We start from the raw sequence: 51,013 nt of genomic DNA on the forward strand, positions 1-51,013 counted from the left end.
TAATAACTATGTTTTACATCTTTAGGAAGTAAGATCATCGATACTAAAACTAGTTCTACGGTTTTAGCTAATAGATAATAGTAGTTAGCATAGACATGATCATACAGCCCTATTAATGGGTTATAGTAGTTAGCATAAGACCCTAGCTAGCGGGTTATAACAGTTAACAATGATTATGATGATAAAATTATCGATACAGTCAATGTTATAGTTATAGCAGTGATTATAGTTAACGATAAATGAATGATAATGATGATTTATGATGATTTTAAAAATTGATCTATGATTTATATGAAATATGTATTTGATCATGATTTATAATTTATAATTAATGAATTAACATGTTTTGATATTAATTTATAATCTATGAAATGTTTGACATACTGATGATTTTTGAAATATTTTGACGTTATAATTTGATGAATATTTTGAATGATTTATATGATATGTATGAAAACGATGCTTGATCCAGTAAGGTGTATAAGCTTATACTTGCTGAGCTATAGTTTACTCATTTCTCTTTTACTTTTTCTTTACAAATGACTAAAATGATTGCTTAATCTTGAAAAAAGCTATAGGATCAATTTGAAAAGATTACTTGAGCATTTGAGACATTATTAACTAATGAGATCTTACGAATTGGTTTTATGTTTTTATTAGTTTATATTTGGATATATAAAAATTTATTATTAGTTGAAACAAAGATATTGATTTTACTTAACAAATTATTTTATTAAAAAAATTTTAGAACGTTTAAAAAAAAATGTTTCGTATTGTATTAAAGTTTTACTTCAAAATAATATGATTTTATTATATCTCAATTTCAGATTGTGACATATATGAAATAAAAAAATATAAATACACAAATTATTATATCTATTTTTTAAAACTATTACTAGAAAAATGTTCCTAGAATCGATTCAATTGCTGCCAGGAATACCATAGGCAGGCTCTTGATGTTGCCAAGCATGAATACAAGTCCGACAAGTTGATAGCGATTTCCCATACCACGAATCCTTTGGGCACAAAACAAAAATAAATTGTTCTCACCTCTCAGAGCACAAGAAGATAAATATATTACAGGTTATTCATCCGATGCCCTTGATCTTGGAAGACTCGCCTTGTTATACGTAGATGTAGTTACAGGCTTTTGTTTTAAATTGCTCAATTACTTTGGTTACTTTCAAATATTCCAGGTTACCAATAACTGAGGCATGATATGCAATCTCCAAACGTTGACAGTAAATACATCATTACATCACATGTTTCCCAAAGTTTAAAGAATCAATTAAAGTAGGTTTTTCAGTCTATATGGCCGGTAAAGTAACATTGCAGCTAATCCAGAATAGCAGAGCTAGAATTTAATCATTCTATATCAGATTTGCAAGCCATTTCTCTTCTTTTATTGAATAACCAAACAAGCCTCCTTCTTTTACTACATATGCCCCACTTCCCATGTAATACACTAGCTTTCCTTCGCAGTTCTAGTGGACAACGTGCCTTCCACTGTTAGAATTATTGAAGGAAAAAGCTAAAGATCTTTCTAGTTAGCCCGCCAGAATGAAAAAGAAAGCATGAATGCTCTTTAGGTGGAGTTCTTCTTTAATGTGGTAACTGGTGTTGCATATGCCTTAAGGAAGTTCAAATGATAAATAAGAAACTATCCCAAGGTGCTTTTTTTTACGATGACGTGGCGGATAAGAAAAAAAATTATAGGTGTTGTGTTACGATCTTAAGATTTATTGTATTTTACCTTGACTATATATAACAAATTGAGTTAAGTTTCGAATTCATTGCGACGTGCCAGTGACTGATACATAGTAGAACCAATCTAGTGAACGACAGATTGCCTTCCATTCTAAGAATTTGTTAAAAGTGTGGATTGTGGAAGATTCAAAATCATCAACTGGTAGGGTAAAAGTAGAGCTACCCTAGCAACTAAAGTTAGCCAATAAACACTAATAAATCTCCCATGGCTTTTTAAAAAGTTGTCTTCCCATTATAAAAAATAAAAAGAAAGCAAGATGTGGAAATCTTACCGAAATTTACCTCCTTTTCCCCACCTATATAATCCAGTGATTGGAATGCTTTGGGGTCAGTCAGATGGAAATCCACCTCATTTTCTTTTGAATTTTCCTTTGGACTCTTCCCCTATTACTCCCTGGTTCATTGACCAGATGATGGAGTGAGCTCTTTCATTGTAATACTCCCTTTAAATTCCCATTAACCCCTTTTGTACAAATAGAGAATGGATCCTATCCTAATGCAAAAGTTTCAAGCCATCAAGAAATCCAAGAAGTCAAAGAAGCAGCAGCTTCTGGACAAATTTTTTCTGTGTACATTCATAGCATTTACTTGTAGTTTATTCTGTTACAGCCCTTTTTGGCTCCCCTACTTGTTTTCCTCAATGAAGGATTTTCTCTTCATCTCTCTCCCAAAAACGAGTTCAATCTTATACAGCCCCAAACTTTTGTTCCTTGTGGGCAACCTTATTGTTGTTGTTCTCATTGGAGAATCCAAGTTTTTTGCTTCAGCCTCTTCTCTTCCTGGGGATGTGTACTATAATGAGTACGTTGATCAAAGTCGAAACCTTCGAAATTCTTCGACCCTGGCAGAGAATAAAGATAATAAAATATTGGAACCTTTTGAGGCAAACGTGAAGAGGACTTGCCTGGTATCAGTTACAGGAAGACAGGTCGAGGAAATTAGAGAAGCAAAGATGGAGAAAAACGATTTAGAGAGAAAAAATGAACCGATTTTGCCTGCTGATCAGGAATTGAAGAAAAGGGCAGATGATTTCATTGCAAGGGTCAACAGGCAAAGGAGGCTTGAAGCTAGATTACAACGTGATTAGTAGCTTTGAACAAGGGGAAAGGGAATTATGCAAATATTTAGATGGCGACAAGAATAAGAACAACAATCTTCAACCTGGAGCCATGCATGAAAATTGACAAGTTAGATTAGCTGTCCTGTTTACTACAGTATTTAAGTTTCTTTTCTGTAACTTACTGGAGCTGCTGCGGGTTTTTCTCTCGATCTATTGTATAAAAGAGAGCTTTGTTACCAGTATAGACTTTAATTCACATGAACTTGATCCAAATCTGATTCTGGCTTTGAAAATAGATTGGTCTGCTATCATGTGTGCTTTAATAAACTATATACATGCTCAAGCATCTAACACAAAACATACTTTTGAAGAAATATGGAACCCAATCCAATCCCAGCTACATGCCATAAAATCCAGTCATTTCAGCTAGCTTCAGCTGGACCAGTGGCAGGCCCCTCCATGTCCATGGAATACCATACAATCTGTGATATAATATAAATATGATATCAAGTATTGTTAATTGAATATGATATGAAAGTGGATAAAAATTATTGGAAAGAAAGCCATGAGATTCCCATGGGATTTAAAAAAAAAAAAAAAAAAGCAAAAAAATACTAAGGTTGGGCAACTAAAAATTTTGCACCATCCATATATCTTTTGTTTGAATGGAAATGCTTTCTGTTTGTGCCAAAAAGATAAAGCTGAGTGCATGATAGAAAAATTACAGAAGTATTTATACGTTTAAATTGTCATTGCAGCAGCAGCTAAGTAATTATATACGTGGAGACCTGCATTTATTTACCATTTTAACTAAAAAATTTTACCGAAAGATATTTTTTAAGTTTAACATAAAATACATAAATTTATCGAATTATATCAAATGTTGATAAATCTAACATAAAGCACACACAAATCATAAAATCACATCAGATGTTAAGATTTTAAAAATAATTTTTACCATATAGTATTTAATTCTCGTAAAATTCTAAAAGTACTTCTTAGTATATAATACTTAACGTCCATCTTATTAGTGACCGTTTTATACCATTTATGAAGATATGTATTTAATTTAAAAAATATTATCAATTTTAACTAAAAAATTTTATGATTTTATCTCAAAAAAATATTTTTTAAATTTAAATTTAAATATAAATATATATATTATAATAAAATTTCAAAATATCCCAAGACTAAGGCGCTGCAATGTCAATTAGTTAATCAGTTTACCATTGGCTCAAGGGATTAGGTACTATGACACCTGAGTTTATAAAATAACACCAATGGAGTCTCATATATTAGTCTGTAATAAAAGTACTGACTTTGGTGTTGATTGATAGATTGATCAAATTAAATGCCAGAAAATTAAGTACTTTAGTTTTGAAAATCTTAAGCACTAAGCTTATGATACAAAAGTTGTTTTATATTTTATTGAAAATTAAATGTTTAATAAGTTTTTTATTAATTTTTTGATAAAAGATAAAAAAGAATAAATAGTTCAAAAATAAGATTAATGTAATTAAATAATTTTTTTAAAATAAAATTATTTAATATATTAAGTAGCTAAAAGCTACTTAACATTTTAAACATCCCTCCCTACAATAAAATTTCTAGATTGGCTCCTCGAGTTGTCTACATGGCAATTTAAATTTCTTTCCTTTCCTTTCTTTTTTTTTTTTTTCTTTTTCTGATGGAAAAAAAGTGAAATTTCATCTAATTCTTCAGTAAAAAATTAAAAAAGTTCCATCATACTTAAAAGTTGTGGAGAATGGAAAAGGACAGAGCGTCGTGGCACCCCTCGCTTCCTTCGTTTTCTTTATTTTATTTTATTTTTGTTAAATTTATTTTTTTTACTTTTTTTAATTTATTTTTATTTTTTATTAAATAAATTTTATAATAAAAAAATCAATTAAGATATAAATAATAAAATAATACATATAAGATAGAATTTGATTTACCCTAATCTAATTGGAGCTTTTTTTTTTAATTCATGATAACTTGGTTGAGATTTTTAAATCGAATTCAAGTCGGAACAAAGTTTTGGATATTATATTTCAGTTTTGGTATATATAAATATATATTTTATTATTTATTTATTTATTTATTTTTATGTTATTAGAAAATATTTAATATTTTAATTTAATAAATTCATATATTATCCCATTTAAACTTTTTTGTCATTTTTTTTAATTTTATTTATTAAATAAATTTTATTAATCAATAAATATAAAAACAACAAAATAATTTATAACTAACAAATTTCGATTAATCACAATCTAATTGATGCAGATTTTTTTAAAAAATAAAAATTAGGTAAAATTTTGTCTATTTTAACAATTATTTGAATTGAGATCGGGTTTGGATGCTTTATATTTTATTATTTATTTAATTTATATTTATATATATGTATTATATTAATAAAAATATTATTTAATACTTAATTTAGTAAAAAACTATATTTACATATAATTAAGTTATAATTTTATTGAAAAAATATATTTATATTTATTTATATGTTATCATTAAAATTTGAGGTAAAATTTTTATTTTTCCCATTTATAAAACAAAATTAAAAGAATCTTTCTGATTTTTAAAAATAATTTATCAAGCACATTAAAAACCACTAATCCTCTATCTTTAATCAAGCACATTAAAAACCACTAATCCTCTATCTTTAATTTCTCCCGTATATATCTACACGCGTCCCCACCGAGGATATATGCATTTTCAACCGTAGGACAGCAATCAACGGCAAAGCCATGAAGTTGATAATTCACAAGCTCATCAGCATTTTACTTCCTCCATTAGCCATCCTTCTGCTCCTATTTCTGTTTCCCCCATATCTCATTTTCAAGTATATTAGCCATAAAATAAGATCGTTCTGCAGAGAAGATGTAGCAGGAAAAGTAGTTCTCATCACTGGCGCATCTTCAGGCATTGGTGAGGTTGGTGAATCAGGGAAACACATGATTTAACTATATCCCTGTCTCTCTCATGTTATCAGTACCGATCAATTGAATCATGCTCTTGCCTGTTCGTTTATTGTTTTGTACTTTGTAGCATCTTGCATACGAGTATGCCAGAAGAGGAGCTCGTTTGGCCCTTGTGGCCAGGAGAGAAGATCGTCTGTGCGAAGTTGCCGATAAATCCCGTGAGCTAGGTTCACCAGATGTTATAGTGATCCCTGCAGATGTTTCAAACATGGAACACTGTAAACGGTTTATTGACAAAGCTGTGAACTACTTTGGTCGATGTAAGTATACATTTTCATGGCTTTATTTATGGTCATGGGTAGGGGTGTAAATGATACATTAGTACTCGCAAGCTACTCGGGTTCGATTCGAAAAAAACTCGAATTCGGTTCGATTATTGTCGAGTCGAGCTCGAGCTCGAGTAGCTCGATTTATCGATCGAGCCGAATTCGAGTATTATTATATCTGACTCGAGTAGCTCGCGAGCCTAATCGAGCTTTTATATTTAAATATATTTTTATTATTTTAATTAATAAAATATTTCGAATCCGAGTTCGAGTTCGAGTTCGAGCATGAATAATCGAATTTTTGTCGAGTATACGAATCGAGCTTATTTTTACATATTAATCGAGCTTAATCGAGCGAGCTCGAGTAGCTCGAATTCGATCACGAATCGAGCTCGAGCTTGAAAAATAAAACTCGATCGAGCTCGAGCCGAGTATCGAGCCCCGAGTTGTGAGTCGAGCTCGAGCTCGAGCCTCTCACTACTCGGCTCGGCTCGGCTCGTTTACAGCCCTAGTCATGGGCGGTTCCTCCTTGTAGCCAGAGGGGGCCTTGGCCCCTCAAAGTGTTTAATTAAAAATCTTTAGCATGTATATATTAATATTAAGTAAATTTAAGTTGATTCTTTAAATTAAAATTACTAATTTTTTTGTGATTTTTAATTTTAATTTTATGCATTATTACAATTTAAAAAGAATTTAAAAACAAATTTAAAAAAAGCATATTGTTTAATAATTGATTTATTTATATTCTTTTATTTCAATTTTAAATTTCTAAAAAAATAAAAAAATTTATTAATTTATTGAAAGATAGTGTAATTAGGAATTTTATCATTAATTTAAAACTCTTGTTATTCTTAAAAGTTTAATGGTTTCATACTATTATTTTTATGATATAATTTTATAAATTAATTATTTTTATTAATATTATATATATATATATATATATATATATATATATATATATACACACACATATACAACTACTCTCATTTCTGATGGTTTCATGGCTTGATTTTATGCATCAGTGGATCACCTAGTGAACAATGCCGCCATTGTTAAACTTGGCATGTTTGAAGATGTAACCCAAGTTTCTGAATTTGCTCCCACCATGGTATGTTTCTTTCCAGCTCTATAAAAAATTAAGATGTTCTTCATGGCCACTAGATATTCTCGAACTGAACGAGAGAATTGAAAATTTTTTTCTTTCACTTCTTTTCACGGATCGCATGGCCATTCTTTCTCGGGAATCTGTGGGCGTGTATTTCCAGGTCCACTGATTTCGCCGAACAGAAGTTCTGTCTCTACTCTCTTGCATGCACGGCCATGGCCCATGGTTTCTCTGCAAATTGCAATATTTATTAATTTTAAATATAACCAATATGTTCAGGTTTGGAACAAACATAAATCTAAATGCATGATCTGTTATACTTATTTGTTTTAATTTTTTATATTATATTTTGAAATATTAATAATTGCATATAATTCGATGAATTGAAGATAATAGTAACATTAAATTTGTTTATTTTATCAATTGATTAATTTAATTCTATAATTAATAAAATACATAAAGATGGTTTTTCCTTTTTTATTTTGATCTGGGGTTGTCCAAAAGAAGTAATATATAGATATTAATGAAAGAAAAATACTAGTCAATGACACCAATATAATGTTTAAGGAAAAAAATTGCAAATAATGCATGGTCTTTTCTTGAATTTAGTGAAATAATGCATGTAAAAATATTTTAAATGATATATTTATTTATATGTTACATTGAGTTACACAACGAAAAATTTTTAAGCTGACCAAGAAAAATGCCTACTCCATCTGTTTTATTGAATTTTAAATTATGGATTGAAAGTAAAATATATATATATATATATATATCTTATATCTGATGTGTTAATTTTGTAGAACACAAATTTCTGGGGTTCTGCATATGGAACCCATTTTGCAGTTCCACACATAAGAAAAAGCAAAGGGAAAATCATTGTGATTGCTTCAGTTGCTGGATGGATGCCTTTGCCAAAAATAAGCTTCTACAATGTGAGAATTATTCTCCTAAGTCCTCAATATGCTGATCACTACTCACTTTCTCATCAATTGTGTATCTGCAATGGCTTGATCAGGCAGGCAAGGCAGCACTAATCAGCTTTTATGAGACGTTGAGGGTTGAATTTGGGTCAGACATTGGAATAACAATTGTCACCCCGGGCTTAATTGAGACCGATATGGTCCAAGGAGAAGAATTTACATCAGAGGTAAACCAGATTTTTCACCATTGAACGGATTTTTTCTTGATCTTTTGGAACTAATTAATGGCACTTGTTGGGTAGATACAAGTGGGTTTCATCCCGAGTGAATCAGCTGAAGCGTGTGCAAAGGCAATTGTGGCAAGCGCTTGCCGTGGAGATAGGTACTTGACAGAGCCATCTTGGTATAGGCTGACATTGTTATTGAAGATACTTTGCCCTGAGTTACTGGACTCGATTTGTCGTTTAACATTGTTTGGCAGACGTCGGTCTTCAAAGAAAACATCTTAGATGTCTTTATGTTTGACAAAATTTGATTCCATCCATGGAAGCACCTGGCATTAGAACTATGGTGTTAGTCCTGATCTTAAGTAACTTGTGCAGACAAATGGACTTAGAGTTGTTAAAGATTGGTGAAGACAAATGTTAAAGTCTGGTTTTTTTTTTTTAACAGATATACACTTTAATGAAGAACTAAGCTAAAAGAGCCCCTTTCCAGAAAAAAACTCTCTCCCTCACTGATATTTTCTTTGTTTTTTCTGGTTTTCTTGGAGAAGTTGCAGATCACCATTGAAACCAATAGTTTTGCTTCAAATTTTATTTCTTTAGCAGTGTTTTCTTTTCAAGCATAGCGATTATAAGATCCTTGAACGTGTTGCATCTTCTAGTTTTCTATTACATATACACTTACCATGAATTGGTTTCCCTTACCTTTTAGTGACAGAGGGTTAACGATGATACAAAATTATCGATGATTTCAACAATACAAGTGATCCTATTAAGAGATGTTCATCAGGTCTGACTAGAAAAGTTGAATTTTTACTGTGATTCTTGGATTCACAATATTAATTCTCGAAAGCTTCATATTTGGAAGGAACCCTTTTGCATGAACATTTAAGACCACACCTTATAAGGCTATAATCGGTGAGATCGTACACTGGGGTTAGGACAAGGCAGTCAACGCAGAAGGTAACGTAGGGCGCCAGCTGCCACTTGGAAAGCTCGTCCATGCGGACCATGTCTAAACCCCAAGTCAAGTAATTATCCAATTTAATTATTATGTATTGGTACGTGTTGAATTCCCCACATGCAGCACTGCTACGTTGCAAACGGCTAGGGCCTTCAGATTCAGAGCTATGAAAATTTAGTTCCACCCTCTTTAACACTAGCTCTAGTGTCTATGTTTAATTCCTTCTCAACGATATTTCAGAGAAGCTATGGATTTGATCGATAAGTTCATGAATGGAATCGTTGCTACTATAACCTTATCGCACTCTTCTTCTTTCTTCATCATTATCGGTTTTTCAAGTTCCTTATCTCCACTGCAAGAACCTTGTTCAAGGAAAATGTGACTGGAAAAGTGATACTCATCACTGGAGCATCCTCTGGCATTGGCGAGGTTTGAGTTGAACTAACCGTGGCCATACGATTTCTTTATAAAATAATACTACCTTCTTTTTTTTTTTATGATTCTGATTTTCTGGTTTTGATTTTGAAGCATCTTGCATATGAGTATGCTAGGAGAGGAGCTCGCTTAGCCCTTTTTGCCAGGAGAGAGCAGGGTCTCCAAGAAGTGGGTGCCATTTGTGAGATCATTGGCTCCCCTGAAGCTGTTTACATCGTTGGAGATGTCTCCAAGATTGAAGATTGTTAACGGTTTGTTGATGCCACTGTAAACCACTTTGGGCATTGTAAGCATAGAACGAGAAGGTTTGATATAAATATATATGCATACACATACATATATAGATATATATATATATATATTTCTCTTTTCCGGAGTGAATAATTGTGATGTTTAATCATCCTGGGGTTATTTTTCATGCTAACAGTGGATCAGTTTGTAACCAATGCTGGGGTTACTCCGGTCTGCTTGTTTGAAGATTATGATGATATTACTAAAGCATCGCAAGCTATGTTAATCAGTCATTGTCGGCATTCTTTAATTGGGATTTAGATTTGACGGTTTGTTTGTGTACATGTATTGTCTTATATGTATAATATAACAAATTCTATGTCAAATTCATATTAATATATCAACTTTCAAGTTCATATATAATATTTATTAAAATTTTAAATCAAAATTTTTACTAAAACTTTAAATTGTATCATTCTAAATTGTTTCACTTTTTTTTTTTTTTCAAACTCATCATATCATGTTTAAAATTGTCAAATCTATGATGCAAATATTAAATCTTAATCTCTCGCCCTTCAGATGAATTAACATCTCTGTGTAAAATTCAATGAATCCTCTGTTCACGAAGTTTCCTCAATGTATTTTTCATAGGATATAAACTTCTGGGGTTCAGTATACAGTACCTATTTTGCACACACAAACCTAGAGAAGAGCAAAGGGAAGATCATATTGATAGCATCCTCCGTCGTATGGTTTTCTGCACCAAGAATGAGCTTCTATAATGTAAGAAATCTCATCAGTATCATTAACAATGGTTATTTACGCATCAAATTTTGAGCAATACTACCTTCACAAATTGGCCTAAGGCAAGCAAAGCAGCACTCATTAGCTTTTACGAGATATTGAGGATTGAATTTGGGATTCAAGTTGGAATTACAATTGTGACTCCGGGATTGATCCATACAGAGATGACAGAAGGAAAATTCTTATCCAAGGTAAATTGGAAGAAGATCGAGAAATGAGAGATGTAAGCTGGCAAATTGGAGGAAGATCGAGAAATGAGAGATGTAAGCTTTCTCTTAAATGCGACATTCCTGAAAGGGAATGGAATGTATTTTCCAGTCTTTCTGATCACTTACTAATTGATTGCTGCCAGATTGAAGTCAGTCTGATGCCATTAGAGTCAGCAATAGTTGACAGCGCCTGCCGTGGGGAGAAATACCTGACAGTACCATCTTAGGCCAAGGCGATAATACCCTGGAAGGTGTTTTGTCCTGAGATAATAGATTGGTCGATCCGCTTGCTATTAATGTCTCGACCAGGGTCTTCCCACAGGGATGCACCTAGCGAAAAGATAACCGAATTAGCAAGAGTAAAGGAGTTTTTCTCTCTGGATGGGAGCCTGCTTTCATAAGATCCTCGTCAACGCGCCATCAATCTTCTAAAGTAAATACAACTTGCAGCAGAAAATAATAAAGGTAGATGTTTAAAACATGTCAATGCTCCAGACTCCATAGTGGAAATTGCTTTGAATGTTTGGAAACGTAGTATTGTTGTATAAAAGATGAGTAAGAATGCAAGCAGTTATAAAAAAATTGGTAAAAATTTAACATAATCATGAATTTGAGAGAGTATAAGATGGTGAAGAAATTCATCATCTCGTCTAGAAATTTCAAATTTTCTATTAATTTAATTAAGTTATATTATGCAATTTATATATTTGAAATCCAAATCCTTCTTTACCTTTGATATCTTGGTAGCTCTGTCTTTCATTTATTCAAGACTTCAACCAAAAAAGAAAGGTTCTTCGCTTCTCTTCTTTGGTCTTCAACACTTAGCAATCCGGATCTTTCTAACCAGTTTCTTGTCAAAATCTCTCATTGGTCCTTCCTAAGCAAATAATGTCTCATTTTCCTCCATTTTGGAAAGAATTCAAAGAAATCCTAGAAGCTCCATGGATCCTTGATTTCCAGATTGGACTGTAATGTGCCTGCAAATTAATTACAAATGGTCTGCATTTGGAATCATGCGATCCAATTAGAAAATCGCAGGGAAGATAGAAATTCTGTTAGCACTGGTTCCAATATCCTAGCAGACATAGTCGTAATTATAATATGCAGCCAATCAAGGGGATATGTCCATGGGATCCAATGGCAGGTGATCTTGAGTTTGAGAAGAAGCAGAAGGCTTCAATCTTCTAAGAAGCAACAGCGCATCAGATGCAGGACTGCCCTTGGTCATCTCCATGGCAATTGGAAGAGAAAATGTTTTGTTTATCTCTACAAGCATCATTCCCCAGACAAGACATTTTTGCATCCAGTCATGCCTCGTAAATATGACTACACCTGGAAATCCAGTTGGAACTCATGAAGTTGACAGCTTACTCATAGTTGATAAATAATTGAAGTTTGACCGGTTTTATCTCAAAATGTACTAAAAATGTCTGCAACTGCATTATAATCTCCTTCATACCACTAACTATTTGTTTGTCTGCAGCAGTGACCTCTTGCAGAGAATGACCTATTCCTTTCTGTACAACCAGGAATTTGGGAATACTAACAAATTAAGTTATCAAATTCCATCCAAGTTCCAACAAGCTCGTAGCATTGTTGGTAAATGGCCAACAGCCCTAAAAGAAATGAGTTGAAAAAAATTAAGGACTAATGCACATTAGCAAGCCATTGGTATGACAGAGCATGTTTCTCCTATTTGCTTTGCAAAATCCATCATGATGCTTTAGCACGAACTTATATTGTGATCAATGAGGATCTCGGAGATGAGGCTACCATCATCAACATAACACCGTAGCTCATCTAAAAGGATACGAGGAGATATTAAAAAGATCCATACATGACCATTAAAAAAAATTCATCTAAATGAAGATATTAAAAGGCCAAAAGCCAATGTCATTGAGTTGAATGTCAGGCATAAGGAAGAACATTCTACTGTTGGTGACCCATATGAATTGCACCCTCTCTAAACATATTATGAAAGGGAACCGTGCACCCCGTAGATTTACTTCAAACATAGTAAATCATCAATACTAAAACTAGCATTCCCTATTAGTAATACCATTATAAAAACCACTGATAGCATTAGAGAAGAACCTTCAATCCAGGGAGACAAAACTTGATATTTAACAGGCCGGAACTCCATGCCAAACACGCGTTGAACGCCGTTCGTCATGGATAATTTAAGGCACCTCTTGATCCCAGAAGGCGCATCCTGATAACTTCCCTTGAGCGGACAACTGATATTATCTCATCAACCTAGAAACATAAGAATTCAACATGGGCAAACGTTTCCAACATCAAAACATCCATTTCTTGAATAGTTTTGAATAAAAACTATAGTTCTATGACCATTAATATTCATATCCAAATTTGGAGCAAATGGAATAAATAAAGGAGCGAACTTGCAAGAGGAAGGGTCCTTCGAGATCAACAAGGAGCATCGAATCAACATTTATATCAGAAAAAAAGAATTGTTGAAAGTAAAGCTTCGCCTTTGCAGAGACCTCGAGAGTCGAAAACCGAGGGACCTAGCTCGCCGGTCCTGGAACGCAAGAATCCAGTCACTCTCTCCTCAATTTGAGCCTCATTCTTAAAAGAAAGCCACCAATTGGAGAGCCAGAGCTCTCCACTGATGTAAACAGAGTAGCTGTTTGCACCGCCGGAGGAGAAGGACGAAATCGTCGTCGGAGATTGGAAGTGGTTCGGCGGGGCTATTAGGAGGAGCTAGGGTTACCGATTGGTGAACGAAGGCGGGGCTTTCCTTTAGAGGTTCGCTTTCGAGTAGTTCTTCTTCATCTTCACTGGAGACGCAGTTGAGTCTCAGCGCTCTTCTCGCCATTGATGTTGAGGGTTATGGGGATTTTGGATTTTCCGTCCGCTGGCTTAAATTGGGACCCGTTTTAGATTACCGACCCGACTTCTCTCCCCTATTAGACTGGGCCTGCCGGATGTTTTGGATTTGCGCCAATGACTCTAGCCCTAGGAACTAGTTAATAGTTATTCTTCATAAAGGCCCCTTTAAACGACTTCCCCAATTTTTTTTAATAGTAATCGATAATTTTTAATTCTAATCATTTTAAATATGATACATTATAAAAATAATTAAAGATAAAATTTATATAATTTAAATAGATTTGATAAAATTAAAAAATATATTTTATGTTGAGCATGTCAATATAAATTTAATATAATTTTTTTATTTTATATGTAACCATATAAAACAAAAGAGAATATATCATTTATAATTATTATAATATAATTAGTCAATTATGTAATATCCATAAAAAAAAAATTAAACCCACATTTTTAATTGATGAAACTTTATTTCTATTGATTAATTTTAGTATTGTGGTAAAGAAAATCGTAATTAATATGTTCTCAAAATAATCACCACAATCAATACATGTACTCAAATCAATGATTTAATAAATCATATTGAAACCCCATTTTGGATCCATTCAGATGAACGGTGAAATTAAAATAATAATAAAAATTATTGTAATTATAATTAAAAAATTTTATTATAATTATGATTGAAAAAAAAATTTATACTTAATGAACTTAACTGAAATTGATATTTTTAATTTGATGAGCTAAACTACACTATACTTAAAGTGTAGTGGAATCCAAACCCCCACTTTATCTCCTTAAACTCATATCAAGTTCAAAAGCTCTGCTTCTATACACAAGGCAAATTCCGATTCTTCAAGTTCAAGGTTGCTTCATCCTACATAAAGGAAGCTAGCTGAGAGATACTTGGGGGATATACCATGTCAATCTGCAGCTCATCCCAATATGCTATGCGCTTGTCTTTGTTCTATTTTTGGTTTGGGAGTGGGAAGGTGATGGTCTGGGTGGACCAAATGATTCCTATGAACCCTACAGGAAACTTTCTTTCCTAGTTAAGTAGTAACCATAATTGCTGAAAGTGGCTTGCATCCTGGCGTTTGTGCTCATTTCAGATAGGCAGATCATGAATCTGGAAATTGAACACGTACACGTGGAGATAACATTGTACCTGGTTCAAACCAAACGTTGAGCTTTGCTTGGTTGAGCCTTCACTAACCCCGGAGAAAGTGGCTGATACCTCATTTTTTGGTGGATGCAAACGTAGGCACAGAATACCATAAACATGTTGGGGCTGATTGACTCTCTTTCTGTAATTTTATTGGTTTATAATATGACCCCTCCAATATTATGGTACTGTATTCTCCCTATAAATATGTAAGATATGATGTTTCTGTTACAAGCAGCTGAAATTTATATCAGCAGCTCAAGGAATAGAAAAGTGGGAGCAAAGTTTTGAAGTTTCCAATGAAGGCTAAAGGAGTGAACTTGGGGCTAATGTTGGTGGTAGCAATGATGCTGGGGTTATTGGTTTTGGGTACAAATCTTGTGCATTTGGGATCCAGCTCAATCCATGCACACTCCCTGATTGCATTGGTGAATGCAATAAGGCCCTGCAGGAGAAATTCCTCAGGTGAAACCTGTGCTTCAGGGTCTCAAGGAAAATTCTGCATCTGCTTAGGCTAACAACTTAACATCACATTCTCTCGTCTCTTAAAACTATATGATTTCCAATTGTTGTATGTAGAAAATAAAGGAGAGAACTTTGTGATGTGTAGTACATGCATCTGCACTTCATATCATTGTATGGATACATTCAACTTTTTTCCTGCTTGCTACTACATGCATGATACGTACGTACATACATACATACATATATATATATATATATATATCATGTAAACAGAAAAAAATGTGCCAATCTTTTCAGAATTGTGGAGTGATAAGTGGCGCTAAGTGGTGGCTGAGGGCAAGCCACCTTTTCTGGTTCCTTATTCCATTGGAAATATTGAAGCAAAAAAAAAGATAAATAAATAAATCCATTGGCTATGCCTATACTGCTACTACCTTCCATAAATTCAAACAGCTGGTTTTATGACTGTGTGATATATATACTCTGCATGTAATTCATAAATCGGTTCGTAGCCTTAAGATAGGAAAATGAGTTGCAGGTGTTTGAATTTAAATCGTAAATTTATTGGATGTTACCTCTTAAAATTTTGAAACATTAAGATTTAACCAACATATTTTCATACTTAAGGAGCAGAAGCTTGTTCACTTTTGCTTGGAAGGAATTAAGAAGTAGTAATTATGCTTGCCATAAGGGGATAGGCTGACAAATCTTGTCTGAAAAACAAGATTCTTAAAACCCCCAATCCTCTCAATGTTGTCTCAAAAAATGTGACAATAGAATAATAATCAGCCTCAACATATTTCGATGATGCATATTGATGATGCAGCCAAAAAGCAAGCAAACACCAAAAAGGCCATCCGCTTCAACGCAACAAATAATGCTGTCCAGAATTTCAGCACTCAAGTCAGCAGTGCAAACCGGCCATGTCAACTTCAACTCCTAAAAGGGTATCAGTGTCACCCTTTATTCTCAAGAACGATCTGGGTGGTATCCAAAATGGCCATTCATTCTTAATTTCTACTCCTCTTTTTTTTTTGTTTTTTGCTTTGATAAGGCATTTTGTACTTTTCCTGAGTGATAGACAATTGGGATGATAAATTCATGATTCTGGATCAGCTATGATGATTATTGGTCGGAAGATGCTTTATATGACATGGACGTATTCCTTTTCCGAACAATTTTAAAGACTTGTTCTCTCATATTAGTCGAGCGCATTTTAAAGATTTAACCAAAAAAAGGGCATTTATATGATATGAATATGAAATAGTATGAATAAAATTTACAAACTTAGGTATGAAATGTTCTTGTACTATGGTTTGGCCTGTTATTATGTAGATAAGATCCATGTAAACATCTTTAAAAACGAAATTTCTCAAGAAAGTCCCACTTTGTACTACAACTTTTTTGTTTCAAAAAGTAACAAAAATGAAAACCAGTTTGACAAGATTTCCCTTGTTTTCTTCCAAGCTACTCCAACTATCTTGTATCCTACCAATTGGAAACAGTCTCTCAGACGTTTATGGGTTTGTCCTTAGTATAAGTACTATACTAAGTTACTTTTGCTGTTTAGATATTGCCACGTTTATTTTCTCCCAATCACTGCAGTTGCTTTCAGGGTATTTATCCGGCAAAGCAAACTAAGCTTATTGGTCTAAAAATTCATCTGTCTCACCTTAAATATCCTATCCAAATGTCCTACTAACATCCTTAACCACTTTCTAAAAGTGGGGCTTAGATAATCTCCTAAATATTATTCAATCAATCTAACTATCACAAGCGGTAATTTTTTACTTTTCAATACAGATTTCATTTAGATAATCGGTGTAAAAAGATTTTTATCATATAAACATATCATTTTGAGATTGAACTTCGAATTTTTTTTTCACTAACCATTCAAACTAAACATCGATAAAAATAAATAAGCAAGAACTTAATTAGGCCTCGTGGTTACTTAAACACCTATATTTTACGTGCAAAGAGAAGCAAAGTTTTAATTTGGATTCAAAAATGTAAAAATATTGAAAGTGGGACTTTTTACACATTTCAATCACAATCATCAGTAACGTAAATGGTTGGAAGGTTTGGAAAGGCAAACAACTATATTAAGAAAGAAGATACCTCGTAATAATAACCGATAAACTTTAATTCTGTAATAGTAAAATCGATTTAAGAATTGAATATAACGAATTTAAATCTCAATTATAGTTTGCAAATGATATTAAAACTCTCAAATTCTAAGAATAGTAAAAGGATAAGAAAAGAAGTTAATAGTATCTTTTATGCATACCACGTAATTTTTTTTCTTAAAAAAGTTAAAGCAAGTTCAAGTTTATCCATAATTTCTGTTTAACTAATTGCCGGCATGGAAAACATCCGGCGACGACGACAGGACATGGCACGTGACATTGCTACAAATGATGCCACGCAATTCACACATGGCCGAGCCTTCCCGCGCACGGAACGGTCTCTAATTCGATGAGAAAAGGTGGTGAATGTTTTCATTTCACCCAAAGAATAAGATTGAAGAGAGAGAGAGAGCACCGGCATTTTTATTATCCGAGACCCAGGTAACGTCTTTAACTGTTACCTTAACCAATCACCAGCTGACACGTTGACATCACGCCCTTTGTACGTTACCTTCCATGGCATATTAACCGCCTCCTCTGTTTCGGTTTATAAACGCCCCGAAACTTCACTCTGTTGTTTCCTCACAAACTCTCTCTCTCTCTCTCTCTCTCAATGTAATTAGTTGATTTAATTGCTATTTCTTCTTTGCTTTTTTTGTTCTTCGTTTTGTAGCTTTTGTTCTGTCTGGAGATTTTAAGAACACAGAGAGAAAATGGATGATGAATTTGCAAAGCTTATTATGAGAATCAACCCTCCAAGGTATTTTTCACACATGGTGTTTCCATGCCTTTTCTGGGTTTTGTTTTGGAGAAATAATTCAATTCTTTTCTACCTTTTTGAGTTCTTTTCTTGGTTTTGTTTCACCTGTCATGACCTGAGTTTCGTTTTTGTAGAGTTGTTGTTGATAATGATGCTTGCGAGCATGCTACCTTCATACAGGTATTACTTTTCCCATTTCCCAGTTAAAATATGCAGTTTCTGAGAAAATAGGCCCTGAAAGCAGATTTTGTGCTGCCTGGAACCCTGTAATACCTGAAAACTTTCCCTAAGTGGTTTTTGGTGTTATGTTTAGGTTGATAGTGTGAATAGGCATGGTATTCTCCTTGAAGTTGTCCAGATTCTTTCAGACCTGAACCTTGTTGTAACCAAGGCATATATCTCATCTGATGCAGGATGGTTTATGGATGGTATGTTCAAAAATTTTGTATATAAGTTTTTTTTGGTTCTATTAGGTGTTCTAATTTTATCAAACTTTGTTTTTTGTTTTCCAGTGTTCTATGTGACAGATAATCATGGAAACAAAATTACAGATGAGCAGATCCTCAGTTATATACAGAAGGCAAGAGATTAAAGAAATAGTTTTCTGACAAGATTTCATACCTTTTTTTTTTTCGATTTTGATAGGAAGAACTACCTGATCTTTTCACAATTTTTGTTTGTTCAATTATGCAGACTCTTGATACTAGAGTCTCTTTCTTAAATTCAATGAGGAGCTCTGTTGGTGTAATTCCTTCTAAGGAGCATAGCTCAATAGAACTAACCGGTAGTGACAGGCCAGGGCTTCTATCGGAGTTATCTGCAGTCCTAGCAGACCTAAGGTGCAATGTGGTGAATGCTGAGATCTGGACACATAATGGTAGAGCTGCAGCAGTTATCCATGTGACAGACCAGTCAACAGGGCATGCAATTGAAGAACCGAATAGACTTTCAATGATCAAGGAACTACTCTTCAATGTCATGAAAGGCAACAGTGATTTTAGGATACCTAGAATGTCAATTTCCTCTTCTGGAGTAATACATAGAGGGAGAAGATTGCACCAGATGCTGTTTGCTGATAGGGATTTTGAGAGGCCTAAGAATGTGGAATTTAAAAGTTCAAACCCCCATGTAACTGTGCTGGATTGCAGTGATAGGGATTATACAGTTGTGACTATAAGGTCCCTGGATCGACCAAAGCTATTGTTCGACACTCTTTGCTGTCTAACAGACATGGAATATGTGGTTTTCCATGGAACAGTCATCACAGGAAGAATGGAAGCCTATCAGGTTTGAAAGCACAAACAATTCAAAGGTTACCTTGAAATCTGAAGTGGGTTCATACGATCTAATCAAAAAACTAACAGAGCAAAATTCTTTGTGCAGGAATACTATATCAGGCATGTTGATGGATTCCCTATAAGCTCAGAAGCTGAGCAACAACGAGTTGTAGAGTGTCTTGAAGCAGCCATTGAAAGGCGGGCCTCAGAGGTTTTTTCCTTTAAACTACCTTCTTTCCCTTTTATTTTATTCCCTCAATTAGTAATATGAAAACTTCCTTTGAACAACTGCTCTTTTACAGGGCCTGGAATTGGAACTCTGTACAGATGATCGTTTCGGGCTCCTTTCAGACATTACAAGGATATTTCGTGAAAACGGTTTGTGCATCAGAAGAGCTGAAATATCCACCAAGGGTGGGAAAGCAAACGATACTTTCTTTGTCACGGATGTTTCAGGTAATCCCGTTGATCCCAAAACTGTGGATTTGATCCAGAATCAGATAGGACAAGCCAATCTTCAGGTAAAAGGCAATTCCTTTGTATCTCCGAAACTTCCCAAGGAGACAACAGGAAGTTTCCTATTTGGGAACTTCTTCAAAGGACGAAGTTTCCAAAACTTTAAGCTCATCAAATCTTGCTCATAATCTCTGTTCCCTGTTAGTTTTTGGAAGGGAACAGCGAAATGCTTCCTTGAGAAAATACACTGAAGATGTCACCTCTGAAAAGTTACAAAAAGGGAAAAGGTAGCGCTAGCTTCTGTTGCCATTTAGATTTTGTATATAAATTGTACATAATTAATGTAATTCATTCGATTTACAAATGAAAGCAAGTTAGATTGTACAGAATCTGCCATTTCAATGAAACGTTTGTACAGAATTGATCGTCCCAAGACTGGAAAATGCAAATATGCTTTAATTTCTACCAAAACATTGAAACAATGAATCTTTATCATGCAAACGTTACAACTGATGTTGTTTAATTGCCCTAATTCCGATTAACAACAACACATCAACTTAACTTGCCAGTCTGTGATCGTACAGAACTGTGCTCTCGCAATTTAGATATGCCAGCATTAAATATCCTTTGTAAGATATTGATCCGCTCTCCGAGGATATACTCTTTGAGTTCCTCAATTGCAGCATATTCCTTATCCATTAGCAGCTCTGCATCTTCACGATGCTTGATTTTAGAGTGACAATTTCTTTAACTGTGTTCAAGGAAAGGATAAACGTTAACGCACAGGTTACTGATGAAACCAACAGCTTCATTGTAAACATAAGTAAACTCTGAAAGTGAAACAGATAACTTTATTCTACTTGTGCCTCGACTATGGTTGAAACTAAATGTTCAATCTCCCTTTCTTCCTGCTCAGCCAATAATTTGGCATGAGCAGCAGCTGCTCCAAGACCCGTTGCAACTGCTGCTCTAATTCGCAATGGTAGAGGTATATCATTCTTCTCTGGAGATATCTCTTGAGATTCTACAAGAGGGTATATTATGATGATTAGGATTTAGGAATGAAAGACTCCAACATAAACATGCAAAAGATCAAATGGAAAGTACACATCGGAACCTTGGAAATATTAAACATCTGATGTCTACGTGCTCAGTGATAAATGATAAAACAAATCAAAACAAGTGAAGAAGATATCATAAAGAAAAAGCTGGCAAGAATTCAGTGGAAGCAATATGAAGAAAATCTACTTTTAATCCCGTAATTTGGTTCCTCAGTAAAAACTGCCAAATCATTGTGTACGACTATATTCAAAAGTATATTTACCTGAAGGACTAGGCCTCTCCTTCATCTCTGACTCTTCGTCATTATAAGCCCTGAAAAATATGAGAAAGAATAGTTCAAAAACATCATAATGACGCAAAAGCTAACAGTAAATTTAGGAGCATAGGGTAAGAAAAACAAGAATAATAGTATTAACTTATAAACAACCTTTCTAGCTGATAAATTGAAGTGGGAGACAGCAACCCATTAGTTACATCAATTTCATCGCCATCAAATACTTCCCTTGGACATGACACTTCATCAGAAAGTACTGTAACTGCAGCCTCAGCTGCAGCAGCAGTGATTTGTGGCCCAACCATGGTTGATATGAACACAACCTGTAGGAAACACAATCAGTTATGTGTGATACATGAATCAGATAAGGTAAATAGTGTGGTAAATAGTGTGTATGCTAATGGAACTATATTAATCATAATAACCAAAATTTTGTAGGTATACCAAATAGTTGAAGAATACTTTAGAAATCAAAATGATTAATTACAGAAAGTCTTTGTGTTTATATATGCCACAAACTTTAGAATACATAAGAAAAGCATAAAGTCAGAGCATCCTTAGTAAGACAGCCTGTACAAATTTCTGAACAGCAAATCCTTAGTAAAAACTCTTACCTGCTTCATGGGAGAGCTATCAGCATCTGAAATGGAAGCAGTGCGTTTCTTCTTCAACGGAGGTTCTAGATTCTCAGAATCCCCATTTGTTTCATTCTCATTTTTGCTATCATAACCTTGATCCTTGTTGACACTATTTTCTTGATGCTCAGATGAAGGAACAGGAACTGGTTTTGCACTATTCATGTTCATACCAGGTCCAGTGGAATTGCCCCTTCCTTCGGCAGAATCTATCAAAGACTCCCCAAAAGGCAGCTCAATGAGCTTTGTAACACAATCAAATTTAGACTTGGTTCGAACATTTTGAGCAACAAGATCCCAGTCATCTCCATATTTCAAAACAGAATCCAAAAGAAGTAGAGTTTCTTCTTCAGTCCACACAGCTCCATTTGTAGCACTGTTCCCACTGCAACCTTTCAACTTGAAATCATCCACAGATTTATTCTCCCCGAAATTTCCACTTCTGAAGCATTTGACACAAACCATGAAATGATCCTGCAGATGTAACACTTACAATTTGCTAAAGAACACAAAGGGTAGAAAAAAAACACAAAATAAAAGGATGGACAAACCACTTTCAAAGAACCTAATTAATGTTACCGTGCAACATAACATTTTGTATTGCCCGGAGATGCAAAACTCATCAGTTTACAATACCATACACCGCGTACTTCACTCAACTCCGCAACACAATTCCGTTTTGTACAGGTAATTACAACCAGGACAAGGACATAGAGATAAAAAAATATTTTTTCCAGCCACATTGGCCCCCAACTAACCTAGCTACAGAGTTGCACCTCACATGAATTTAGTAAGATATATAACTAATAAAAGCTTGATAAAAGAGACCAATTTCAGAACAAGAAAAATGTGATTACAACACAAAATCATTTACTCCACTTGAGAACCCTTATATTAAATACAACAACAACAACAACAAACTATGCCTTATATCCCATAACTCTGGGGTTGGTTGTATGAAAGGCTGAAAAAGGAATTATGTTAGGTTGTAATTTTGAATCTTCTTGCGCCACTCATTTCTATCAACAACAATCTTTTCATCTACTTCCTCAACCATCGTATCAATAAACCCTATATTAAATGCTAAGCACAAAATTACCATAACAAAGCATTATTCTTGGATAATTCGTTCAGAGAAAAAAATATTGCATGCTAAAATTAAATGTGAAACAATCTTAAAAAAAAAAAAAAGAATTACCTTATTATGTTCATAATATTCAGATCCACAATTATCTCCACAATTACCACAACGTAGCCTCTTCAAATCACCAAAAACATCTGAATATGAAGCCAAAGGCGGCAACTTTACTCCACTCTCGCCAACCCCACCACCACTGCTCTTCCCCTTAACAACCGGCGCCGACAGAGGACGCAACGAATTGGGAGTGGTCACGACCCGGACCGCATTCGGAGCCCCGTATTCTACCCGAATTCTAAGATCGTTCTCTGAACCATCGAGGGGTCGAGGCGGGGCGACGAAGTTGACCAAACCCCAGGTTTCCAAGAAGAGGAAGACCTTGTGGAGTAAGGTGACGTCACCGACTAGGGATTTGCGGATTTCGGTGAAAGTAAGGCGACGCGAAGGTCTTCCCTGTATTTGTTGATGATGAAATCTCTGTATTCTGTGATGCAATTGCATGGTGATCATATTGACATGGTGGAGTCGGGGTCACAAGGTGGAGCTGAGGTGGCTAAAAAGGCAGAATAGACAAAAGAGTTGAGCTGACTAGAAACGCTGAAATGAAGAAAGACAGTTATAAGAGCTGACAGAAAATAATTGATTGATTTATGAATTGTTTTTTATTATGTGCTTAATTTGCATAGGACAGATTTTAAAATTATGATATTAGCACATGTATTAAATATAATCATCTTGTACACACATTTGAGAAGTATGAATGAAAATTTATAATTTTTTTTTATTTTTTCAAATTCTCTCTTCTCTTTATTTTGGTTTGGTCTTTCATTTCTTTAATTATCTTTCTTTCAATTGACTTATTACATAACATATTGATATCAAAACTTTTTAAATTTAATATGGATAAGCAAAACAAATTCAAATTCATGGCTGAATGCACCAAGTTTACCAAGTTACAAGAACAAGTTCAAGCTTTTCAAGAAAAAATGGAAGCAAAACCAAAATGGTAGGAGGCCCAGCGAAGTAACATTAAAGCTAAGCTAACAGAAAATCAGAGGAGTATTCATTTGGTGCTCGAACAGAAGAGTATTCTTGAAATTTAGCTAGCTGAAAATCAGAGGTATATTACCTAGGTCCTTGAGCTATTATCATCATAAAGAGCAAAAACTGGTCAATCTAAGTCAAGAGGTGCTAGAAGTTCCATCAGCAATCAACCTACTCCATTGTCTCAGTTCAGAAAAAAAAGTAAGGCCTCTATTCAGATTATTGTGATAGATAATCAAGGTAAATATACTTACAAAATTGATGAACCTATAATTTTAGTTAAAAACCAGCCTGAAAAACAAGAGTTATTTTTTAAAAAATAATGTTGGACAATATAAAAGGAGTGATTTCGATGCTGGGAATAGCTCTAATACTATAGGAAATGTATATGCCCTAAGACCCAAAATAGAACTTCATGTATTTGATGGTAGCAACCCAAGAGGATGGCTTAAAAAATGTCAAAAATATTTTGTTATATTATTCATTAGTGACCATCAGAAGCTTGAAATTATTGTTATGTATTTGACTAGGAAAGCTGAAGTGTGGTTTGATGGTTATGTTATGCAACGGAACATGGTGACTTGGCAACAATTTACTAGTGATCTGTGTCTAAGGTTCTGTGATAGAACTTGTTCTAATGTTATGGAGGAATTTAATAAATTGAACCAAAAAGGGTCAACGAATAAGTATCAAGAGAAATTTCAAGAATTAAAACCTTATATGTTGCAGTTCAATCCTCATTTAATAGAAGAATATTTTGTTTCCAACTTCATCAATGGGTTTAAAGAAGATTTAAAGCAAATGAGCCTGGTAACCTTACTGCTGCATATAGACAGGCTAAGCTACATGAATTGTCCCTTGAATTTGAAAACAAAAGGTTTAGGCAGTTTCTCAAAACTATCATTACTTTTAATATTTGACCCTACCTAAAACCAATACATTCAATTACCAACCAAACACTAAAAATCACCCAAAATGCCTCACCTATAACTAATAAACAACAATTAATAGAGCAAAAGAGGGCACAAAACTTGTGTTTCAAATGTGATAAACTATTTTCTCTTGGACATGTGTGTAAGTTCAAACAACTTAATGCTATTGAAGCTGATGAGATGACTAAAGATAAAGACTATGGTAATTTTGAAGAGGATGTGAAACCAGAAATGATAAAAGGTCTAGATACTACTAAAAAACTACAGATATCCATAAATGTTATAACAAGAAGTGTGAGGCATAATACTATCAGAATTACAGGAACTATAAAAAGGAAACCATTTATCATCCTTATAGATAGTGGCAGTACTGACAGCTTTGTTACTCTAAGGTAGGCTAAGGATGGCATTGAAGTTAAACAAACTAAACCACTAACCATTACAGTAGCTAATGGTGAAAAACTCTACAATAATGCTAAGTGCAAAGAGTTAACATGAGTGATGCAAGTCACATGTTTACACATGATTTAAGAGTCTTGCCAATTGGGGATAGTGATATAGTTCTTGATGTTGACTGGATGAAGAAGTATAGTTCTATGGTATTTGACTTTAACTTGTCAATAGCATTTCAAAATGAAAGGCAACAAGTGGTATTGACAGAAAGTCATAAACAACCAAAATTCAAACTTATTTCTTGTCAAAAGTTACAAAAACTGGTGAACAAGGTACAAAAACTAATGAGAGAATTTTATATGATCAGTATGAAGAGTAAAGAAGATGAAGAAGTTTCACCAGAATTACAAGAACTATTGCTTGTATATTCAGACATTTTTGCAAAACCAACTAAGCTTCGACCTAAGAGGTCTCATGATCACAATATACCTCTTAAGGAGAGAGCTCAGCCTATAAACCTCAGACTTTACAGGTTTTCTCATTACCAAAAAGCTAAAATTGAAAAACAAATTTTTGAAATGCTCTCCTCATTTATCATCCAAACTAGTAGAAGTCCATTTGCCTCACCTTGCCTATTAGTTAAGAAAAAAAATGGTTCATAGAGGCTTTATGTTGATTATGGGCAACTCAATGCATTAACAGTCAAGGATAAATTTTCAATTCCAGTAGTAAAAAATTTTCTAGACGAACTCAAAAGAGCTAAATTTTTCTCCAAAATTGATCTGCGATCAAGCTATTGGCAGATTAGAGTTTGAGATAAAAATATTCCAAAAATAACTTTCAGGCACACCATGGGCATTATGAGTTTAAGGTAATGCTATTTGGGCTTACTAATGCTCCAACTACTTTTCAATCCCTGATGAATGCTGGTTTTTCTCCTTATTTAAGAAAATTTATGCTAGTTTTCTTTGATGATATACTTGTTTATAGTACCACCTTGCAAGAACATATGTTACACTTACAACTTGTTTTAAAAATGTTAAGGTGTAATCAGTTGTTTGTAAAGAGAAACAAGTGCTTTTTTGGCCAAAAACAGGTTGAATATCTTGGTCACATTATCTCTATGGATGGAGTGGCAACATATCCTTCTAAGGTGGAATCTATGAAAAATTGGCCATTACCTAGCAATTTGAAGTCCTTGAGAGGGTTTTTGGGGTTGACTGGTTACTACAAAAAATTCATCAAAGGGTATGGAGTTATCAGCAAGCCTTTAACAGATATGTTGAAAAAAAATAGGTTTAATTGGATGCCCAAGGCAATGGCATCTTTTCAACAACTTAAAGAAGCCATGAGTACCAATACTAGCCTAACCAAAATTTTTGAAACCATTTTGCTTAGAGATTGATACTTCTTCGACTAGCATAGGAACAGTATTATCCCAATAAAGAAGGCCTATTATTTACTTGAGTAAGGCCTTGGGACCAAGACATGTTGATTTGTCCATATATGAGAAAGAGTATTTGGCCATTTTAATAGCTGTTACTAAATGGAGGCACTATTTGGAAGGAAAGGCATTTATCATCAAAATAAATCATGAGTCTTTAAAATATCTGTTAAAGCAGAAATTGTCCACAACTATACAAAAGAAAGGATTAACTAAGCTATTAGGCTTGAATTATATCATTTAGTATAAGAAGGGTAAGATGAATATAGTGACAGATGCTTTGTCAAGGCAACATGAAAAAAAAGAAGCTTACAGGCCTTACACTCTACAACCATTATTCCAAAATGGGTTACTGAAATGGAACAGAGTTATGAGAATAATGCACTAGCTCAAGAAAAAAATTACTCTTCTTACACTTAAACCTAGTGATGATCCTCAATACTTATTCACTAATGGAGTGCTCAAGTTCAAGGGTAAGGCATATCTAGAAGCCAAAGACCACTACATGATCAGGTACTACAGCTATTGTATGATTCTCCTCAAGGTAAACATTCAGGGGTGCAAGCAACTTACTATAGACTGAGGCTTTATTTTTACTGGCCAGGAATGATGAAGCAAATACATGAATATGTTCAACAATGTGAAGTTTGCCAGAAGAACAAAGATGAACATGTTGCTTATCCAGGTCTGCTACAACCTATACCTATTCCTAATCAAGTTTGGGAAGTATAAGATTGATTATCACTTGTAGCTTGTTGAGATGGATTATCTCATGCAAAAATAAAAATTTGAGCATTACTTGTATGGTTTATACTGTTTGCTCTTTAAAGATTTTTTGCACTAGTTGTACTTTGAAATCTTAAAAAAGAACTTCTATGAAAAGTATAAAAAGATTTATTGCTAGTTATACTCTCAATATCATCTTCTTTTTTATGTTCAAAAATATTTGTTGAAGGTAAAACCAGGTTTGGATTAAAATTGGTTGAGGCATGAGAATTTTTTAAGTAAAAATTTTTTCTTGATGAGAAAAATTTTAAACTTGATACCTTTTATTTTTCAGAGGTATTATCTGAAATATCTTCGAGACACCATCTTCGTGGGATAAATAAATCTTCGAGTTTGACTAATTTTGGTTTGATTTCAGAATCAGAACTATTAGGTTCAAAAAGTTCAATAATATCAAAATTTATCAGTTTGATAAAAGTATTTGTAGTATTTGTAAATTCATAAATTGCAGACCAGTTAATTGAAAGATCATGCGATTTTTTTTCAATATCAGAATTTGTTATTTTGACACGAAGACATAAACATTTTTCAATGTTTTCATCAAAAATAGAAATAAAATAATTTAGTTTAACTTTAAATAAAACAACACCAGCAGCTAAGTTGGATTGAATTCCTCCAATTATAGCATTAGTAGGATTTTTAAAATGATTATCCATTAAAACAGCTATAATAGGAATATCATTGGTAGATAAGAACAGCAGTTTAATGGTGATTAAAATCATACCAATATGGATATATTTAACTTTAGGGTATTTTTTCAAAAAATGGTTTATTTTTTGTTTTATAAAAAGAGGTATTTCTAAAGATCCTTGTTTAAAATCATTAGCAACAGTATCATCAAATAGTTTTTCTATATGACGTTTATACTAGGGTTAAAATTTTTTAAACCAACTTGTTTTGTAAATCTCATCTAGTTTGATAAGTTGCAGTTCTTTGAGTTTGTCTTCATAAATATTATGAGTTTTTCGCATCACGTTTTTTAGTTTAACCATACCTTCTTCAATTATAGTTGTTGTACCTATAGAAGAAGTAACTGAAATATTATCTTAGTTAGATTCAGTATTTATCATGAAAATATAATCAGATTCATAAGAAGAAGAACTATAATCGATTTCAAAAAAAACTTCATAATATATTTCTTTATCTGATGATTCATCTGCAAAAGCAATTAGAAAATTTTTTTTTCAAGTTGTTTAATCATTTTTTGAGCACTTTTCCTTTTGTTAAGGCAACTATTTGCATAGTGATATTCTTAATCACAAATAAAACATTTACAAGTTTGTTTAAAAGATTTTATCTTCTTTTTAACAACAAATTTACCTTTTTTAGGCTTGCTGGATTTACTAGTTTTTTCGAGTTTCCATTTTTTCCAATTATTATGGATTTTATGGAAAGTTTACCCCAGTAACAAAGATTTAATTACATCATGGTTGTTATTGATAAACTCACTAAGTACACACATTTCTTGCCTTTAGCTAATCCCTATAATGCTATAAATGTGGCCAAACTATATCTTAACCAAATTCACAAACTTCATGGGACCCCAAAATCAGTGATATTTGATAAGGACAAAGTTTTTTTTGGTTCATTTTGGCAATAACTAATGAAGTTGTTTGGAACTTTTGTACCTCTGAGCATAGCGTATCATCCTGAATCTCATGGACAATCTGAAAGGTTGAACCAGTGTTTAGAACAGTATTTACGTTATATGTGTTTCCTTAGACCAAAAACATGTGCTTAGTGGTTATCTCTAGCAGAGTGGTAGTATAATTTGAGCTACCATTTTGCTTTGAAAATGACACCTTTTTAGGCTCTCTATAGTTATCCTCCTCCAAAGTTTGCTTGGAAAGTTAACAGGAAAGCTAAGGTGTCTACAGTTGAGGAGCTGAGAAGCTGTTAAAGGAAAAAGAGAAGTTGAACAAGCTACTAGTGGATCAATTAAAAAAGGCACAACATAGAATGAAGTTTTATGCTGACAGAAATAAAACTGAAAGAACATTTGAGGTTGGGGATGAAGTGTATTTGAAGCTTCAACCATACAAGCAGACTTCTCTAGCACTTAAAAAAAACTTGAAGCTTTTAGCAAGATACTATGGTCCATATCCTGTAGTTGCCAAAAATGGTAAAGTACCTTATAAAATCCAACTTCTTGAGACTTCAAAGATACATCCAGTATTTCATGTGAGCCTTTTGAAAAAAAATTAGAAGTAAAATTGTGCCTAGGATAACTCCTCATAAAGTGGGTGAAGATGGGCAGCCATTAGTTTATCCTGCTAGGGTTCTTAACAAAAAGGTGGTTAAAAGAAACAACAAGGCTGTCCCTTAATTATTGGTAGAATGGTATAATCTTGGATCAGAGAATGCTACTTGGGAAGATTATTCAGTCCTTAAGTCCCAGTTTCCCTCATTTGATTCTTGGGGACAAGGATCAATTAGAGAGGAGAGTAATGTGATGAAATTGCATGGTGATCATATTGACATGATAGAGTCAAGGTCACAAGGTGAAGCGGAGGTGGCTAAGAAGGTTGAGGTAGATAAAAGAGTTGAGCTGACTGGCAATGAAAGAAGACAATTATGGGAGCTGATAAAATATAATTGATTGGTTTCTAAATTGTTTTTTATTATGTGCTTAATTTGCATTAAGCAAATTTTAAAATTATTATGCCAGCACATGTATTAAATATAATCCCCATTCGATTGAGGAGTATGAATGAAAATTTACAATTTCTTTCTATTTTCTCAAATTCTCTCCTCTTTGGTCTGGTCTTTCATTTCTCTAATTCTCCTTCTTTCAATCGACTTATTACAGAACATACACTTAGTAGATTTTGGGGGTTCTTGAGATTGAGCTTCCTTGGAAGTATTCTTTCAATGCTTGCCTCTCTGTTTCGTGAATATCGTTCCAAGCAAACCAATCTACGAAGAAGAAGAAGAAGAAGAAACTAATGAAAAAGAAAAGGGAAAAGGGATTTTTTTGGGGGAAAGGAGAAGTAATTCATTGAGGACCTTACTGGAGTAGCTTGGAATGGTGTAGAGGTGGAGCTCTTGTTCTTCGGGTCGAGTTAACTCCGAGTTCGGATCATGGTGAGTGGTGTTCTCCATCCCGAGTCCTTGGTGTGTTTTGGATCGTGTCGTATTTGGATTTGCTCTGTCAATGCTGGGTAAAAATGGGGTTTTCTATTGCGACAAAGAAACAGACGCATTAAGTAGCCGACCAATCAGGATCTCCCTTGTGGAGTTTGTAAGGCAATTTTTCAATATAAAAGATTCCCCCGTACCCATAAACACAGAGAGAGCCATATACTTAGTATTTTTTTTCTAATTAAAGACAGATTCATGCTCAAAGACACAGAATACTACATGATTTTTTTTTTATTTTTTCTTATATTTAAAATTGTGAGGTATAGTTTTGATCATGAATTAATTACTTTAATTAAAAGCTCGAACTCTCTTTACAAACGCAAATCTTCACAACACAGCAACCGCTAGGAATTTTAAAAGTTCAACTAGAAATGATATAAATATGCCTCTGAGAAAAGAGTAAAATGAGTCGAAAATTGATTGCAGCTGACTACACAGGACTTTTAATCAAACAAGAAAATAAATATGACAAAAAAAAACCACAACTAAAGGTGCCTCTAGAAGGAAATGATGCCGCTATTCCTAAGTCATCCTCTGCGCAGCTTCCTTTGCAAGAAGCTTCTCCTTTGCCTTGGTTCTAGCCTGTGACTTGGAGCCCATGATTCCACCTCCCCACTTCTTCCTGTACTCATCGTACTTGTCATTGAAGTTTGCCTGTGATGTAAGTTACAAGTTAACCATATGATTGTATAACTTGAATAGAAGTTAATTTGAAAATATTGCTGGTGCAATCTTATCTTACCTTGATGGCCTCGAGGATTTTGCTGAACTCCAACTTATCCTCATTCTTAACTGTAGTCAAGCACAAGACAGCGGCAGTTTTCTGGTGAACGATCTGCAGTAGCATAAATACATATAAGTAACCTACTCGCTTAACTCTATAATGGCTGAAAAGCACACAAATATGAAAGACAATTACCGATCCCAAACGTGATTTCCCCTTGACAATGCAGTAAGGGACTTCCATCTTTCTGCACAAAGCAGGAAGCCACACAACTAACTCTATGGGATCCACATCATGAGCAATAACAACCAATTGTGCCTTGTTCTGCAGAGGACATAATTAAAAAAAAAAAACCCAATTATTTTTTAAGTATTTTGAAATAAAAAGAATGCACCGTACTGCTATAGCTAAACTGATGAATATGAAGAAATTAGAGGGCAACCTGCTCAATAAGGTAAGTAACATGGTTAAGACCGTATTTCACAACAATTGGTTTCTTAGAGTCGGGAGCTTTTCCTTCAGCCTCAGCCTGGGCCTTCTTCAGGAGACGTTCTTTCTTGGCTGCCTTGTCCTCTGGCCTGTACTTGAGGAGCAACTTGAAAAGATTTGTTGCTGCAATAGGACATAAAATAACCAAAGTTTAAATCCATATCATTATAAGCAGAAAAGGTATTCTGCAGTAAGAAAGGAGGAAGGGAATTAAACACGGATGGAAGAGGCTACAAAAATAAATAAGAATGAAGGACACTACAGGATATGATATCAAACACAGCAGAATAAGCATGTTTACATGAATATAAACAGAACAAAAAATTTGGCACCCACGTATTTAATATTTTGAGTTGAGACAACCAATCTAAACTATAGGTTCCCATACCATCTTCCACAACCAATTACAAACTTCAAGAAGTCACGTTTACCTTTTATTCAATGTGGGAATTCTCCAACATTCCCCCATTTCCATATTTCCATTTGTTATTCTTTTTTCAACTAGACTAATTATCAGGAGAAAGGTCAGAAATATACATTTAAAATAGCAAACTCCATTAAAAAATCAATTCTCCAAACAAAGTTGTACTACAAACCCTAAACCCTGACACCTATGCTAAGTTTACACTTAACAAGAACAAGCAGAAAATTGGAAAAAAATGGAGCTCTGATAGAATCCATTCTCTCTCCCAAATATAATACCAAACCCAAAAACAAAACTAATCAAAGGGTAAAGAAAATAACTATTGAGAATTCCATAATTCACTCAAATTAAAAATTGTGAATCTAATACATAAGTAGGAACAAGTGAAGATTTATTGCTTACCAAGGTTCTTATCAAGAGTCTTGGTAAACTGGTTCAATGCTGGTGGGACCTTTAACCTCTGCTTAAGAATCCTCTTTTTCCTTTGAATGCGAACAACCTTAGGCCACTTCACGAATCGATGCAGATCCTTCTTTGGAGGTAAAGCCCCTCCAATACCAAACTGTTTTGGACGCTTTTCAAACAATGGATTCACAACCTTCTCCTAATTTCCAAAATCAAAAGAATAAACAGATAGTGAGACCACAATCAAGTTATTTGAGGGATTCAGGTGATTAAGAAAGTAATGACAATTACTTGTTTCTTCTTGGCTGGCGTGACCACCTTTCCACCTCTCTTTGGGGCCTGCATTTAACAACAAAGTAAATAAAAACACAAAGATAAACCCTTTAGAACAGGAAAATCAATTCATAGCTCGGTCCAAACAATTTAAACTTATATCAATAGAGTCACTAAGAAATTCTTCAAACAAAAGATGAACTTCACTTGTTTCATTTCGGGAACTTGATATATACCATGGCAACTTCCTAAGCTTCTTCAGAACTTATTAACAAACACAAAAATTAGTTTCTTTTAGCTAAACTAAACTTGCACTAATCTTCAATGGAACCACTGTTCATTACATTATCATAATTGCTGTCATGGGTCTGTTCATTTCTGATAAAATTATCATCTTCCAAGAAATTTAATACCATCTAAACCAAGCATTTATAATAAGCTAGATGAACTGCATCAAAAGCAAAAAAACAAGTAGAAAATCAAAGAAGAAGAAACAACTGAGTACATACACACCAAAAGAAGAAGAAGAATTGAAATGGGTTGTCGGATTTACCATTTTTGCGCCTGCTAAGGCTTCTTCCAAGATTAAGTGAGAACGGCTAAGCGAAACCCTTCAAAAGCACGAAGAAACGGAAGAGAAACAACTAGGGTTTATACAAGAACAAGGCCCACGTTTGGGCCTGTGGTAACAAACTATGGGCTTGTCTGACCCTTTTCCATATGGTCTGATACATCAAGTCCCAAAGCTCCCAACCCAAAAATTCTTCAACTGATTAGTGACTTTTACTCTTTAAGACTTAATTAAATTATACCAGAGTAGGGCTCGGTTTCGCTCGGTCTATTATAATAATTTTAATATTTTATTAAATTAGTACATGTTTGAATTAAAAATTAAAATGATATTTACAATTAATATAAAACAATAATTTAAGAGAAAGTTAAGATTCTAAGTTATTAATTTTAAAGAGTCAGATAGTAATTCTGACTTTATTAGAAAGCTAGAGTCTTATATTTACTTTAGTTAACACAAACCTATTACAAACAAAAAGTAAGTTACCATAAAACAATAACACTTAGTGTTTAATAATCACCTTCAAGATACAAAAAGTAAAAGTCATTTCTTGACCTAACATGGTATCTAGGCAACAAATCAATGCTGTTTAAGTTGCAAAATTATCCAAACCTAAAATGCTCAATAATTTATAATCAATCTAATAGGGAAGAATGAAGCTTATAGAGCTATTTGTGAATATTTGGAATATTGTTTTTTTCAAACTTGAACTCTTCACTACAAAGCCAAAACATAATATATGCAAACCAACCATAGTGAATTGAGAATCATACTACTTCATTTATAAGTGAAAGATGATACCATGGATAAAAAAAAAATATTGTCACCTTCATCAACCCTTTTTTCTCTTGACAGATATTTATATAACGTAAAGCCTTTTTATACTTTATGAGAGCCATCTTATAGTCTTGTTTCTATAAAGGAAATTCATTAGCACAAATGAGACAACAAATGAAAAACTAAAAAGGAATAAAAAAAAAAAGAGAAAGAATAAGTTATAAATCCATGAAACACCATCTTAAAATATCAAATGTAGCAAAAACGTTGTATAAGCACAATCCCATTTGGCAATGAACCTATTACTGCATCAATAAACATCAATAAGCCTATTACCTTATAATGTTCATTTCTAAAAGCTTTAATAGAACCTACAGCAGTCATCCACCTAAAGAGTTCATTAGGACTGTCATCAATGTCAATTGGACAATCATTACAAATATCACCATAATTGAAAATTTTGGGTATCCTGTCATCTGCCCCTTAAAGAATTTCTCTATAGTCAACAATTATAACATCAACAATAAAACAATCAGCTTCACCAATTTTTATATGTTTGATTGAACAAACAACTCCCATTCATTTGACAACTTTGCCAAAAATAACATGTTTTCCATTTAAATAAAAAATGCGAGTTGCAGTGATGAAACATAAAGACCCATTTATGTTAGGACCAGCATTTGCCATAAAGAACATACCTTTCTTTTCATGTTTCAATTGAAAATTTTAATCTTCAAATTTCAAACCATAAATCGACTTTCCTTCAGTACTATCTCCAGCAGATATATTTGCACCTTGTACCATAAATTCTTTGATATTATTGTATAATAATTTTACAATATTTAGGTTAAACTCGAAGTTACAGTACATGTATGAATAAGTTTATTTAGGTAAAACTTGAAGTTACAGTACAAGTACGAATAAGTTTATTCATAATTATGGTAGATGATAACTTTGAAAGTGTTATACGTGATCATTGCAAATAGACAATAGTCACCTTTTTTAAAATGATTATTAATAACAAATTTGTTATAAGAGACCGTCTAGTATAAAGTTAATTTTTTTGTTTTTACAGAGAAAAACATACATCAAAGATAAGGAAAAGATCAATACTTAAAAGAACTAAAAGTAAAAGGGAAATTTTAAGACATGGAAAAGCTTCCATCCATTTAGCATGTGAAGATCTTTTGCTATTTGTAAGACATTAATTTTGATGAGGAAAATCTAGACATGTTTAAGGGAAACAAATATTATGAAGAATATCCGATTAAATTTTGAAGACCATATTTATTACTACTATTAATTAGAAATTGAAAAATTACGAAAGAAATTAAGCTCAAGCTTGAATCCACTGTTTAAATTAATTGATTTATTCCTTTAAAAAATACCATGTTTATGCCTTCCATTTTATTATATTTTTATTATATACCTCGTATTTAAATTTATACCTTAATCTTTACTAAAATATTAAAAAAGGCATTAAACTATTTAATTTTATTTAAATAAATCCCTATTTTTTATTATATATAAATAAATATCTATATTTTCATTTGTATTTATATAAGTCTTTATTTTAAATAAAAGATGATTTATATTAAAAACTTATTTAGGTATAAATTAAATATTAAAGGTTTATTTGCATACAAATTAAAAGTTAAATGTTTATTTATGTGTAAATTAAAAATTAAGAGCTTATTTTGATATAATAAAAGTATAAGAATTTTAGCGCTTAATCTTTGAAATGAAAAGTAATTAGTATTTTCAAGATAGGTTTAGTTGTTTGATCTTGCTATTTGGTAATCGAACTTTGAATAATCATTAAGTTAGATCTTATTTTACTTTTTAATTAAAATATTAAGTATATAAAAAAATAAACTTATATGTGAACATAAACTGTGAAATTTTAACAATAACCTTTAAAATATAAAAATTTTGGATGATATATAGTTGTCATGGACATGTTTGTAACATATAGCCAGGCTCAAAACAACCATATATAGCATGCATGCATGGTTATGGACATGTCTATCATTTTCAGTGGACCTATGTAATTTTCATTTCCTATTTCTCTTCCTACCACATTTATGATAAAACAGTCATATTAACAAATAGATAAATGCAAACTCTTACTTTTTCACTTTCTTATGTACAAACCACATGGGCAAATCATTAGCCAATCTGTATACTATTTTATGATAAAAACATACACTAATTATTGATTAATTGAAAAAGAATCAATACTAGTTATGGTTATTGAAGCATGATACCTAAACAGAATCTAATAAATGTGGATCAGCTGGAAGAACTGGCATTCTATTTAAAACATTTTTTATTATTAATATTTCTTCAAAGTACATCATTTGATAGAGCTTTTTACAAACAACTAACAAAGCAAACATGATAAATGGTTTCATACGTTCCCATAAAATGTTGACCAATGTCCATCAATTTTGCCACATTCTTGTCACCATTATGAACAAACTCCAGAATCTAAGATGGAAATATATGAAAAGAGATATGAAAGCTCATTTTTCTTCAACCATTTCTAAAAAATAATAATAATAAAAAGAAACTTAGCTCATAATCTAATAATTTGATTATATGAAAATTTTTTAATGAAATCCTTATTTACTATTCCATTATATGAAGAGATAATAAAACTAAATATCTTGAAGATGTACATTATCAATTGCATAACAACATCAAATTTTATTTTAACAAAAAAAAAAGTGAAACATATACAAAAATGCTTATATATGAAAAAAAGCTTAATAGAATTTGAAGATGAATTATCAGCTTAGAAAAATTAGTATAGTTGGTAGGCAGATAACTTTCAAAATTAAGTTTATTCATGAAAATGTAAATCATAACTTGTATTTTAATATGTATTTTATACACATTTGTATATGTGGGATAGGAATAAACAAATGTAGCAAAGTAAATGAATCACCTAAGAGGTAATAAAAGCATTAGTTTAAATATAATTGAGTTTAAACCCTTGTGTCAGATGCTTATGGGCAAAGTATCATGTATTATGAAGGCCTAGCTTATCAACTTTTGCATTATGAATTGGGTGTCTATTTATAAAAAGGCAAGGGATGGTTTAGATCTAATATCAAATGCATTTTTCTAGTTAACGAAAATTAAAACAAGTGGGATAAGTGAATACCTGCATAATATAACAACTATTGTAGTAAAGGCAATTTTATAAGATAAAAAATTATAATGAATTTTAACTTAATCCCCAATAACATTCAACAATACATGTATAAAAAAACACTAATTAAACAAAAAACATAAACTAATAAAAAAAAAAACCCAATCTAATTACCATATGTGCAACATACAATAAATATTTTAAACAAATATTTTAGAAAAAAAAAAACCTAACAATAAATATTTTAAACAAATTAAAGAAAAAAAAAGCCTTGAAAAAATTTTGTTCAAAATCCCTATGATTTATTCAAAACTTTTACATGTCTCGATTAATATAAAAAAAAAGTCAGAGAATCCATACCGAATCAGTTGCACCAGAGATAGCTAGTTTCATAAATGCAAAACCATACATTTTACTTACAATCATTGTACATTTAACTCGTTACTTAATTACTATAAAAATCAAACAAAAACAAATTTGATTTAAAACTTACCATCAAAGCAAATGACCAAAAACTAATCAACTCAATGAAATTAAATTCGACTAATTCACAAAACTCTCCATTACAACTTCCCTTTCATTATTTAGTTCCCTATAGGTTTTCACTTGATTCAAAACTTTTTGGTCAAATAAGATCAATCTGAATAGCAACTTGACTGGAAACTTAGCTCTATAGCCTCTAATCAAGTCAAGATTTAAAACTCAAACTTTTCATAAAACGGTGACATTTCCTTAAATCGGGGTTGCAGATTGAGAAAGTTTATAATAAGGAGAAAACAATAAAAGAGGGCCATTGAAATGAGCAATTCATTTAGAAAATAGATGATAAAAAAAGTAAGACATGACTATAAAAAAATATGGCGAAGGAATATGAAAGAGAGGATAGAGATAGTAAAGCCATTGAAATGTGTTAGGTAAAGTATAGATAAGTCAAACAACACTTACACCTATAAACGCTATTAGATGCCACGTGTGTATCATTGTCTTATCCTTGTTGACAACTCACTGATAGAGACTCAAATGTAAAATTGTTAAAAAAAATGTCATCATAAGAATCTTTAAGGATTCTTTTTATATAATGTAGTATTGATGTTATGTTTATTTTGATGATAAATATATATAATATAATAATTATTATATATAACTCATGTAATATATCAAAATATAAATATATTTTTTAATTTTTATCAAATTTATATTTTTTTTTATCAAAAAATTTAACTTTAGGTTATATTTGGATTAAGGGAAAATAAAGGAAAGTAAGGGAAAAAAAAAAAACTTTTCATTGGTTTGATTTACCATTTACATTTTAATAAAGGAAAGAAAAGGAAATTAAGCATTCCTCCATTTCTTTCAAAATTTTCAACTTTTAATCATCTCATATCAAGATAAATATGAAGAAAAGGAAAAGATTAAATTTTTTAAATATAAAATAATTTTCTATTCTTATTATATTTTATCATTTTTTAATAAATACTATTATAATATTCAAGATTAATCATTGATGTTAACTATTGATACTACTTTTAAAATTTTTGCAACTTATTACTTAATTATTTTGTTGTTAATAACTTCAAATTTTATATATTTTTAATTTATCCTTAGGTTTTAATTTTTTTTTACTTTGTTATGACCTTACAAATACTAAATAATAAAAATAAAAGAATATGACAAAACATATACAATGATAGGAAAATGTTAATACTTGAAAAAATTTATGGTTATTTTTATCTTAATAATAATATTTAAAATTTTAATTTTCTCATTTATAGGTTAATTTTGAAAAAAATTGTAGTATAAAAATAATTATAAACATACATTTTTTATGAATTAATTATTAATAATATTCTCTTTAATTAAAATTATTTTTATTAAATTTTAAAAAATTTTAAAATAATCAATATCAAAATTATTCACATGATAAAAAAAATATTTTATTTTAAAAGGATATAATTGAAGTAATATAATATAATATCTCATTTCCTTTCTTTTTCACAACTTAACCAAACAAAAATTATAATCAATCATTTCATTTCTTTTACTTTATTTATTTTAACTATTCCAATAAGGAATGAAATATCATTTCATTTTCTTTAAAAACCTTTATTTTCTTTTCCTTTATTAACTTCAATCCAAGCATAGGTTTATAGTTTTCATATTAATATAAAAAAAAGGAAAAATGATGTGTGTTTTTACAAAAAAAAGAAAAGAATTGTTTGTTTTACTTTTATTATGCCAGGTAAAAAAAAAAGTGGATAGCTGTAAAGTCTACAATATGCAAAAAAATTAATTCAAATCAAATGAAAAAAAAATCTATTTGAATCAAATTTGTTTAGAATAATTTGATTTGAATCGAATTTGATTTGTTTTTTTACAATATTATGAATTTTTAAAATTAAATTTTATTATTCATACAATTCAATTTAAAATCAAACTAAATTTTATTAATTAAATTTGATTTGATTTATCATTTTTTAGGTTTTAATATTTTTATATATTATTTTAATATAAAATTCTCATATATTTAAATACTTTTAATATAAAATTATTATTTTTATTTTTAAAAATTTAAAATATGTATAAAAATTAATAAAAATATATAATTTATTTCTATTTTTTTTACTTTTTTACTTCCCATAACCTAAATGAGATATAAATATATATTATATATATTTAATAACAAAACTTAATTTAAATAAAATAACAAAAAATCCAATATAAATAAAATGAAATACTATAATTTTAAATCAATCCTTAATTATTTTCGATTTCTTTTCTACCAATATAACAACAAGCATCTAGCTGGCAGCAGCACACAGTTAAAAGATGGAACGCCAAGGGAAATAATAAATGAATAAAAATAAATAAAATAAAATAAAAACCCAAATCCCGCTCTCCGCCCAAAACATTTTTTTGGTTGCCCGCTCGTTCCTCCCTCTTCTTCTCATCTCTCCCTCGCGCGCCCTTACCAAATTTCATTATTCTTATCTGAAATTCCCCAAATCTAAAATCCTAAAAAAAGTCAAAATTCCAAAGACTTGTTTTTCATTTCACTGGATCAGTCTCACTCTCTCTCTCTCCCTCCCTCTTGATCTTTTAGGGTTTCTTTCAATTTTAGGGTTTTGGGGACAACCAAGTCATTTTGCTGTTTGATTGGTGGTTACTATGGCGACGGAAACCCTAGACGAGAAGAAACAGGACGAGGAGGCTCCTCCAGAGAACGATAAAGAGGAGGCTAAAGAAGAGAAAGAGAAAGAAAAAGAGGAGGTTTCCGAAAAAGAATTTTCTCGGGAAAGTGAGGGAAATAAGGAAGTTGAAGAGAAAGAGGAGGGGAAAGAAGAGAAAGGTGAGGAGACTAAGGAGGAAGAAGGAGAGAACGAAGAGGATGGGACTAAAAATGCCGAAGATAGTAGTCGAAAGCGAAGCTCAAGGAAACCGAGTCGAGATTCGGCTGAGAAGAATGAGCCTGTGACGCCGAGTAGTGACAGGCCTACAAGGGAAAGGAAGGTCGTTGAAAGGTACTCTGCTCCTTCCGTTGCCAGGTCTTCGTCTGCCAAACCCTTGTCAATTGAAAAGGTAATGCTTTTGGTTAAGGATTTGATTAGTTTTTTCCCTCTTGTTTTTGGGTTTGATTGTTTCTTAAGTTTGCCTTGCTTGCTTTCAGGGTCGCGGTACACAGCTTAAAGATATTCCAAATGGTATGTATCTTTTCTCTTTCGTAAATGTTTCTATCAAGGTACTGCTTTGTGTTTTTTTTTTTTTTTTTTAATTTTATTTCATGGGGATTTGATAGTGCTTATATTCTTTATTCAATTCTGGACGACCTGTAATGTAATGTTGTCGAGGTAATAAACTTTGTACAACTTGGGACTCGGTTAAATTTGGTGCTTTACACTATCCGAAGGGTTTGCGATTTGTGGCATGCCTAAACTATTTGAGACTTACTCGTTAATTATGCATTGGATTCACATTTGAGGAAGCAGAAAAGTCAGTCTTATAACACATGTCGATGAAGATGTGAGTAATGGCATTCAATCCAATATTAAAACTTGAGTTACACTGTTGCCCTGTGCTGTTTTGCCATTTTGACTGTTATTGAGCTTAATAAGCATTATAACAAATAACTAAAATGGAGGAATACTTGTGTTAAACTCTAAAAACTTTAAAGTTTGTGAAATAGGACTGGATTTGAAGCCTTTGGAACTTCTATGATAGCCTATTCGGTTCTTGTTTTCTGAGTATTAGGATTTCATACCAATAGTTTTGTTGTGGATTGCCTTGCTTAGTAGGAGTCTTATATGTGCTTGAATTGCTTATGAATTTCCTAGATGATGTGGTAATATTTGACTACTATCAATATTTTGTTCTTACTGCTTAACTCTTGCTGTTTTCATCTAATATTTAACTCTCGAGATTGTCTTGGATGACAGAAAGATTCTAATTCTTGTTGTGATTACATTTTATTTGAAGTAATATTGTTTATGTTTATTCAACTTTGTTTTTGCCGCAGAATCTGGCCTATTTTTTCTCTGATATTGTAAATTGTTTCAGTGGCCTTCAAGTTGTCAAAGAGAAAACCTGATGACAATCTGCAGATGCTTCATATGATACTCTTTGGAAAAAAGGCAAAGGTAATTGATTTTATCTTGTCTTGTTGTTCCATGATGCTTTTTATGTACTAATTGTATTTTTCCTTTTACAGCCTCACAGTTTGAAGAGAAACATTGGCAAATTTTCAGGCTATGTTTGGGTTGAGAATGAGGTATTTTCTTCTATCTTATGAAAGTTGGTTTTATTCTTTTTATTTTTAGTTGTGTATCTGCATGATTCTCATATTGCATCTAGTAAAAGTAGGTTTAATTTGAAGATACATTGCCTATGTTTGACTTTTTGCATAAGCTGTTATTCATTAAGTGAAACCTTGTTAATGGCCATTTTTTTATCTTTTCAGCAGGAAAAACAAAAGGCAAAAGTAAAGGAAAAAATTGACAAATGTGTTAAAGAAAAATTGGTTGATTTCTGTGATGTGCTGAATATTCCAATAACAAGGGCCACTGTAAGAAAGGTCGGTAAGAAATACATACAATGTATATTGTTGTTTATGTAGTAATTTCGCTTGTTTATTTGGGATAACTCATTTCATTTTTCAGGAGGAAGTCTCTGTCAAATTGTTGGAATTTCTGGAATCTCCCCATGCTACAACTGACATTCTACTTGCTGACAAGGAACAGGTGCAATGTGATTTCATAATCATTTGCATGCTATGTAGCATTTGTTATGATTAACTGTCAGTTTGGGACTGAATGAGATTCTCTATTGATCTTGTTTCAGAAGGGTAAAAAGCGTAAATCTACACCAAGCAAAAACATTGGTTCTGGGGAAGCATCAGATACGTCAGCCAAGGTTTGTCTTGTTGGGTTGTGTTCCATTTTGGTATATATCGTTTGTTGTCCACTTTATTTATCTATGACCGTGGATTAGTGTTTATTTCTGCATGTATTGCTGTGTGCTTTTGTATTTTAAAATTTGTTGATTCAATCTTTGTTTAAATGTCTCTTTTATTGTGTGTCATTTTTACCTCCTATTCAGTGCTGAGTTTAAAATTCGTATGATAAGTGTGACATGGTTAATTTTTTGTGTTAATTAACCATAAAAACAAATGATTTATGCATGGGTGGTAAAGTTTTGTTCTTATTTATTAGGTTCTTTATAGAATATATATGTTGGTCTAATAAGATATTATCAATCTGATCATTCATTAATACTATCACTAATGTTGTTAAAATTGGTTTTTTTCTTTTTTTATTTTGCTAATAAGAATGAAGTTTTAGAATTGTCAATTTGTCATTTTTTTGTGAAGGTCATTAAATAATTATGGCCCATCAAAGTTGGTGCTCTCTAGACTTGAACTTGCATCCCTATTTAATCTTTTCTTTCACATCCCTACTCTGGCTGCTGTGCATGTATTGTCTTTTTTTTTTTTTTTTAATTTCTTTGTTTTTGTATTGTTAATAAAGTAGTGAATCTAGTGATGCTTATTTCATATACATGTTAACTTGTTTTTTGTCTGGTCATGGAGAAATTTTTTCTTTAATTTGTTCCTAAAATTTGTCAAGTTGTTTATGAGGTTTTGTGCTCATTCATATTGGTTCCTTTGTACTCCTTTTTATTCAGTTTAGTAACACTTCTGGTGGTTTATTTGCTAGTTTAAATGATTTTTTCCCTTGAATATTTATGGATTCAGTATAAGGTGTGTTTCACATGGTGTTTCATGAGTTATCTTGAATGGATTGTGGTTCCTATTTGTTTATGGTGGTACCCATCGATATCTTTTGGTTTTTAGTTATTATTAGACTCTCGTCATCTTTTTATTCTCTTGAATCTTATTGTTTGTTCATTATCATCTTTCCCAAGGTTCATGTTGAGAATTTCACTTTGATATGAATTAGTTATGTTGATTGTGCTTGAGAATGAGTGTTGGTTCTTGTAAATGTTAAAGGTGTAATTGATTGAGTTTGAGTTGATATAGTATTAAGTTTGAGCTTGAGTTTGATTTGAAATTTGAAGCTTGAAATTTGGTTTGAATTTGATTTAATTTTATTTTTTTAATTCGAATTTGACTTGAAATAAAAATTAAATTACTTGAGTTTGTTCGATTTGACTTAATTAACATGTAAAAATAAGTTTGATTTTTATATTCGACAAAAGTTTGAGTATTTAAGCTCGAGCTTGAAATATTTTATTAATTAAAATAATAAAAATATATTTAAATATAAAAGTTTGATTAAGCTTGTGAGTTATTCGAGTTGGGTATGAAAATGTTTGAACTTAGCTTGATTGATGAGTTGAGTTACTTGAGTTCAAGTTTGACTCGATAATAATTGAGTTGAATTTAAGTTTTATTCAAATTGAATTCGAATAACTTGTGAGTATTAATGTATCATTTACACCTCTAGTAAGTGTCATACACAAGCACATTCAGTTTTGGTACAAAGTTCCCATCCTTTATTTTTAATAAATGTAGTTTCAATAATTTTTTTTTTGGCCAAAAGTTTCAATAAATTCTTAATTTGGTAGATTTTGACTTCCTCCTTTCTTTTTTTTTTTGTTTGGAGGAACCAAAGTTTATACTTAATTTTTGTTTGGGTGAAGCTTGGATTACAATTTCACATATTTTCTGTGTAAACTCTCAAATAAGTATGTGCTGCTGAAATGTAGTTGCCAAATGCTTCTTGAGAATGATAACTTTTCTCTCATGTGTATCTGTTTGCTTGTCTCTGTACTATTTTTAATCGTCATGGCGTTTTTGGTGGCTGAAAGTGCTTGATGCTTGTTATTTCTTTCCAATTTTGCTCTACATAAGCGACAAAGAACAACCCAGGGTGGGGAAAAACATAAGCATTCCTCCAAATCTGAGGAAGAAGATGAAGATGATAAAGTTGAATCCCCTGTCGCTAAAGATGATTCTCATGAAGATGATGCTGATGCTACACCTAAAGCAGAGAGTGATGATGAAGAGACTAAATCAGAGGAAGAAGATGAACCCAAGAAATCAAGCAAAAGAAGTACTTCAGAAAGGATTACAATGGAGAGTCCGGAGTCAAAAAGCAAGGATAAGTCTACATCTGGAAAGAAGCTTACCCATGCAAAATCTAGCAGGAAATCTTCTGGATCAACTTCAAAAACAGGGGATATTGATGTTGATGGGACTTCTGGATCAAAATTGAAGGGTTCTGCATCAAAAAAACAGAAGGTTGGAAAGGAAACTTCTAAGGATGGCAGTTCTTCCACCAAAGACAAGGTTGCTGGCAAGAAGCAAACAAACAAGTCACCAGCAAAGGTTTCTGCCAAGACTCGAGGTAGATTTCTCTAGCTATACTGTTGAAACTTGAAATGTTGTGCATGTTTACTCTGGGGATTTGTTCACTAGGTTTTTACTAGATCTGGATGTGTTTATGTGTGGATATTTTGAGTAGTTTTGTATTTATTATTTTTTATTCCATTGAGTTTATGCTGTGACAGGAAAAGGCAAAAGTGGCAAGAAGCCTACAGGAGAGCCTAGCAGGGAAGAGATCCATGATGTAGTAGTAGATATTCTAAAAGAAGTGGACTTCAACACTGTAAGTAGTGTCTTTGTCAGTGTTTTGGAGTTGAAATGATTAAAATCAATATAGTGCTAAAATTTTCTTCTGTTTGTGATGCAGGCAACATTATCTGATATTATTCGACAACTTGGTATGTTCACCTTTAGTTATTAAAGTATTTAAGTTACAATATCAATTTTGACTTGACTAATTATAAGATTTTGATAATGTCAGGTAAGCACTTCAATCTGGATTTGATGCATAGAAAAGCTGAGGTGAAGGATATTATTACAGATGTGATAAATAACATGTCTGATGAGGAAAGTGAGGAGAATGCTGATAAAAATGGGGATGGGGATGATGATGATGATGCTTAATTCAATCGAGGAATTATATGACCATGTAAAACATGTGAGATATGTGCAGTTATCAGTAATTTATCTCCCTCCTGGGATTTCATTTGCAATTCTCATACAATTATAAATTGTAGTCTCATTTTAGATGTTCAATAGGTGGGATTGTATCATATGATATGAGTTAGTGACTTATTTTTTTTGTAGTATCTTATTATTGCTTGTTTGGCCTCAATTTACAAATTTTTTTAGTTTTTTTTTAAGTTGTTCAAGTTGTATTTAATTGTTTAGGTGTGGTTGGATGCTATTCATATAAATGTTTTTTGGGTTAGGACTTGGGACTGTTAAGAGTGTCAAAAACTTTTAATACGACATACTAGTGCGTTGGGGTGAAATCAAGAACAAGTGCAATTAATTCGTCCAACTTTTCTCTAATTTCAGTGGTGATGTTATTGCACCCGAGTTAAATCAACCTGTTTTGAAAAATTCTATTATGGGTGTGTGCCTGTGTGGGGTTTTCGTACTCCTAACAAGCTCTTTGTGAGGTCTCTAAAATCAAGGGACATAAGTTTCCTTCAACTGTCATATTTATGGCATTTGTCGATAACCTCGACTCGTACATGTCTTCAATTTTTCATCTGTTCATCCCTCCAATGCTTACTCTTCTCTGCCCCTTATATGTTAGCTAGGTGAAAAATGCTTACAATATGTGATTCAGTTCAAATGATTCATCCACCAGCTGGAGTCTGTTAAGGTTAGGGCTTGATCTACAGCGTTTTCATTTAAGGCTGTCGCTGACCTTACAAAATATACGCTTACTGTTTGGTAGGGGTGAAGTAGACAAAAAGAGCTTGCTTGCTGCAACTAAAAGATTGAATTTTTGAAGAGGTGTATTTATTCTGTGCTGTACTCCTTTTGACTTAGCCCTTTTTCCACTGGAATAAACGTGTTAAACAGGATAAGATTTTGATTAAGATTATGAACACTTCTCTACTTAAAGTTTTGATTGAAGTTTTTGAACTAACGACCATTTAAAATTCGTTTAAAATATTATAGGTTAATCGATTCTATTTGATCTAATCCAATATATAAGATTAACATAAACCTCTGTTTCTTGCAAGACTAGAACATTAGCAAGGCATTGCAGCTTCTGATGATGCTTTCCCCTCCCAAGATTACTCATAATCAACGTTGATTAAATGCTCCAAATCATTTTCTTTCATTTGTTTTTGAAACTTTTTTTATATGGAAAACGCTATTCACCAAGGAAACATTTATTATTGATGATTTTGGAAGTCAGTTTTGGCAAAGGGTTCAGGTTTTCGTGTATTTTGGTTTATTGGCCATGATCGGCATTGAAATCCCATAGTCTGATCATAGTCATAACTCCTATCTCTTGATTTGTAATAAAGTATAGAATCAAGCAGGAAATTCAGGAAACAGACATGTGATTTCTGCTCTTAAAACTTTACTTAGATCAAGATGTAAAAAGTTTTATCAAGTAACCTACCTTTGGAAGCCAACTAAACCAACCAACCCCACGGTCTCTCTTCCCTCTCACGCCCGACTTCCTGGCCGGTGAAATTTTGGTGCATGAACCAGTAGCCTACCCCAACTCAAATGGCCTTAGTTCAAGCTGTAGAAAAGATCCATGTCCTAAAATGGAATCAAAGGTAAACCCTTTCTGTCTTTTGTCCCTTTTAATGAGTTTCTCCAATTGAAGGGGCTTAACACATACGAAACATTTCTACTCAGTCGTCAGCAACTGTCCCTATCATATTGTAAGATTTTTCAACTTTTTTGCTCAAACTTTTGCTATATAACTTCTACTCCAGAGCAAAGGAACATGCAAAAATCAGTTGGATTGCTGCTTCCTAATCTTCTTTCCTGTTCTCAGGTATGTTTTCAGTAATTTGATTCTTACTCAATACATCAACTAAATAGCTCACTTTCTGTTTGTTCTCTGATATCTGTCATGTACTGGACAAGGTTTTTAAGCTGTTCATCCTGTGACTAGGAGGGCAAATATGTGAAGGTCCTTTTATTTTTGTCAACTTAACTTTTATGTGAACATCAGCTTTCTTTCAGTTGTGATTAGGTTTGGTTTCTGAGGAGCTATTGGGATGGCGGATGTTAGCAATGGTACCGTTGAATTTAGCGTAAGCCAGGGAGAACCAACTCGAGTTCTTCCAGCTGAAGAGACAGAGAAGGGTCTCTACTACCTCTCAAACCTAGACCAAAACATTGCAGTCATAGTTCGTACTATTTACTTCTTTAAGTCAGAGTCTAAAGGAAATGAGGACGCTGTGGAAGTAGTGAAAAATGGCCTGTCAAAGATTCTTGTTTACCATTATCCGTTTGCTGGGCGACTAACAATCAGTTCAGAAGGGAAGCTCATAGTGGACTGCACTGGGGAGGGGGCTGTCTTTGTCGAAGCTGAAGCAAATTGTGGACTAGAGGAGATGGGGGACATAAAAAAGCCTGATCCTGTCACTCTTGGAAAGTTGGTGTATGAGACTCCTGGTGCTCAGAATTTACTTGAGATACCTCCTTTGGTGATTCAGGTTTGGAGATTGTCCAACTCTTTTGTTTATTGTTTACTTGCATCAAACTGATCCGTTGGCCTGTACAAGGCAGAAAGAAAACCTGTGCAATTGAATTTTATTTATCAGTTCGACAGTTACTACTACTTGAACCAGCAGCTTCTTTTTCTGTTCTTTTATAGCAGGTTTCCTCTTTAAGTACTGTTTGATATCTTTCTTTTTTCTGAATAAAATCGATATCATCCTTCAAAGGAAACTATGGTAAGAATCTTGTTTTGCAGGTGACCAAGTTCAAGTGTGGAGGATTTTCTATTGGGATGAGCATGAACCATTGTATGCTAGATGGGATTGGAGCTATGGAATTTATGAATGGATGGGGTGAAGTTGCCAGAGGCTTGCCCTTAAAGATCCCTCCGTTTTTAGATAGGAGCATACTAAAAGCCCGCAACCCACCTCTGATAGAATTTTCACACCACGAATTTGATGAGATTGAAGAGATATCAAACACAGCCAAGCTGTATGAAGAAGAAGAAATGCTCTATAAATCATTCCTTTTTGACCCTGATAAGCTTGGACAACTGAAGGAAAAAGCCATGGAAGATGGAGTTCTATCCAAGTGCACCACATTTCAAGTCTTAGCAGGCTTTATCTGGAGAGCTCGGTGCCAAGCATTAAACTTACTCCCAGGGCAACAGACTAAGCTCCTCTTCGCCGTCGATGGACGGCAAAGATTTACCCCTCCATTACCTGAAGGATATGCTGGTAATGGTATTGTGTTAACAAACTCAATAGTTACTGCTGGTGAGTTGCTCGAGAAACCACTGTCTTTCGCGGTGGGATTAATCCAACAGGCGATCAAATTGGCTACAGACAGCTATATGAGATCGGCCATTGACTATTTTGAAGCAACAAGAGCTAGGCCTTCTTTAGCTGGAACTGTTCTGCTTACAACGTGGTCTAAGCTATCTTTCTACACAATAGACTTCGGATGGGGAGAACCTATTTCATCAGGGCCTGTAGCTTTGCCAGAAAAACCTGTTATTCTTTTCCTTCCTCAACAGAAAGATACGAAAAGCATTAGTTTGCTTTTGGGATTGCCAGCTTCTGCAATGAATATCTTCGAAGAACTAATGCAGATTTAAAAAATAGTCGGAGGATCTGTTCTATTCTTGTATCGACAGACACACATACTAAAGTTCTATTGTTGAAGCATTTGTCATCATTGTTGATGTCGGGGGAATCTAGTGGCTGGAAAAGGAAGCAAAGTATCATAAGAGTTAATTTCCCAAACGGAGGATGGATTCTCTATGGTGCTAAGAACATTAAGGCTGTGTCAAATGTACACTTGCAGTTCTGAGGCTTCATGTCAGTAGTTGTCTTACATTCAAGAACCAAAATAACCTCAGATCAACTAGCTTCTGAGTTCTGAGTCATATATTTGTTTATGTGATAGTGGCATTCTTAGTCAAATGGGCGTCTGTATTGTTTCTTTCAGCCATGTACTCGTATCCAAAGTAAGAATTAATACTGTATTGGAATAACAAAGCCTGAAGAGGCCTATGAAATGCAACTGCTTCGTAATTCTGTGATTCAACTATGAGAAATGCAGTCTGTAAGAGCATATATTTTACATTTCTCAGAGGATCACCTGCCATATTGGAAAAGAAATTCCAGGTATTTAAATTTGAATTCCAGATCTGTTGAATGACTCAGATTCATTGCCTAATCCTTTTTAAACCCCTTTTTCTCTGTTCAGATTGAGCCAGACATTTTAAAATTTTCCATGAAATATAAAATACCATGTTAATTCTTTTCCTCACACAAACAAAAGGGAGCAATCAAGCCCATTAATTCATTTCTTGGTGATGTAACAGATATCTGTCAATCATCTAATTAATCCAATCTGCTTAATTTAGCAGAAGAATAAACGTCTAGATCACCCTGCGAGAAGTGAGGGCCTCCCAATACCATCCACCAAAGTTGAATCAGAATCAGTCGAAAGAGGAAAAAACGAGGAGCAGCTCATTGATTAATTGATATTACTCATACCCAATAACTACTTTCTGCAACTTCCAATAACATTGTTGCATCAATCATTGTCATGTGTGTGTCATGAGGCCTACCACGTTAATGCATGTGATAAGACGGATTTCCTTTAATTTCGTTGACTCAACTAACATGGTTTCATTGCTCTCTCCGAGAGCCGGGCAGGCATCAATGGCCATTGGAGGAGCGGAAATGGTCAACATCGATTCTGGAGGCATCAGGAACATTAGTCATATATACT

At 32.9% G+C, this 51,013-nt stretch overlaps 6 protein-coding genes, 1 long non-coding RNA gene and 3 pseudogenes across 19 annotated transcripts; 6 read left to right on the forward strand and 4 right to left on the reverse strand.

Moving 5' to 3' along the window:
• The first annotated feature begins 2,114 nt into the window (after window positions 1–2,114).
• Window positions 2,115–3,097, forward strand: LOC111303832 (uncharacterized). The gene has a single exon (XM_022900292.2). The coding sequence runs from the start codon at window positions 2,249–2,251 to the stop codon at window positions 2,852–2,854; it is 606 nt and encodes a 201-aa protein (XP_022756027.2). The 5' UTR covers window positions 2,115–2,248; the 3' UTR covers window positions 2,855–3,097.
• A 2,445-nt stretch (window positions 3,098–5,542) lies between these two features.
• LOC111313965 (11-beta-hydroxysteroid dehydrogenase A-like) lies at window positions 5,543–10,105 on the forward strand. Of its 3 annotated transcripts, XM_089766097.1 has the most exons (9): window positions 5,543–5,769; window positions 5,885–6,077; window positions 7,106–7,191; window positions 7,992–8,123; window positions 8,207–8,338; window positions 8,414–8,493; window positions 9,048–9,366; window positions 9,540–9,728; window positions 9,828–10,105. In XM_089766097.1, exons 1-7 carry the CDS (start codon window positions 5,584–5,586, stop codon window positions 9,082–9,084), a joined length of 846 nt encoding a protein of 281 aa, XP_089622223.1. In that variant the 5' UTR covers window positions 5,543–5,583; the 3' UTR covers window positions 9,085–9,366; window positions 9,540–9,728; window positions 9,828–10,105. The 3 variants fall into 3 exon arrangements, with proteins under 3 accessions (XP_089622223.1, XP_089622222.1, XP_022770622.2); XM_089766096.1 differs by having other exon boundaries at window positions 9,048–9,728; XM_022914887.2 differs by lacking the exons at window positions 9,048–9,366; window positions 9,540–9,728; window positions 9,828–10,105 and having other exon boundaries at window positions 5,545–5,769; window positions 8,414–8,851.
• LOC111303838 (11-beta-hydroxysteroid dehydrogenase-like 6) lies at window positions 9,547–11,379 on the forward strand (annotated as a pseudogene). The gene is made up of 5 exons (XR_016345324.1): window positions 9,547–9,728; window positions 9,828–10,246; window positions 10,616–10,748; window positions 10,832–11,032; window positions 11,122–11,379. The product of XR_016345324.1 is annotated as an 11-beta-hydroxysteroid dehydrogenase-like 6 (transcript).
• LOC149516922 (uncharacterized) lies at window positions 10,096–13,951 on the reverse strand. 5 transcript variants are annotated; one of them, XR_016345326.1, is made up of 4 exons: window positions 13,073–13,951; window positions 11,709–12,778; window positions 10,813–11,308; window positions 10,096–10,722 (listed from the first exon to the last, which is right to left on the reverse strand). It is a non-coding gene; the product is annotated as an uncharacterized LOC149516922 (long non-coding RNA). The 5 variants fall into 5 exon arrangements; XR_016345328.1 differs by having other exon boundaries at window positions 10,813–11,367; XR_016345329.1 differs by having other exon boundaries at window positions 10,096–11,308; window positions 11,709–11,955.
• A 4,016-nt stretch (window positions 13,952–17,967) lies between these two features.
• On the forward strand, window positions 17,968–20,466 carry LOC111313975 (ACT domain-containing protein ACR6-like). Its single transcript, XM_022914901.2, has 7 exons — window positions 17,968–18,344; window positions 18,479–18,524; window positions 18,658–18,772; window positions 18,857–18,924; window positions 19,038–19,631; window positions 19,728–19,832; window positions 19,924–20,466. Exons 1-7 carry the CDS (start codon window positions 18,298–18,300, stop codon window positions 20,263–20,265), a joined length of 1,317 nt encoding a protein of 438 aa, XP_022770636.2. The 5' UTR covers window positions 17,968–18,297; the 3' UTR covers window positions 20,266–20,466.
• Window positions 20,467–20,528: 62 nt separating this feature from the next.
• Window positions 20,529–31,033, reverse strand: LOC111303843 (SWI/SNF complex subunit SWI3A-like; annotated as a pseudogene). Its single transcript, XR_016345330.1, has 8 exons — window positions 30,797–31,033; window positions 30,606–30,701; window positions 23,247–23,673; window positions 22,028–22,522; window positions 21,567–21,736; window positions 21,402–21,451; window positions 20,921–21,101; window positions 20,529–20,822 (listed from the first exon to the last, which is right to left on the reverse strand). The product of XR_016345330.1 is annotated as an SWI/SNF complex subunit SWI3A-like (transcript).
• Window positions 31,034–31,277: 244 nt separating this feature from the next.
• On the reverse strand, window positions 31,278–33,864 carry LOC111313984 (large ribosomal subunit protein eL8y-like). 2 transcript variants are annotated; one of them, XM_022914910.2, is made up of 7 exons: window positions 33,795–33,864; window positions 33,260–33,307; window positions 32,966–33,167; window positions 32,093–32,262; window positions 31,846–31,974; window positions 31,669–31,761; window positions 31,278–31,580 (listed from the first exon to the last, which is right to left on the reverse strand). In XM_022914910.2, exons 1-7 carry the CDS (start codon window positions 33,795–33,797, stop codon window positions 31,449–31,451), a joined length of 777 nt encoding a protein of 258 aa, XP_022770645.1. In that variant the 5' UTR covers window positions 33,798–33,864; the 3' UTR covers window positions 31,278–31,448. The 2 variants fall into 2 exon arrangements, with proteins under 2 accessions (XP_022770645.1, XP_089622225.1); XM_089766099.1 differs by lacking the exon at window positions 33,795–33,864 and having other exon boundaries at window positions 33,260–33,313.
• A 588-nt stretch (window positions 33,865–34,452) lies between these two features.
• Window positions 34,453–35,393, reverse strand: LOC111303849 (peptidyl-prolyl cis-trans isomerase CYP40 pseudogene; annotated as a pseudogene).
• A 5,232-nt stretch (window positions 35,394–40,625) lies between these two features.
• Window positions 40,626–46,446, forward strand: LOC111313987 (DEK domain-containing chromatin-associated protein 1-like). Of its 2 annotated transcripts, none has more exons than XM_022914934.2 (11): window positions 40,626–41,322; window positions 41,411–41,444; window positions 42,298–42,377; window positions 42,449–42,508; window positions 42,701–42,811; window positions 42,897–42,977; window positions 43,078–43,149; window positions 45,110–45,605; window positions 45,769–45,866; window positions 45,951–45,981; window positions 46,065–46,446. In XM_022914934.2, exons 1-11 carry the CDS (start codon window positions 40,912–40,914, stop codon window positions 46,205–46,207), a joined length of 1,617 nt encoding a protein of 538 aa, XP_022770669.1. In that variant the 5' UTR covers window positions 40,626–40,911; the 3' UTR covers window positions 46,208–46,446. The 2 variants fall into 2 exon arrangements, with proteins under 2 accessions (XP_022770669.1, XP_022770661.1); XM_022914926.2 differs by having other exon boundaries at window positions 40,627–41,322; window positions 42,698–42,811.
• Window positions 46,447–46,599: 153 nt separating this feature from the next.
• On the forward strand, window positions 46,600–50,438 carry LOC111313999 (omega-hydroxypalmitate O-feruloyl transferase-like). Of its 3 annotated transcripts, none has more exons than XM_022914951.2 (4): window positions 46,600–47,856; window positions 48,019–48,080; window positions 48,261–48,747; window positions 49,008–50,438. In XM_022914951.2, the coding sequence occupies exons 3-4, from the start codon at window positions 48,307–48,309 to the stop codon at window positions 49,866–49,868; spliced, it is 1,302 nt and encodes a 433-aa protein (XP_022770686.2). In that variant the 5' UTR covers window positions 46,600–47,856; window positions 48,019–48,080; window positions 48,261–48,306; the 3' UTR covers window positions 49,869–50,438. The 3 variants fall into 3 exon arrangements, with proteins under 3 accessions (XP_022770686.2, XP_022770678.2, XP_089622227.1); XM_022914943.2 differs by having other exon boundaries at window positions 48,272–48,747; XM_089766101.1 differs by having other exon boundaries at window positions 46,600–48,080; window positions 48,282–48,747.
• Window positions 50,439–51,013: the final 575 nt, after the last annotated feature.

This window comes from Durio zibethinus, chromosome 9 (genome assembly GCF_047325235.1).
Source record: "Durio zibethinus cultivar Kanyao isolate XHJ-2024 chromosome 9, ASM4732523v1, whole genome shotgun sequence".
Lineage (NCBI taxonomy): Eukaryota > Viridiplantae > Streptophyta > Magnoliopsida > Malvales > Malvaceae > Durio > Durio zibethinus.

Excerpts from the sequence above, each read along its gene's own strand:
- LOC111303832 (XM_022900292.2), top strand. The coding sequence starts at position 2,249 with ATGGATCCTATCCTAATGCAAAAGTTTCAAGCCATCAAGAAATCCAAG.
- LOC111313965 (XM_022914887.2), top strand. The coding sequence starts at position 5,584 with ATGAAGTTGATAATTCACAAGCTCATCAGCATTTTACTTCCTCCATTA. Across the intron at positions 5,770-5,884 it reads CATCTTCAGGCATTGGTGAG|CATCTTGCATACGAGTATGC; the intron begins GTTGGTGAATCA and ends TGTACTTTGTAG. Across the intron at positions 6,078-7,105 it reads TGTGAACTACTTTGGTCGAT|TGGATCACCTAGTGAACAAT; the intron begins GTAAGTATACAT and ends TTTATGCATCAG.
- LOC111313975 (XM_022914901.2), top strand. The coding sequence starts at position 18,298 with ATGGATGATGAATTTGCAAAGCTTATTATGAGAATCAACCCTCCAAG. Across the intron at positions 18,773-18,856 it reads TGCAGGATGGTTTATGGATG|TGTTCTATGTGACAGATAAT; the intron begins GTATGTTCAAAA and ends TTTGTTTTCCAG. Across the intron at positions 19,632-19,727 it reads GAAGAATGGAAGCCTATCAG|GAATACTATATCAGGCATGT; the intron begins GTTTGAAAGCAC and ends TTCTTTGTGCAG.
- LOC111313984 (XM_089766099.1), bottom strand. The coding sequence starts at position 33,313 with ATGCAGGCCCCAAAGAGAGGTGGAAAGGTGGTCACGCCAGCCAAGAAG. Across the intron at positions 32,263-32,965 it reads GACTCTTGATAAGAACCTTG|CAACAAATCTTTTCAAGTTG; the intron begins GTAAGCAATAAA and ends GTCCTATTGCAG. Across the intron at positions 31,762-31,845 it reads GGAAATCACGTTTGGGATCG|ATCGTTCACCAGAAAACTGC; the intron begins GTAATTGTCTTT and ends ATGCTACTGCAG.
- LOC111313987 (XM_022914926.2), top strand. The coding sequence starts at position 40,912 with ATGGCGACGGAAACCCTAGACGAGAAGAAACAGGACGAGGAGGCTCCT. Across the intron at positions 45,606-45,768 it reads GGTTTCTGCCAAGACTCGAG|GAAAAGGCAAAAGTGGCAAG; the intron begins GTAGATTTCTCT and ends ATGCTGTGACAG. Across the intron at positions 45,982-46,064 it reads TGATATTATTCGACAACTTG|GTAAGCACTTCAATCTGGAT; the intron begins GTATGTTCACCT and ends TGATAATGTCAG.
- LOC111313999 (XM_089766101.1), top strand. The coding sequence starts at position 48,307 with ATGGCGGATGTTAGCAATGGTACCGTTGAATTTAGCGTAAGCCAGGGA. Across the intron at positions 48,748-49,007 it reads TACCTCCTTTGGTGATTCAG|GTGACCAAGTTCAAGTGTGG; the intron begins GTTTGGAGATTG and ends CTTGTTTTGCAG.